Consider the following 59,120-nt stretch of genomic DNA (forward strand, 5'->3'; position numbering starts at 1 on the left):
ATCTTGGTCGGCATGGACAAGTTTGGCCGAAGAGCCTGTTTCCATGCTGTATTATTCTATGACTAAGTGCCAGGATCTATTTGCCAATGGGTGCAATTTCATCCAGAGATAAGAGCAAACTTTGATCCATCTACTTCATGTGTGATTTGTGAATGAAAAACAGTTGTCTGATTTCTTGGCTGAGATCTTCAACAGCATGGTTCACAGAACAGCATTATTAGGCTATCCTTTGTAATGTTGTCCTGAAACTAGACCCAACACAATGTTCTCTGTTGATTTATTGCAAGTTCTTGCAGCTACCTCCATTTAGACTCTTAGGTGTGATCTCTGCAGCCAGTTCTTAAAGGAGATGTACTGCAATTTATGCAACACTCTTCTAGCTACTGGGAAGTGTTGATCCTTGTAAACTATGTGTGTATGGTTGTTCTTAACTTCTAATAAGTTCATTACAAAAAGTGCAGACTTATACAGATGAGATATGAGAAACTTAAATAATGTGTGTGTGCTTATTTAAGGACTATCTGCTTGGGATTTTCCATAAACATTGTCGCAGCCCAGAGAAGTGACACAATCCTTAAATGGATGAAAACCTCAGAGTAACTATCATTGTTCACAAACAATATTACATATACTGCAACAGACAAAGCAGCAGAAAAAGAGAGAGAGAGAGAAGTAGACAGGAAGGTAGAACAATGAGGAAAGAGAGTAGGACTGGGAGTGAGAGAATCGTAGGTGGATAAAGGCAGGGAAAAGGGGAGAGAGAGGTAACAGGCAGATCAGCAGAGACATGGCAAGGGAGAGAGGCAGAGGAAAAGGGAGAGGGGAGAAGGGAGTCAGAAACAGCTTGTTTGTATGAACAAAAGAGGAAAGGTGTTAGCAGAGTGTGAACAGAGGAGAAGACAACAGCAGTAGGATTCTTAAGTTGTGATGACACACCTTGACCAATTGCATGAGATCATGATCTTGTTTTCGACATTTGTGCAGGAAAGCTTGGCAGAGGCCTCCTGGGCAATCTCTGGCCAGTGTCATCTGCAGGTAGCTCCAGTGAGTGATGTGACCCACCAGCCTTTCCAATCCCTCGAGTAAATCCGAGAATCACTGATGCTGCCATTGTGTACTGGCGGTGTTATGCTTGTATACCTATAAGAGCTGGCTGCAGAGGTTGCAGCAACATGGTTACGTGATGGCAGTTGCGAGAAATTCAGCTGGAGCTTTTCAGTAATGTTTGCAGTTTCAAATAAAACGTAGAAAGGAACTTTTTTGGTAAATGGTACTGTCCAATATCACCATCTTTTTAAGAGATATTTAAAACAGCATTAGAGAGCAGGACAACACCAATAAAGCAGTGTAGAGGATCTCCAGCCCTTTGCATTCAGTGCCAGGGATATCTTTGGATTTTCAGCTGAAAGATAACAGCAAAGTGACCGTCACCATTAATTGTTTCAATGTAGGCCTGGTAGTTTGTTTTAAGTTGTGAGAATTCACCTTGACCAATCATGTGATATAATGACATTGTTTTCAACATTTACCAGAGCAGCCAAACTTGCTCCTAGCAGAGATCTCCCTGACAATCTCCCAGCAGTGTCATCTGCAAGAGATTGCAAAAGGTACAGACTTAAACATGAAATATGAGAACCTTAAAAAGAGTTTGTGTGTGTGTTTAAGGGTTAAGATGTTTTACATCAACTTTCTGTAAAGTATGAGACAGATTGCTCCTGCCTGCCTCTTTAAGAAACTATGAGGATACATTTCTAGACAATATGGGTTGAATGTTTTTGTTCACCTGTCTGAGTTTTTTATTCATGTAACTTAATGTGCAGTAACAAGCGGGTGTTCATTACTTCTCTCTGGTAATGTTTTGCATTCAAAAGGGACTGTAAACAACTACTGCTGGTGAGAACTGTCAGACACAGCTGCATTTTATAGCCTCCAAGTGTCTGTCTGAATTTGAGTCCTTAATCCTGACATTTTCATGCACTTTTGTCTTTGAATGAACGGATGTATGGCCTCATGGGGTGCATTAATTGAATGCTAAAATTGTAATTGTTGATGAAATAATCCATCCACTAATTATTTTATAGCCACTAATTATTTCAAAAGATATATTAATTCATCTAGAAAGTTCTTATAACCCATTTATTGACTACATTTGTTGCTCGTGAAGTTGGGAAAGGTTAATGCAGTGCAACATTTTCTTTACACTTCCATGACAATAAGCCTCAGTGCCAACATAATGAGACTTACATCTCTTCAGTCAGGACAGAATTTGAATCCAGGTTCCGGAAGTTTGAATCAATGTTTCAACTCCTGCTAAACCTGGTTTTCTAATTTATTAACGTCCTCCTTTTGGGGTCGAGGATAACTTGCTTCCACTCCAGTTCAGTGGTGGCTGATGAGACTGAAGTGGGATTCAAAGACTCTGACACCTGGAGCAGGAGGTGCATGATGGAATGGGTGGGTATTATGGGATGGGTCCTACTCTGCCATTTCTGTTGGGCTTCTATGTGCCTCTGATGAAGATACTCGAGGTTCTCAGTGCTTTCCTGGATGCTCATTCTCCTGCCTTGAGCCCATGAAGGTGTAGACATATTTCAAGAGGGCTTAGAGAAATTCTTGAATTGTTTCCTCCTTCCTTGTGGTAATCTCTTGCCATGTCTGAACTCAGAGTAGAGTGCCTGTTTCATGGGTCTGGTATCAGGCACACAAATGAAATGGCCTGCCTATCAGAGGTTCCTTGCTGTGGATGTTGGCCTGGGAGAGGGTGCTGATATTGGTTTGCTTAACGGACCAATGGATTTGGAGGATTTTGGGGAGGTAACATTGCAGGTACCACTCCAGCACATTGGAAGTTCCTGCTGTCGGTAGTCCACATCTCTGAAATGTACTGGAGGGCAGGCTAACTGCTCTGTGGCAGACCATGAGTTTAGGCTGGGTTTAAGTTCTTTATATATGAACATTCTTTTCCTTGGACGGCCTTAGCTGAATGTGACAGTGAATTTCATTGTTAAAATTTGCCTTCTCTGAGAGGTAACCACTGAAATATAGAAAGTAGTCTACATTTCCCAGGGTCTTATCATGGACCTTTATTGTCACAGGTGGTGTTGAGTAAGGGGTTGGTAGGGGCAGGTTAATAGAGGGCCGTTGTTTTGTGGGTGTTCAGTGTAATGTTCATTCTCTCATATGCTTCTGTGAACGAGTTGATGGCTACTTGGAGCTCAGCTTCTGAATGCGTAAATCTGCGTACAGCATTCTGACAAGTGAGGTTGGAGTGACATCGTTTCTGGACTGGAGGCAATGCAGGGTGAACAACTTCCCATCCATTCTGTAGATTAGCTGCCCTCCAGTGGGAAGCTCTTTGGAGCTGAGGAACAATATTGCTGCAAGAAAGATCGAGAAAGATTGATTTGGAGTGGAGTTAATCTACAGGACAAATGGACAACTATGGATTACAGTCAATGCAACACCAAGCAGCCAGGCACACAAAACAATGTACTAATAATGATGAATGAATCAAAAATCCAAGCAAAGCTGCAAGAATAAATGAAGATAATAAAATCCTGAAAAAGGTAACATTGAAACATGGCCAAAAAATTTTAAACATTCATTCATTGGGAATGGGAGATTTTCAAAAATGAAGCAGAGAGTCAATATATACTGGGGTAACTTCGTTAATTGGTGAAGAGTGAATTTCAAGGCTGTTTCACATCTCCCAATGATTTTTATTTTTTTGACTTCAGTGGAAATATAGATCAAGATAGCTGTGAAACAGGTTGGTGGTTCTCTTCCCCCTTCCAATCAATCAAAAAGCTCCCATTTGTGGCATGACAAATTTGACACCATTTTGGAGTGAAGCAAAATCTATGTGAAAATTTTATTTTCAATCAATTGGTACTGCATTAACTAACACCTCAAGTAGAGAGACTGGATGAACGCAGCAACAATTTGAATTTTTTCAACCCTTGCTCAATTCAAATCACTAATTCAAGATGATATTGGTTTGGGGTTACATTGAGAACTTTAAGGATAAGGATAGCTTAAGATAATTAACACCACGAGGAAGAGTTCAGATAAATGGTTTACACCTGAAAATGTAAGACATACATTTGGCAGATGTTGTAAATTTTTTATATCCCCAGTTCTCTCTTATTAATTTCAGTGCTACAGCATTTGACAATTTTAATTTTCTTTACTATGACTCTTTGTTGATAAAATTTGATTATTTTGTTTAAAGCAACATACAGCAAAAGAACTGATGGGACCTTTTTTAATCTAGGGATTTCAATTGATGCTTCTATACAAAAATATTGTGTGCAAACTTGGCTCCCCCATATAATCAGGCACAATAACACTTTGAGCTAATTTCCTCCGAAATGAAAGCAGTGACTACCATTCAAGCAAAATATCACCAGAAATGAAGGAAATAGGTGGGAATTTTTAATTAATAGTTCATTTTTTTTTCCAAAAAATGAGCCTTTGGAGACTTAGTTTCAAAGTTAACTACAATAGTAGTAATGATGGAACGAAAACTGATATAAACAAAAGCTGGAATCTGAGTTCGATGTATACGGGATAGAAAGTGAACAATATTATGAGGTTTATTTTACCAAGATAACATCTTTTTACTTGAAAAGGTCACAGCTTGTTCATTGAACTAATTGCTTTGGTAATTACAAGAACAAGATTATAAATGTCTTTACACATGGCAGGGAATCCCTCATCTTCAACCATGTAAACACTCTTGTAATTAATGACCGTTTTGCCCATTAGGCCTATTGCCAAGTTTGGTTATTCATGACATTTGATTAAACAGACAAATCAGAATAATCCAGCCACGGGGACAACAAGCTAATTTGCAATTAACTGTGTATAGGAAAATACATAATGGGAAATGGAATAAAGAGTAATTCATATCAAATATAACTGACATTGTATTGTAAATTTGTATTTACTGTATGGTTATTTACTGCCACACACAGTGTAAGCAGTCCCTATAATGTCTCTGATGAGGAAGCACTACTTTCACAACCATTATTTTCAAGCTGCCACAAGAATTGCTAGCCACAGAATGAAAGGTGAAACCATTTCCATTCCTGTCACTACTGGGTACATAATAGAGCAATTTAAACCCTGTTAACATAAAATTGTGCCAGATTTTGCAATTGTAATGATGCTGACTAATTGAGATTGGATCAATTCTATTACATTTATACTGAGATACTGTGTGCTCCCAACATATGGACTCCAGGTTTTCTATGTCATCTGAATGCTCTTTCTCCACTGAGTGGTTTCAAGCCAGAGATTTCTAGAAGACAGTAGGGGCACTGCAATTTTTCATTGAGGCTTTGAGAGCATCCTTGAAGCTTTTCCTCTGCCTGTCTGGTAATCTCCTTGTAAGACAGAGCTTGGAATAGAATGACTGCTTTGAGAGTCTGGTATTGGGCATGCAAACAACATAGCCTGCCCAACAGAGCTGACTGAGTCTAACTAGGCCCTCATTGCCAGCAATGTTAGCCTGGGAAAGGATGCTTTGCTTAGCTTACAGCTTGCATTGAAGCGCAACAAATCAAAATGTTAAACTCTTTCCCCCTTTTTTGTTGCTGAGAGAATTGATCTATATTTCTAACATTTTAGTTGCATTTTTTAATTTGTGACATGTGTTAGGTAAGATGAAGCTATCCACTCCCCTTATTAATATTAAGGGATGATTTGTCAAGTACACACCGCAGTGTGAGCCTTTGCTGACATCCTTAATTTTCCACTGATAGAAAAGGCTTCCAGCTGGCGGCAAGACCTCAAGAAATCAGCCCATAAATACCATAAATCCGGAACTCCAGAACATGTTATCATAAGTGTTCAGTTATTCAAAAGCATGATTGGATGCTCACTGAAATAATCAGTTGACTTTAAGCAGTCATCAAGGATACAAGTAAAAAGTGAGCCATTAGAATAAACAGCATCTATGTCATTGAAGATGTCGTCTGCAGCATTACAAAGGGATTATTTTGTAAAAACACATTATGCTGTACGTTTCATCTTCAGACATAAAGTACAGCAACCAGAGAGCACAAAAATTCCCAGGAGCCAACAAATAAACTTGAATAATTCTGATCTCAATTAAGAACATTACCATTTATCATTTCACTTTCAAATCAATCATTTCAATGGCTTATTGTTTAAGTAGGTGCATGGAGAGGCTATGGTTTCTGGCGGGGGTGGATGAGGGTGGTCAAGACCCAGGAACAAAAGCTTAAATTAGAAAGGGGATTAAGCTAAAAATATTGGGCCTACAGTATGTGGACACAATGGATCAAAAGGATCAAATGTGGGCAGGCATGGTAGCGTATCGGTTAGCGTAACGTTATTATGCCGCCAGCGACCCGGGTTCATAGAACACAGAACATAGAACATAGAACACTACAGCACAGTACAGGCCCTTTGGCCCACAATGTTGTGCCGACATTTTATCCTGCTCTAAGATCTATCTAACCCTTCCCTCCCACATAGCCCTCCATTCTTCTATCATTCATGTGTCTATCTAAGAGTCTCTTAAATGTCCCTAATGTATCTTCCCCCACAACCTCTGCTGGCAGTGCGTTCCATGCACCCACCACCCTCTGTAAAAAAAAAAAATCTGACATCCCCCTTATACCTTCCTCCAATCACCTTAAAATTATGTCCCCTCGTGTTAGCCATTGTCACCCTGGGAAAAAGTCTCTGACTGTCCACTCAATCTATGCCTCTTATCATCTTGTAAAGTCCAATTTACAAGTCCAGCTGCTGTCTGTAAGAAGCTTGTACGTTCTCCCCATGTCTGGGTTTCCTCCAAGTGCTCCGGTTTCTTCCCACTTTCCAAAGACATACGGGTTAGGAAGTAGTGGGCACGCTATGTTGGCGTCAGAAGCGTGGCGACACTTGCAGGCTGCCCCCAGAACACTCTCCGCAAAAGATGCACTTCACTGTGTGTTTCGATGTACATGTGACTAATAAAGATATCTTATCTTATCTTAAATAGTCATGGTCTGGACTAGAAATTTCTATTATTAAACTTCTGCACATTTCTATCCAATTGCATTATTTGAAGGTCATAGACCGGCATTTAATTGGATCAGCACTGCTGCACACTTCAAACCCATGTGCCCTCTCTCACACTGGGGATGATGGTTGATGGTGTTCCACTGGAAGCCCGCAGAGCTTCACTAAGTCTCTGCTGGCAGCATTAAGTATTGAAGGTAGTTAAAAGCTAATTTGTGAGTTGAAACTAGTGTCATAATGGAACTGGATCCTTCTGCATGAATTGTTGTAACTGAGAGCCCCAAGCTGAGTGAGGAAAGCAAGGTTAATGGAAGGAAAGGTCAGATTGTGCAATGAATTGTTCAAAGAGTAAAAAATAACTGTAGTTAAATATGAAAACTTATTGTTTGCCCTCAGAAAATGAAAACTTAACTTCAGTGGTTCATTACATAGTTGTTAATAGTTGTAGTGGTTAAAATATTCTTTGCAATATTAGTTTCATACCTTTAACAAGCTTGCTCAAAATGTTTCAGTCAAAACAGTTGAACTCACAACAGTATTAACATTTTCTAGATGTTCTCTTGCTTCATATTCTGTGGTTCTATGAGTTACCACAGACTGGTGATTGATGAGACAGTTATGACAAAGCATTCGTAGGCTCAAATCCAACAAGTAGGAGAAGACACAAATTTATCTAAACCAGAGAATGGTAGTTTATATTGCAACTTATAGATCAGGGTGAGCAAAGGAGTTTGGTGCCTGGTGGTTAAGAATATCACTTTGTTTAGAAGTGATCCTGTAGCATTCTGTATGTGTCAGTGTAATCAGCTTTGATCAAACCTGAAAATCAGTAGAGTGCTGGATGGGATTTCCTTCTGAAGTGCTGAATGTTGCTGCCGATATGGCAGTTTGAAAACTTGATAAATTGATTCTTTGCATTCAATTTGGTGTTGCAAAGAACTGTAGTACAATCTCAAGTTTGATAGATGTGGTTATTACTTGTAATGCAGGGAGATGATTATCCATCCAAACCGCACCTTCCAAGACAGATGTTAGAGGTTAATCATGTTTTCTTTCACCTAATAGCACAGTCAGCCAAAAAGCCAAGAAAATATATGAAAGATATAAATATGTAAAGATGCCATCTTTTCGCACCTACCATCGAGCAGGAGGTGCAGAAGCCTGGTTATTGAACCAACCAGCAAAACCCTAATCACTACAGTTTAGCAACACTATGACCACTTCGATCATTTTGCACTAAAATTGACTTTTTTTGTTCCAATTGTGTTCTTTCTTGTAAAAACTGTTTAATTTTTGTTTTTCTTGTGAATGCTGCTTATCTGATGCTATGTGCCTGTAATGTTGCTGCAAGTAAATTTTTCATCGCACCTGTGCATACATATACTTGTGCATGACAATAAACTTGACTTTGACTTTGAACATAGTGTCAGTTGTACAGAAATATGTGTTATTGAAGTAAATGAAAATGACATGATAAAAACAATAGTATGATGATGCTGTCATTTCTTTTATTGATCTGGAGTAAGAAGAATTTACATAAGGAAAATCCAAACATCAAATTCTTAACCGTTAATTTAACACAAAATATCTACCACATCAGACTGATAATACTTCACTTCTTTGGATTGTCAGCTTGTCTTTAGAATCTCACCCTGCTGTGATGATCAGGCCTGTGATTGGATTAAATAACCATTAATTCTATAGATAGTCCAAAACCTTTCTCACTCCCTCCATCCACGGGAAATTTCAACTGTGAAATATTTTATTCAACATATTGATTTTACACCTAAATAATTGAATAAAAATCAAGGGTGATGTTTACAAATACAGTGGCATGCAAAAGTTTGGGCACCCCTGGTCAAAATTTCTGTTACTGTGAATAGTTAAGTGAGTAGAAGATGAACTGATCTCCAAAAGTCATGAAGTTAAAGATGAAACATTCTTTTCAACATTTTAAGCAAGATTAGTGTATTATTTTTGTTTTGTACGATTTTAGAGTGAAAAAAGGAAAGGAGCACCATGCAAAAGTTTGGGCACCCCAAGAGATTTGAGCTCTCAGGTAACTTTTACCAAGGTCTCAGACCTTCATTAGCTTGGTAGGGCTATGGCTTGTTCACAGTCATTGTTAGGAAAGGCCAGGTGATGCAAATTTCAAAGCTTTATAAATACCCTGACTCCTCAAACCTTGTCCCAACAATCAGCAGACATGGGCTCCTCTAAGCAGCTGCCTAGCACTCTGAAAATTAAAATAAATGATACCCACGAAGCAGGAGAAGGCTATAAGAAGATAGCAAAGCATTTTCAGGTAGCTGTTTCTTCAATTCATAATGTAATTAAGAAATGGCAGTTGACAGGGACGGTGGAGGTCAAGTTGAGGTCTGGAAGACCAAGAAAACTTTCCGAGAGAACTGCTCGTAGGATTGCTAGAAAGGCAAATCAAAACCCCCATTTGACCGCAAAAGACCTTCAGGAAGATTTAGCAGACTCTGGAGTGGTGATGTACTGTTCTACTGTGCAGTGACACCTGCACAAATATGACCTCCATGGAAGAGTCATCAGAAGAAAACCTTTCCTGTGTCCTCACCACAAAATTCAGTGTCAGAAGTTTGCAAAGGAACATCTAAACAAGCCTGATTCATTTTGAAAACAAGTCCTGTGGACTGATGAAGATAAAATAGAACTTCTTGGCCACAATGAGCAAAGATATGTTTGGAGAAAAAAGGGTGCAGAATTTCATGAAAAGAACACCTCTCCAACTGTTAAGCACGGGGGCGGATTGATCATGCTTTGGGCTTGTGTTGCAGCCAGTGGCAGGGGGAACATTTCACTGGTAGAGGGGAGAATGAATTCAATTAAATACCAGCAAATTCTGGAAGCAAACATCACACCGTCTGTAAAAAAGCTGAAGATGAAAAGAGGATGGCTTCTACAACAGGATAATGATCTTAAACACACCTCAAAATCCACAATGGACTACCTCAAGAGGCACAAGCTGAAGGTTTTGCCATGGCCCTCACAGTCCGCCGACTTAAACATCATCAAAAATCTGTGGATAGACCTCAAAAGAGCAGTGCATGCAAGACGGCCCAAGAATCTCACAGAACTAGATGCCTTTTGCAAGGAAGAATGGGCGAAAATCCCCCAAACAAGAATTGAAAGAGCCTTAGCTGGCTACGGAAAGTGTTTACAAGCTGTGATACTTGCCAAAGGGGGTGTTACTAAGTACTGACCATGCAGGGTGCCCAAACTTTTGCTTCGGGCCCTTTTCCTTTTTTGTTATTTTGAAACTGTAAAAGATGGAAATAAAAAAGTAATCTTGCTTAAAATATTAAAGAAATGTGTCATCTTTAACTTTATGCCTTTTGGAAATCAGGTCATCTTTTACTTGCTTAGCTATTCACAGTAACAGAAATTTTGACCGGGGTGCCCAAACTTTTGCATGCCACTGTATACTGAGGAGTAGATTACTAAAGGGTTATTTAGAAAGGAGGCCCTCCTTTCAAATTTATATCATTTTATTCAAGTGAAAGCTCTGAATAGCTGTGTTGTATATATTTCCAGAAGTGATTTTTTTTGTGCTGTGCAACGGAATTTTATCAAAAAATGAAAGCTAAGCTGCTGAGAAACTTAATGCTTCAGTCGTGGACTTCCAGATTATTCTTCTGGGTGCTCCACACATACTCAGAAGGTATGCATAATAATCTCAAATGCTGCACAGTACTCTTTTAGATGCCACTTGGGTAAAATTACACTATGCATACAAAGCCCACGAACACACAAGCCTTTAGGACCAAAGCAGGCATTCATTGAAGTGATTAACTCTACTTTGTCCGTATTTGAAGGGAGCCTGATCTGATCTGGGCAGCTGCCAGGGAGATTTCCTTCCAGTAGATGGCACCTTCACTGAAATGTTTAATTAAATTTTACACTTGTCCGATCTGCAAACTCAGTACTAATGCTTGCCATGGGATAACTTATGACCATCCAAGAAGGAAGAGAGGACCTCTTTGATTTGAAATCCATTGCACAAAGGCTCCATTGGGCATTTAGTCTGGCTGACTACACCTCTGGATCCAATGCTCAATCATTTTCCAAAATGTTAGTTGATAAGTAAATTAGCACGCTAACCAAATGACTATTAGTTCTCCTTTCCCCATTCCCAGTAAACTGCTCAGCAACAACAACACATCACGACAACTGAACAATAATACCACAGGTTCTCTCTCGCACCACACCAATGATGCAGGGGGACTGGGGAGAGTGCGAGGTGATTGGAGCTGTTGGAGACAGACACCTGCAGCAGCTTAAAGAGCCAGGCAGACTCATAAATAAAACATAGCCTTCCACATTCCAAAAAGACATATGGGTTAGGAAGTTTTGGGCATGCTATGTTGGCGCCGGAAGCATGGCAACACTTGCGGGCTGCCGCAGAACTCTATGAAAAAGATGCATTTCACTGTGTGTTTCGATGTGCGTGTGACTAACAAAGATATTTTATCTCATAAATTGAGAAGATGAACCGGACTTCAGCATTCCTTCCTGCATTGATTCTACTGAATGCTTCAGACCTTCAAATACTCCCACGTTCTCTACAATACCAAGCAATAGAACATAGAACATTACAGTACAGTACAGGCCCTTCGGCCCACAATGTTGTGCTGACATTTTATCCTGTTCTAAGATCTATCCAACCCTTCCCTCCCACATAGCCCTCCATTTCTCTATCATTCATGTGTCTATCTAAGAGTCTCTTAAATGTTCCTAATGTATCAGTCCCCACAACCTCTGCCGGCAGTGCGTTCCACGCACCCACCACTCTCTGTAAAAAACTTACCCCTGACATCCCCCTTATATCTTCCTCCAATCACCTTAAAATTATGCCCCCTTGTGTTAGCCATTGTACCCTGGGAAAAAGTCTCTGACTGTCCACATGATCTATGCCTCTTATCATCTTGTACACCTCCATCAAGCCTCCCAATGTTGGGAATTTGTTCCATCCTGGCATTCAAATGTTGGTAAGGTGACTGAAACCTTGACTTTTAAGAATCTCTCAGTTATTAATGTCTAATGACGTATGGTGCTGAATGGCTATAATGATGTCTGTGCTTACTGCCTGAGCTGTTCCCACCTCTGCACATGCTTTCTGTAGCTTTGCTGGGCTGAGAGAGAGGCCCGGCTGATCTGACCTTCCCGAGAGGCCAGGTAGTCCATGGTGGCAATCACGCTTGAGCCCCACTTCTAAAAAGTTTAACTAATTGGGAAAAAAATTCCAGGTGAAAAGGATTAAAATATAATAAATTTATTTAAAAAACACCCCACTGAGCTAGAAATCAATTAAAAAACATATAGATTAAATAAAGTAAAAAAAATCACTTAATTTTTCAAAGGAATAGGGTCATGCTACATAAACCACCAGCCCCTGCATAAAACTGAGGAGACAGATGTAAAGTACATAACTTATTTAATTGAAGAATCATTATAGTGCTATCCAAATCTCATCTAGGAAGCAGAAGTTTGAACATAAAATTGAACACAGTGCCAAAATCAAATTTGGATATAACATATTAAAAAAAAATCTCCAAAACAATTCTCTATCAGTAACTAAAATGGGAAGGATTGAGGCACCAAACACAAAAGTAAATTTAAGTGTCGGTGATATTCTTTGGTAAAAGTCAATTATGATGTCATTAAATTATTACTTATATTGGAATGAGCAAATATTAACATATCTGGTGGGTTTAGTGGGTGTCTACTATATACCAAGGCTCATGGCATACTCTTCTTCCAAAGCCTCTCCACCATTGTTGAACTGTACTAAATTACTGTCCCTTGGTTCCATTCTAATGCATCCAGGGGTGGCGATAAAATTTGCTGCAATGGCTTCTCTTTCCACTCCCAGACAGTTACCTCTTTTGTCTATTTTTGGCTGCATCCTACTCCCCTCATCTACTTACAGTGTATTGCTTTTGATATTTATTCTATGGAAGTTAAGATGAACTGTTACTGAGGATTATCCTAGCAGGTTATATTTGTCTTATCATAAATCACTGTTGTTACTTTGTTGTTCAAACCTAGGCCTTTGTTTACAGAAGCAAACACTTCCAGTTATTATTACCAAGGTGTACCATGAAACTGATCTCTAAACACAGAAAAAGCTAAAAAGTGTCATAGCCATAGAAAAAAGTCAATAATATTGTGTTGCTGTCTCGCTTTAAGAATGCAGATCTCCTCTTAGAATCAATATCCCTTATGATTTTAAAATGCAATTTCCTTTACATCAGTTGACTGAATTCAAAATTCTGTTTTTATGCATCTGATTGGTAATCAGTACAACTTCTATGAAAACTGCCCTCAGACTGTTTAATCAAACTATTCAGGCATGATGCAAGAATGATGCTGGGATGACATTCAGCCACCAAGCTTATTTCATTGCTTATCTGGATATGTCAAAAAGATTCTTCAGAGCAATAGTAAATCTGTATTTATTCACACTGGATCTTTTTTCTTCACCTGTTAATGTTGGAAAAAATAAATTGCTCAGCCATTTACCTAGATCACTGGCTAGCCTGCCTGAGTACTAGAATAACTTGGAAGAGGATGAAATCAAACATGTAAATTCACCAAATATTATCTCATTACCATTAAATATAGTAATGGTTTCAAACTATAACCACAAAAGAAATCGAATCTCAGATTCTTGCGTTGAACAGAGTTAATACAGATTTTATTTAGTAATCTTTTACTATTCCTTACACATTATGATTTGATACATTTTGAAGAATAGTTATAAAAAACTACAAAAAAACAAGGATTAAAACATAGTGGCAAAAGAAATAAATATCACAAATCAGTGCTTTAAACATGTCCTGTCCTGGGCCCAGCATATAGATGTAATCATAAGGAAAGTGCTCCAGCATCTTTGCTTTCTAAGGAGGTTAAGGAGGTTTGGTTTGTCACCAAACACTCCAACAAACTTCTGCAGATGTACTGTTTAAAGTATCCTGACTGGTTGTATCATGGTCTGGTATGGCAATTTGAATGCACAGGAACATAAGAAGCTGCAGAGAGTAGTGGACTCTGCCCAGTACATCACGGGCATGTCCTTCCCTACCATGGGTAGTATCTACAGAAGGCGCTGCCTCAAGGAGACAACATCCATCATCAAAGATGCCCACTGTTTGAGCTATGCCCTCTTCTCGCTGCTACTATCAAACAGGAGGTACAGAAGCCTGAAGTCCACACCACCAGGTTCAAGAACAGTTACTTCCCTTCAACCATTCAGTTCTTGAACCAACCAGCAAAACCTTAATCACTACAGTTTAGCAACACTGTGACCACTTTGCACTAAAATGGACCTTTGTTTTGTTCTAATTGTGTTCTTTTGTAAAAATTGTGTAATCATGTTTATGTTTTACTTGTGATTGCTGCTTATATGATGCTATGTTCCTGTGATGCTGCTGCAAGTAAGTTTTTCATTGCACCTGTACAGACATGTACTTGTGCATCTGACAATAATCTCAACTTTGACATATTGTAAACAAACTGCTTCAAAAGCCTCTGCCCCTTTAAGATCACTAGCATACATCCATTTTCCTGTTGACTCAACCCAGACAGACAATGTGGGGTGCACATTATAATCTGGAGATTCAAGAAACTGCAGATGCTGGGATCTGGAGCAACAAGCAAACTGCTGGAGGGACTCAGTGCGTCAAGCAGCATCAGCGGCGAGAAAGGAATTGTTGAAGTTTCAGGTCAAGACCCTGCACCAGAGCTGATGTGGTGCCTCAACCCGAAATGTTAACAATTTCTCTCCCCTCCCACAGCACCAGGCAGTTTGTTTTTTGGTGCAGTATAATCTCATCTTGAGTGATGTAAAATTGCCATATGTTCCATTAAAATGCATTCTAGTAGATAATGAAACTCCCACCTAGAAGATGACGGTCAGAGTAAAAATACTACACTTTTGACCACTCTATCACTTGTTTCATGTGGATGACATCTGCATGTAACTGAAACATAAAGCTGGAGAACCTGGTACTTTGGATTGAAGTCAATGGGAATTGACTGCGAAGCCACTAGCATTTTACATTTTCACACAGATAAGACCTAATTCAGAATCCTTCATGTCAATGCTCTGCTGCAAGCTCCTTGGAAACCATTTGGTTGTAGAAAAAATACCAAGATTAAGCAAGATGTATGTAAGTAATAAGTCGCAATGCTATCACTTCAGAAAGGAGTCTCAAAGGAACTTCATGTTCAAGCTCAGACTCCAGTAATATCAATACAATTCTTTGATTTGTGATTATGGCCACACGCTGAAAGTGTGGCATCACAGCATTTCCCCTACAAATTAACTTACATATCCAAGCATTGTACTAATGTTCCAAGTGGCTTGGAATCCCTGTGGAACTCTGACATGCCACAGTGAGACTAGTTTTGTGATTGTGAATGTGTATTAATGCTGCGCATATGAAAGAGTTAAGCCTTCTCTTTAAAATGAAAGGAGGGTACAAACCCATAACTCTGTGGCACAATTTACTTAATTCTGCAAAATGTGTCCAGGTACAAAAAAAACAAAATTGCCCCATATAAATAAAGGCTAATGACAGCAATTCATTTGATATTCATTTGCAAAGACACTGTCTAGTATCTGGAATACTGAATTATCCCAAAATCTAGGGTGAGTGCTGCTTGCATACACACAACTGGCATGTTATCTGCATAACACTGAATTGTCCACCTCAATCTCTGCTCACCTTTTGGGGTGCTAACTAATTTAATTCCCAATTTGTTGATTGATTTGTTAACTCCAGCCCCAGATGTCCAGTTTTCCCCTTGTTGTGTGCTCGTATTTTCAGCAACTTGCCACTAAAAATATTTAACAGCCTAAACACACAACAGCAAAATAACAGAGTGTAAATCTCCACTATTGTAAAACAGTATTTCTTTTGACAAATCATCAATAATTGCATGAGAAAATTTGAAAACTTAAATGAAGGTGATTCCTAGGTTGTAAGTGTAGCAGTTAGCACAATGCTATTACTGCACCAGCGACCCGGGTTCAATTCCGGCTGCTGTCTGTAAAGAGTTTGTACATTCTCCCCGTGTCTGCATGGGTTTCCTCTGGTGCTCTGGTTTCTTCCCACATTCCAAAGACGTACAGCTTAGGAAGTTGTGGGCATGTTATGTTGGCGTCGGAAGTGCTGCAACACTTGTGGGCTGCCCCCAGAACACTCAACGCAAAAGATGCATTTCACTGTGTGTTTTGATGTACATGTGACTAATAAAGAGATCTTATCTTATCTTAACCTAATCTTGGTGAAAATCAAAAACAACTTGCAAACACTGGAAATCTGAAACAAAAACAGAAAATGCTGGAAAAACTCAGCAAATCAGGTGGCATCTGTGGAAAGAGAAACAGTTGGCATTTCAGGTCTGTGAATAAAACTCAAAACTGAGTTCTGATGAAGAATCACAGACCCTATATGTAGATAGATTGTTTCTCTTTCTACAGATGCTGCCTGACCTGCTAAGTTTTTCCAATATTTTGTTTTTGAACCTAATCTTAAGAGTTCACTTTTGCATTGCCAGCTGAATTCAAAGATTAGCTTAAACATTTATCATTTAGTGTACCTCATATTTTATATGTTATGCAAAATTTAAGAAGCATTCTATTAATGGTCAGACTTGACTGCCAAGGGTAAACAATGATAGCAGATGGAAAGGAAGGAAGTCTTGCATTTATAAAGTGCTCTATATCCAATAAAGTACATTTGAAGAGAAGTCAATTTTGCAATGCAGGAAGTGCTGCAGCCAATTTGCGTACAGCAAGCTCCCATAAACTAATGTGTAACGACAGATATTCTGTTTTAGTGATCTTGATTGAGAGGTGCATATTGGCCAGTGATAAACATTTTGTTGAAAGAAGAGCAGGAATGTACCTGGGAATGTTTTATTTCTAATTATGTGGTCCATTTAACATTTTGTTCTAAAGACAGCATCACCTGACAAACGATGAACTGCATCAATACTGCACACTAATGCCAGCTTTGTTTTTGTGCTCAAGTCACTGTGGTGAAATTTGAAGCCATAATCTTCCTACTGAGAGGTGATTGTAGTCCCATTTGACCCCACAACTGACAGTCAAGTTTAGGACAGTCAATGTTTGCACTGGTAATATTAAAGCATTTCATAAATTGGCACCAAATATGAAAACATTACAAGGCAATATTATGGATATTTGCTAGTTGCAGAAATTGCTATTTTGTGAAAGCATTTATTGAAATAGGTAATCTCTGTTCACTCTAGAGAATCAATAATTTAAAAAATATCCTTAAAATAAATTTGAAGATATTTTTGCCAAAGAGCTCATAAAGGTAGGAAGAGTTTTAATGGAATGCACTATGATATGTTCAGGTACTGGAAACAGATTTTTAATAGGGAATTCAATATGTATTTCAAAAGGAAATAAATTGGAAACTGCTGGAGAATGGAGCTAATTGAATCATTTTTTTATTTCCATAGAGTTGGCACAGCCATGATACGCTGAATGGTCTATGATTCAACAGTCAACCTCTGCTAATTGAAGTGTCTAAGTGATTTGGAAAAATTGGCAATGTTCTGATGAATATTTAAACTATTTTCCTGAACTAACCTGCTGTATATGTCTAGCATGTTATATTTTGATTTCAGGTACCCTGCTTTTAGTTTCATTTTTGATGTTAACATCTTATGTATCCAATCATAGCCTTTGTTCCCTTTCTGGAAAACAATTCCCAGGTGAATGTGTAGAAATCTAATCAGTCTTTTTTTTTAACTATAGAGCAAGAGGTGGTTGGATAGATGGTGTTATTTATGTTTGATCACCAGTGTTAAGTGGTGTGACGTTCTGACCATCAGTTGTACTCACATTTGGGTCCATTAAGTTTTATGGAACCAAATTTTCTGAGGGAAATACAACTGTGCTCTGATACCCTTGCATCTGTTTATTGACCAACTTGTTTTCCCAAATGTTTTGATTATTTCTTACAAGGCATTCAGGTTGGCTAACATCTCACTCACTTTAAGTGGTAATATTGAAAAGCATGCTGAATGCTGAAAAGGGCATTAAATTTATTTTAGGTGAAGTGAGGGAACTCCCAAACTCTAGGGAATCCATTATTTTCTTCCCTTTCACTGTAAGGGATGGAAATACATGGTTTATGATTTGGGGATTGGAATCCAGTTATGTTATGTGCTTCCAAAGCACAAGGTATCATGGCTGGGAATATTAAAATATTCAATTCCGTGCCTAAACTCCTCTATATTCTCCATCATTGTGATTTTTATTGTTTACTTCAAGAGCACCAAATAACAATGTACCCAATGAAACCATTAATAAATAACAATTGATCACACCGTTGTTAATCTTAGTTAAGAGAAATGTTTAGAGCTTGTTAAATTAATTACAGGTGCTTATATTGCAACAACTTGCATTTATATAGCAGACTGAAAACAGAAAACAACAAAAGGGCATTATACCAGAAGGAAAGTGAAGGTTTAATCCATTTTCTTCAATTTGGTTCAAACCTAAACCCCATAAGCTCAGAAGCATCCTGTTAACAGCAAGTGGCTGACATACTCACTACTAGTTTTCTCATGTATTATATTTTAAATTTCATACTTTGAACAAAGGTTTCTGTTTGGCCATTGTTTCTTCCATGTTTGCTTCTTGTCACATTTTGAACATTAGAATATCTTTGTTATTTCCGCAATAACAAGTAACATTTTTCTCAAGCACTGTCCATTTACCTGAACAGGTGCAAAAACAGCCATGTTTGTTCAATGGAAGGATTTGTCCTTTCATTATTTAACAATATCATCCAAAAGCTCCTTGTCTATGAGAGGTCTATTCACTCAATTTCATGCTTAATTAAAGCATTTAATGATTAAACACATGTCTATAGACTCAGGACTATGATTCAGTGAATATTCTTTCTGCTGCTCTGTTCCTTTTGATCTCTTTCCAGCTAATAGCATCACCCTCTTACCATTCAAGTAGTGGTGAGTACAATTGGCATTTAAATTCAACTGAAAAGAATCATTAAAACCCAAAACAAAAACAAATGCAATGTTTATATCGATGTTCTGACAGTTTTGCTTCAACAACCTATTAATTTGGTTCAGGAAGACCTGTCTCTCTTTATCTCTTGTGTTTTGCTGTGTTTCTCTCAAATGTTGCCCCAATCAGTTTTCTGAAAATGCTTTAGATGATGCCATGAACCAAACTACATGGGATCTGTTGATTCTGGTACATTTCTCCTGCCTTTCACGCCAGTAGAAATGAAACTGGGGAGAGATGTGGAATAGCTGGCTGGTCTGATGTTGTCCACTTTACAATATCAGCCAATGTCACAATTAATACTATTAGTCCATATCTTTTAACATTCATGTTGCTTCACCCTAATACCTCCAAAGATACATTTTATTGAATGCAGAAAGGACATTCTTTATAATACACACAATTTAACATGGCCTTTATTTGTCACTTGCAAACTGGCAAAAGTCACAGTACTTTATTAAGTCAAACAGCCTGTACTTAATCTGAGATGGTGTACTGTAAAGATATGCAATCTTCAGTACAAAACAAGTGTTCCACTGACTGCTATTATGGTTCACATTACTGCTCCCAAAGCGTCCCTGTTTACTAAGTAAATGTTCAAAAATGGTTACCAAAACCTTTCTGACAACTCCTCAACTTCATCCCCATACCATTACCAGTTTCACTGACATTTAGCCATACTACGAAGCTGTTATTTTGCCTGCTGGTGTAAGTTCTTCCTTAAAGAGCCAAGAATTGTTGCTAATGTGGAAAGTTTGCTAAATTTGCATTTGGAAAGAGTACAGATTCATCCACAGTTATGTTATAATTACAAGGATAGATTAGTGAAGTTGATCAATCAACTGCCCAATCAACTAGTTAAGATTATAGCCTATAGTAAAGTTTTTAATGTTTGAATTGGCTTTACCAATCCAGCAACAATCTAACCTTATCTGAATAATTCTGTATTAGCTGAAAACATTTGCCATTATACCTTTAACAATGTTAGTATTATGTTGGAGCCTGAAAACTATCTTTTTAAACTAGATTACACAATTCTGTGGGAATACTTTGCCAGGCAGAAATAGTCTAATTTAAAGTTTGAAAATTTAAGCGTAGTTTTATACTCAACTCAAGTTGCTGTGTTAGCTTATAAATACTGATCTGTCCTAACAGCTTTATATGGTTTATACTCAAAGATAAAGTTACCCTCTTAGGGACATAAATGTTTCTTTTATTAATGTTCCTGTTCTCATCGAACTAATTGGTCATGGCACACAATTGTACCTATTGTGATATGTATTGTCTGTCATTCAACTCTTTAAAAATCATCCTGCTTCATAGCAAATAATAACAGCAGAAAATGATGAAAACAATCAGTTTATTCCACAAACACAGTACATTGATCAAAGTGCTTTGAAATTGTGTACTTTCATAATTGTACTCATCATTCGACCTGAACAATAAAAAGTTCACTTTTCCACAGCATTCTTTCAAAGCTGAAGTTATATTTCAGTACCCAAAGGATTAATATCCAGACCAGATCAAAATACTCAAGGATAGATACCGATATACATATAAGCAACAATTACATTGGCTGCGCATCATTTGATCTCCAAGGTGCACAACATTTGGTTGAAGATAAATATCAGAGATCTTTGCCATTGAATAAAACCGAATGGATTTCTGAGTTAGCTCCTTTAAATCCCTTCTTTAAACTTTACAACAGACTTTAAACTCATAATACAGACAGTTTAAATTACAAATAAGCAAGTTATCTGTCAGGATTATGTACAGTTTAGTTCTTAATAAGTGATCAGGAAGATTTGTGCATACAAAGGTTAGAAATCAAGTATCAGTGTCCACGGACAGCAAAAATTCACCATACAATAAAACTACCAATAGAAATCTATGCAGAGCATTACAAGTGGAACAATGCCTACCATTATAAATCTACAGCAAAGTTAGATATTCTGATTAAGAAATGAAATAGAAACAAGTTGCTTTTTAGATTAAACAACCCCCAATCTATAAAACATTCAGTGTACTGGGTAGAGCTGAGCAATTATATTCTTTATTATAATACACAGAAACATGAACTCCCATGAAACCTTCACTGCATTAGAAATCTAATATTTGCACTAACATATCCAAACCTGAAAATGATTTTGAGGATTATACATCCACTGGTGGATTTGTGGAGAGAATCCGTCAGACCTTCAATGGGTAGTCTAGCCTTATTTGAATTACATTGAATTATCAAGAGAGATTAGATAGGCTGGAGCAAAGGAGGCTTAGAGTTGACTTGATAGAGATATATAAAATTATTAGAGGAATGGATAGGGTAGCTAGTCAGTGTCTGTTTCCCATGGTAGGGGGTCTAAAACTAGAGGACATAGGTTTAAGTTGAGAGGGATGAGGTTTAAAGGAGGTCTGACGGGTAAATAGTTCACACAAAGAGTAATTGGTATCTGGAATGATCACAGGAGGTGCTGGAGGCAGGAACAGTAACAACATTTAAGAGGTATCTTGATAGGTACTTGAATGAGGGCATAGAGGGATATGGAATTAATACAGGCAAGTGGAATTAGTATAGATAGGCATGGTGGTTGGCATAGACACAGTGATGTTTCATAGGGCCTGTTTCATTGCTGTATAACTCCACGACTCCATGACATATAAGGAGCACCTCCAATCCATCAAAATAACTGAACTACTTTTCATCAATGCTGGCAAAGCAATAAAATGATGATACTTGCAATATGTCAACTTAATTTTTATCCATTATCTTGCTGAGGAATCTTACTGCATCATTTGTACAAATTACTCTATAATGTACAGTTTTATGTTCTATATTACACCCTCTTTAAACTGAGAGAAGATCCAAGGGTATCATTTAATGAGTCTCAGAATTTTTGCTAGGTACAAAATGTGGCATATATGAATGTGAATTATACTGTTGCCTGCATTTTACAGCTCCCCAATATATTGCAGTAAATTTGCAAATACTCCTCTCTCAGTCTGGTTAAATATTAATAGTGATATCATAACAGTCAGGGATGCTCATTATAGAAACATTGAAAGCTGCATTTAGAAAATTGATGCATGAAGCTACATCTGTTTGATTCTATCCTGAATGTGAGAAAATGGAAGATTTCCACATATATTAGTGCAGAGCTGCAATACAGGGATGTAACAATTATCACATTGATAAATGCCTTGGCTGTGTGGACCCAGTACTATCTACCTGTTTGCTCAGAAACTTAACCCTGATCAGTGGTGCTATGTCTGTTATTTGTAGCATGTTGTACTCCTTCAGTTTCACAAGTTGGAAGAATTGGATGAGCCATGGAGGATCAAGAATACTGGACAAGAATCCTCACTTAAGTCAAGGTCTGGATGACTGAAGGCTTGGGGCCAGAGCATCAGAGATCAAGAGGAGTAATGGAGGTTGGTAGGGTGCTATTGCCTTTTTGGTGAAGAGGGGTGGGGTGAAATGCAGGAGGATGGAAGGAAAATAAGGCACCTACCTTACAGTGGTTCCCAGCCACTGCGTCACTCTGAGATCCAAGCTGCCCAGGAGTTGCACAATGGTGGTTATTCTCAGGTCAAATTACTCTTAAATTCCTCCACAATTCATCAAAAAGAATATCTCCTGAGAAATGATGCCATCATGAGCATGACTGATGTGGAAATCACAAAAATCATGCAAGAAGACCTCACTTCAGAAATGGTCCAGCTGAATTTTTGAAAATTTTTCTGGTAAAAATTGACTTGAAATTGCACAAGGCTGAACAAATGGAACTGAATTTCTTGGATTATTAAGCTTGCTGCATCACTTATAATACAGGTGTTTAAATATCCTTCTTGCAAAAAAATGGGAAATAAGTTTAAGATATTAATCATGGAGGTATAAGAATCAGAGATATTAAAAAAAACATAAATAGAGAGAAGTTATGTTTTTCATTCTAGAATTATAATCATGGGCAATCATTATAAGTCTTTCACTTTAGGGTACTCCGTCCCTGATAATGTGCAATTTTTTTCCCCCCAAGTAACATTTCACAGTTGCAGATAAATTCTCCAGTTAGGATCCTTCATACATCATGCAGTTGTTAGACACAAAAAAGATTGCAGGATTAGTATCTGCTTCTTTAATATAGCCAAGGAAGTGTTACTTAGCAACTCAACATGCCTAGAAAAGGTGTTATTAGAGCTGTGTTGTGATTGCCTGTTTTCAGTTATCAAAGCTAATAAATATTTATTTCACAAAATCAGCCACTAAAACAATTTACCCAGTTACCACTTCAATGTACAGCCACTATATCATTTTACAGAAAATATGATTCCTAAGAATAAAAAGTAAAATACATCCTGTTCTATTGTTTTTCCATATAAGCAAGCTTTCAACCAATTTTGATATCACCCTTTTCAATAGTAAGGCAACAGATAGGACTTATTTCAATCACATTTTTGACGACTTTCACTGTTTGGCAAAAACTAATTAATCTGCAATAATAGACAGGCAAAGTACTTCCAAGAAAGAAAATAATTTTACTATATACCTTTAATGATCTAGGCCCCTTTGTGGTTGTCTTTGCAATTGTTATATTGTATTATGGCCTTGTGGCCTGTGGAAAAAGACACGATGATTCTGGTGATTAGACTAAGTGTGTTGTAATAAGAGTTAGGATTCTGTAAAACTAGTCCACAATATTATTTAAGGATTTGCAAGAGAAGCGCAATTGTGAATCTGGTTAGGAAACTTTTAGACACGCTGTCCATCATGGTTTCAAACAAGTGGTTTTAAGTAATGGGACAGCTCAGATGGCAACTTGGACAAATTAGGCCAAAGAGTCTGTTTCAGTGCCTTATAACTCCATGACTCTATGACTTATGTAAATACTGCGATTTAAAATACAGCCTTCTGATGTTAACAAAGAAGAATTCAAAGAGACATATGCATAACAAGTGTATATTTAACACTCTGTCAATTATAACATCTACGTACATTTCATGGGACGTTATAGTCACTTGTGTTTAATAAAATAAAACACTGATTTTGTTTTGTTTTCCAAAAAGCCAAAAAAAACCTGTAAATGTTAGAACTGAAATAAGAACAGAAAATACTACAAATACTCACCAGGTCAGATAGCATCTGTAGAAAGAGAAACTTAACCTTTTAGGTTGATGGCCTTTCATCAGAAAAAAATGACAGGTTAGAGTGTTGTAAAGCTAGTCTACATATTATTTAAAGAAATGGAACGGAAGCACAATTGCATCGCCAGGTTAAGAAACAATGGAAATTCCACTCTGGTGAAGGGTCATCAACCTGAGACTTAACTCCGTTTTTCTCTCCACAGATGTGCCTGACCTGCTGAGTACCTCCAGCATTTTCTGTTTTCTTTATTTTCTTGGGAAAACTGTATCCTATACACAGTGGCATCAGGCTATGATTCATGGCCAGTAACTTATTAAGGAGGATATTACAGTGAAGGCACAAAATGAAATAAACACAGATACAATTGGCAATTTTTGGGTCACATACTCGTACAGACTTGTTGGGCCAAACAGCTTCCTTCTGTGTCATAACAATTAATAATTTTATAATACTGTTTCTAGCCTAACATGACATGGGATATATTTTCTGCTTTGAGCTCAATTGACAATTCAGGTGCAAATTACACCTCAAATTCTGCTTGTTAGAAGTATTTTTTTTCCATAGTTTTGCTCAAACTCATCACTAAATATAAAAACTGACATTAAACAGTGCACTTGAACTTTAAAAATATTCTATAATCTCCTTAATAGTGTGCTCCTTTTAACAAAATAGGGCCTCGATTCCTGAGCTCCCTCTAACATATTGGGGCTTTGTTCCCCACATTCCCTCTGAAACACCAGGGCTCCGGTTTCGGTGCTCCACTTAACACTGGAGTCCAAGTTCTTGCGCTGCCTTTAAAGTCACCAGGACCCCAGTTCTTACACTCTCTTTAAACTCACCTGGTTCTGTTTCCCATACTCCCTTGAAACTTACCAAGTTCAGAAAATTGATCAAACCACTCTACTGCGTAACATCTAAAAAAAAAGTTGAAGGAGTGTTGGAGTATGAATTGGAGTACATTCAAAGGTCCAGAATAGCTGGTAGTCAGCACCACCCAAGTCCTGGGTGTGCCAGATTAATGGAATTTTACCATATGTCTATTAGAGTAAAGTTCACAGAAGTCCAATCCACAACAGCTGTATTTTTCACCTTAAATCCAGTGATCATTTACACTAACGTGCCCTGGACTGAAAAAAAAAGCACTGCAATTGAGTAAAATCTCAAGGAAATTGTTTTTAAATTAATTAATTGTGTAATTACTTTTTAAATAATGGGATGTTCCTCTCAGGATATTCCCCAAAATTCACAACAGTAATTACTAATCTTTGTTAACTACTTGACTTCAATTAATATCTGTTAGTACATTGTTTCTTTCGTGACAATATTGGAGTAAGTATGATTGCTGGAAATACTATTTGACTTTCTGCTAATGGCACGAGTCTTGGCTTTTGGTCGCCTGAGAAGACAGTAGGAGCTGAGCGTGGAGAAGAAGTTTTGTCTGAAGTTTGCAGAGACCAAGTTGTACAGGATAGGGTTGATAGTGGAGCTGACATAGAAGAGGATATTTGTCACCATGTAGAAGTAATGATAGAAATCGTAGAGAAATCTGGAAGAAGCAATAATAGCAATTAAGATAACAAAATGCAGCAAACTTCATAATAAATGGATTAAGAATGCACCTTTCAGTACTTTGTGGGTGCAAGAATCTTGTAAAGGGATTTGAAAACAAAGAGAGTCCATCTGAAATTGCAGTTATCATAACTTTTCAATTCCAAATGATGAAACTGTGTGAATGTTGTAGAATCATTTTATTAAGGATAGATATAAATTAAGAAGATCATTGGGTCTGGTGCTTCCCTTCTCTAGCCTTAGCTCCTGAGTAAGAAAATAACCACAGATCAATTATTGAATCAAATTTCCTCCTGGAGGATACAAAATAAGACAAGATTCCATCTATTACTTGTCAACCCAAGAAAGTTATGCGATAGAAATGTGTTCTTTGTTATGCACGATAAAGCCACACAGCAATAACCTATGACCATTGAGTTCTATTTCTGAAAATCAACTCCATTGGCATCACTGACACTGAATATTGTAAATAATGTGCATGTGTTATTACATCACATGTTTAAAAGGACAAATTTAATTTCACTCTGCTTGTAATACTACTTCAGTTATCAGTTCACATTTGATTAATTTTATTGACATTTTTTCCCCAAGTATTTGCCCAACTCTTTTTTAATAGAATTAATTTCTTCACCATAAGTACTCTTTAATTATCTCAATTCTCTGTCAAGAAAGGGGATTATCTTTTAATCTTCATAAAATATGGATTACAAAGTATAATTAAAAAATGGAATCTGTTCAGGTCTAAATCCCAGCGGAAGCCGAGTCATTCTGTTCATCCTCCCGTTGGACAACCTGTTTATGTTAAATAATCTTCCTACATGCACGCTGTTAATAGCTTTTAGCACTTAAGTGCTTACTTTGAAGCTTATCTCTATCTTATTTTCTCTACTGAAAAGGAGATTCTTTATCATTTAAAGTGAAGACCCCCATCAACCATCATGGTAGATGCAAGAGATTATGCAGAAGGGTTTTCTTGAGTACTCTTCCCTTCTTCTTAGGCAGTTCCTTGGGATCGAGGATGATATGTTTCCACTCTGAACTCCACATGGACTCCAGTTCTCAGTGCCGTCACAAAAGCTCCTTCACCACATTGAGCAGTTGTGGGCCAGAGATTCCCAGGAGTCAGTGGGGGAAATTTCACTTCGTTAGGACACTTTGAGAACGTCCTTGAATCTTTTCCTCTGCCTGTTAGGTAATCTCTTCTTATGACAGAGTTTGGTATTGGTATTGGTTTATTATTGTCACTTGTACTGAGGTACAGTGAAAAGCTTGTCTTACAAACCGATTGTACAGGTCAATTCATTACACAGTGCAGTTGCATTGAGTTAGTACAAAGTGCATTGATGTAGTACAGGTAAAAACAGTAATAGTACAGAGTAAGGTGTCGCAGCTACAGAGAAAGTGCAGTGCATTAAGGTTTGGAAGAAGAGTGTCTCCTTCAGGTGTGTTAATGTCATGACCCATACAACAGTGTCAACTGAGTGGAATTTGCTGGGGTGCTGGCCTGGGAGAGGACAGTAACATTGGTTCAGTTATACTTGCAGTGGATTTGGAGGATGTTGTGGAGATAGCATTGACTAGGATCACTGCTGCCTGGTAGACCACTTGGTTTGGTTTCATGCCAAGTTTAATGCCATGATCTTCAGGCACCCTTTTCTATAGTCACCCAAGTCTGTGCTATCCATTAGATATCAGTTAATAAAAACACCAGTAATACAAAGATGAGGTTTGAATTTATCTGGCACCTTCCATATTCATTTCAGCACATCCCAATTCACTTTACAGTCAATAAAGTGCTTGTGAAGACTGGTTATTGCAATTTTGGTAAAAGCGGTAACCAGTTCATGCGTAGAAAGCTTTCCCAACAGCCAGGTGGTAATGTCCAGATCATCTGCCTTCCAAATGTCGACTGAGTGATCAGTATTAGGGAGGACACCAGAAATAACTCTCCTGCTCTTCTTAGAAATAATGACATGGGATCTTTCACATCCACCTTAGTGATTTGATGAGGCTTCAGTTTAACACATTGTTGTCAGTGTCAGAACTGGTCATTTCTGTCAGTCATCCATCTGTGATTTTAGCTGAGTTGTTCTCTCTCTCTATTAGTATAGCCTGGCCCACTGGGCATGTCCCACAGCCCTGCTATTAGCAACACGTAACACAGACAAAGGAGCATAATGAGCTTCTAATTGCCACATTAACCAACTTGGTCTCAGCCTATCAGAGGCATTCCCCACTCTTACTGAAAACTTATTTTCTCTCTTTCCTGGTTTTGATGAAGGCTCCTGGACCTGAAACATTAACTCTGTTCCTTTTTCCACAGATGCTGCCTGACCTGCTGAGTGTTTCTGGCATATTATGTTTTTATTTCTGATTTACAGCATCTGCAGTTTTTAAAAAATTCATAGGCTATTTGTTGACAAAAATACATGTACTCAAGAAAATAGGAGCAGGAGTGGCCACCTGGCACCTAAAGCCTGCCATTCAATATGATGAAGGCTGATCTGCCCTATATCTCAACTCCTACTCTGTGCCAATTCCCCACCGCCCTCAATTATTTATCAAATATTTATCTACCTCATCTTTAAATACCTCCAGTGACCTGGCCTCCACGACCCTCTGGGATAGAGAAAAGCTAACATGAATGGCAACTGGAATAAAATAGTGCAGTAACTTGTTTGGGGTAGGGAATTATTCAGAACTCCAGTGGAATTAGTGGAACCACAAAGCCTGGAAGTTGGTTATTTGGATCCTTGAACCAGGGCTGAGTTTTTGACATACAGTTCTGTCACATGACATCCTTTAGTTTCATACATTGAGTTTATGTAGGGAAAATTCATTCATTCTAGATTTGGGTTCAAGAATTTTAATTCAGTTTTGATAAGGCAGGATCTGCCGCTGTTGTAACATAGAAAATGAGGCAACTATTTTGTAGACGGTGAGCTCCCACAAGTAGTACGTGAAAATGAACAGGTTACAAATTAAATACTTACACAATTAGACATATTTGTTAATATTGATTGATAAATATTGGCCTGGAAGGAATGGCTTTCCTGTTCTACTTAGGATAGTTCTCTGGGATCTATTGTGTCCAGATAAAGCTTTTGGTTTAATACTTCATTCAAAAGTCAGCATGTGACAAGGTGGCACTCCTTCAACACTGCAAGTCTCTGGAGTGTGACCTGAATCCACAACCAATTTACTTAGCACATTCATCCAGTAAACCTGTAATATTCTGTATAAATCCTATTAAAATATTCAAAGATACAATGGAAATGTTGGTCTCATACTTTTCAATAAAATATTAAGCATAAATATTGTCATAAAATCAGAACTCTAGTCATTCGGTACTTACTCTGTCCAGTGGTGTTTGGGCACATAACAGAACATGAGACGGCGCACATGATATGGAAGCCAGCACACCACAAATGCAATGACCACAGCCCCTGCAGGACCAAAGGAAGATCTTTGAACTCTTAATGTTATATCACCTTTCTTATTCAATTAAACCTCAAAGAAGACAAAGAAAGTTGAGGAATTCTTTGAAAAACTGGATATTCTTCTAATTGGTACATGACCAACACAGATGATGAGTGTAGTTAGACTTGCACAACTTTAACTTGAAGCAATGATGTAAAGTTGATGAAGGAAAGAGAATTGACTGAAATGGCAGTTCTCCTTGACCCGCTGATTATTCCCAGTATTTTACTCTAATTGTAGATGAAAAGTTAGACTGCCGAAAAGCCAATAGCATTACGAATTATATAACATTTTAAATGCAGATTGAATGTCAAAGCCCCAAAGTATTTAAACTACCTAAAAAACAATGCAGAAAAACAGCTTTAAACTACTTTATCTTATAATAAACCTGGCTGTTAAAATCTGGTCTACAGGTTTATAAACCAGACAATTTTCATTCACTAGATAATTCCTGCTCCTATTATTGTTCTCCACACACAACTTGCTGATGTACTGATCAATGACTGTGAAGTAGTTGTTCAGACTATCTACACGTATGTGCTTAGAGAATTAATGTGTTGTTAGAAAGATTTTCCTGACACCATCTGGAGGCACCCACTGAAACCTGAATGTTGATTTTGAGATATGTAGATTGTCATTTCAATCAAACAATGTTTCTCACTAATGTTTAATGAAGTATAAGCAGATGCTGCACAGCTGTTTTCTTTAATTACTTATGCAGCATGTAAATGATGCTTGCCCTGTTGAACTCCATTATTGAAAGAATGCCATACCAATTAAGGTTTTGTGTTGTTAACATCACAATTCCCTCAGAAATAAGGAAAAAGAGATAACAAAAAGTACAGGTCCATGGTGATACAGTTCTTAAGCTGGAACGTTGGAGATGAGGATACTTGTTCAGGGCAAGAACACAGCTGAAGGAAGGAGCAGTACAGCAAAGGGGTGAAAGTTTGACAAGTTAGGACCAGTGGGAAAAATAGGAGTGAAGTTCTAGCAGCATTTGAGGCAGGGCTGAGTTGAGATGGAAAAAATTCTGGAGTGGATTAGACTCAGAAGCTGTCAGGATGAGTTAGGCTGATCTGGAAAATAAGGAATGTTGGATTGCAACAGTGCAAGGAACACGTGGGATCAAACTGAGCAGGGCCAGACCTGGGAATGAAACACAATGGATTTGATTGGTGTAGGTGCTTAATGAGAACAAACATCAAAAAAGGAACACTCAAGTCCTATGCTTCTCTGAGAGTATTGCTTTAGATTTCCATGCACTTTAAGCAATAGTAATTTTGCGGATGGTACTAAAATTGGTGGTGGTGTACATAATGTAAAAGGTTAAGAAAAATTACAAGGGGATCTTGATCAGCTAGATATATGGGCTGAGGATTGGCAAATGGCTTTCAATCCAGATAAATGTGAGGTATTGCATTTTGGGAGATCAAACCAGGGTAGGACTTATACAGTGAATGGTAGGGCCCTGGGGAGTGTTATGGAACAGAGGGACCTAGGAGTGCAAGTGCATAGTTTGTTGAAAGCAGCATCACAGCTAGATAGGGTGGTGAAGAATGTGTTTGGCACGCTGGCCTTCAACAATCAGGGCACTAAGTATGGGAGTTGGGAAGCTATGATGCAGTTATATAAGACATTGGTGAGGCCACACTTGGAGTATTATATACAGTTTTGGTTACTCTATAATAGAAAAAATATTGTTAAACTAGAAAGAGTGCAGAAAAGATTTACCAGGAGGTTGCCTGGACTTGGGGGCCTGAGTCACAAGGAGAAGTTGTGTAGACTAGGACTTTATTCCCTGGAATGTAGAAGATTAAAGTGTGACCCGATAGAGGTATATAAGATCATGAAGGGCATAGGCAGGATGAAAGCACATATTTTTCCCAGGGAGGAGGTGCTAAAAACAAGAGGGCATAGGTTTAAGATCAGAGGTGAGATATTTAAAAGGGACCTCAGGGGCAGTTTCTTCACACAAAGGGTGGTGTGTATTTGGAATGAGCTGCCAGAAATGGTGGTTGAGGCGGGCACATTAGCCACCTTTAAAAGTCATCTAGTACATGGATAGGAGGGATTTATATAGAGGGCTATTGGCCAAACATGGGCAGATGGGACTTGCTTGCTGGGCAACACAGTCAGCATGGACGAGTTGGGCTGAAGGACTTGTTTCCATGCTGTATGACTCTATATAATAAATTTGTGTTTATTTTATAGCAAACTGTGAAATCAAAAATAAATTGGGAAAGTAAGTTTCAGGAACAAGCTCAGGCAATTGTTGGCTTGTGATTGGTAGTTTCCAATAGAAATACTGATTAATCAGTTTTTCATAGACTTGTATAGTCTGCTAGCTTTTCTAATTGTCCATATTTTAGTAAATTAGCATAACACGTAAACAGACAATGGTAATTTAAGCAATTTAGATGTATATGACAATTTGACAGGAGATGGACAATATTTATATATTTTGTGGTTGTATTTTGTGAAAGGATATTACAAATGAAAATGGATCAATGATTTGCAGATACTGTAAGTAAAATCCACAGATTATTCCATATATAACAAAATAGGGTTTAGATTTATTATATAACATGAACAATAGATTTTTCATTCCCATGTTGTCTATTGAGTGTGTGACCATGCAACACAGTTGCAAGGTCACTAAATGCTGATCATTACTTAAAGTGAAATTATCTAGAATATAGCAACTCCAATTAATTGCAGTATATTGCTTCTATCAGATCCAAACACTGCACTCTATTGCTTCTGCTCCAACAGATAAGACAACTAGTTAATAAGTTCTATTCAATGGGGGGGGGACAGCTAAAGAAACACTTTAGTTCTTGAAAACTGCTCATTGTAGGATATTTAGTAAATTTCTGAATTCTTTTAGTTTTCAGATTAACAACTTGTCTTGCTTTATTACTATATATTTCAAAATTTGCATTATTTTAGTCATTGAACACAGATGCACTTTAAGGAAGAGAGTGCTCATGGTTATGATTTGTGTGTGTTCACCAATATTCTAATGAAAGGTCATGTATCTGAAACATTAGCTCTGTTTCTCTCTGCAGAAATGCTGCTACACCTCTTGAGTATTTCTTGCATTTTCTGTTTTCATTACTGATTTTGTGTTTGGCTTTTACTAGAGGTCTTAAACATGTTGCTGAATATAAGGTAAGTGTTTCTTTGTTAGCTTGTGTGGCTTATGTTATTGTGCCTCAATTTTATCCCCTAAACTGTGAGAGATCTTTTGTGAAACACTTGGGGATTTGGATTGTAATTGCTAGATACCTACCTTTTGTATGAGATTTTAAACTGAAACTGAATTTACCCTTTTAGATCGATGTGTGAAATCCCAAGGGACTATTGCGAGGAAGAGGAATGGTGTTACTTTAGTATCCTGGGCAACCCTTGTTCCTCAACCATCACCATTAGACAGATTATCTGGCCATCATCTCAATCCTATTTTGAAACTATTGTGTGCAAATTGGCTGCTTCATTTCCTATGTTGCATCTACATGTCCAAAGTACTTGATTAATTGAAGAGCTTTGGCGTGTCTTGGGATCATGAAAGGCATTATGTAAATCAAATTTTTTCTTTCTTAGGCTAACTTGTCAACTGCATATAACATGAAATATAATTTTACTATCCACTCTACTAGACATCATCAGCTATCAGACAGAATCAAATTAATACTTGGTCCTTGCCAATCTGTGGAATTATAGAAATGATTCAGTTAGTCTCTGAGTAAACACTTAAGGCTGATTGTAATTTTAATTGTAAGTAGGAAACAAAGAAAAAGGTCAGTTGTCTAGTGTGATTTTTACCCAATTTAAAAATTTAGGTGGGGTGTAAAATGATGATCCTTATACAATCTTTATTTGTGCTTTAAAGGAAATATGTTGAACGTGAAGTGATTTGGATCATTCGACCAGCACCATAATGTGCTGCACTATATCAGGTTCATCCAGCTTTTCTTTTCATTGAAGAAGCAGCTTAATCTTTCTTAGTCTGAATACAGACTAAGAAATCCAATTCAGGAGAAACATTTTTATCAAAGCATGCCGAGAATGTGGAACTTGCTATCTTAAGAAACAGGTGACGATAATAGTCCAGATGCTGTGGTTTAGGGCAAAGCTAGACTTGCATGGAGCATAAATATGGGCATGGGACTTTTAGGCTGAATGGTTTGTTTCTGAGCTTTAAATACCTTATGATATCATAACTTTGCAATTGGAACCATGACAAAGAGATATTCCATAGTGGCCCAACGACACTGTGCAATAAAGCAACATGTTATGAGTGCACAGATATTTATTTCACATTGCTTGCTTTCTCAGTAAAATGATTGGAACATCCCACCAGCACTAACTACAATGTTAATTTGTTAGCAGGAAGACCTGACTTTGTGAATAACTCTTACCAGTTTCAGTTTGCCCATATTATTTAAAGTCAGTCTGCATCTCTTAAAGAGGAGGGGCTTTGTTGCTTTATAACTGGTAGGAATGTTGTAAGAGCACAATAAGAACAGAAGAAATAATAGAAGTTGTAAGTCATTTGGCCAGTCTGTGACAGGAAGGGATTATCATATGGACAGAGGATAAGATTCATACATTTTCTCAAAGCCTCCTTGAAAAACTGCAACAATGCTACTGACTAATAGAAACACAGGAAACAGGAGAACCTACCAGTCAATCCCATCATGGTTTATCTTTTACCTCAATGCCACTGCCCTTCACTAACTCTATATCCCTTGATTCTTTTAATATTTAAAAGTCTATGGATTTGTTTCTCAAATTAATGAAAGAGGATCCACAGCCCTCTTGGGTAGAGAATTCTAACTTCTGACTGAACAAATTTCTTCTTGTCTTTGTCCTGAATGGCAAATCCTGTACTTTGGAATCTGGAATTCTTGGGTGCTAGCCACCTCAGCCAAAGAAAACATTCTCCCTGCACTTATGCTGTAAAAATGCATCATCAATATTACCTTTCATTCTTCAAATGCAGTCTGTAAGGAGCTGCAGCTGGATGCACTTCCTGCAGGTGTAATTATCAGGGACACTGGAGGTCTCCCTGATTTCCCACATGCTACAGGAGGAGCATACTTCTGTCCTGACCACCATTCCCACTGTTCTATACAAAGAAAATTACAAACAACAGAGAAAGAAAGAGAACCTACTGGAAGCCTCCGCTCACCTACTCTGCCTCTTCACGCCGAAGCCTCTTTAGCCGAAGCCTCAGCTCCCCACCCTGACACTGTCCACTCACACAATGGCTGCTCCACGATGGCCACTCTGCTTGACCCTAACTTCTTTTTATTGGCAGCTGCTGCCTAATTATCCAATTAGCTAATCAACAGGCCTCTCAGCTTACCACCACAGCAACAAGAACGACAACAAAGGGCCTACCTTTTTAAACCGCTTCCCGCTCTCATTCTCACTCTCGTTCTCGCTCTAGTTCTCGCGGTACCTACCACGGCAACGAGACTTGCCGCTCCTGTACTTGTACTACTCACCACAGCAACCTTATGTATCTTTTGTAGTGCCTTATTGAAGGCCTTCTGAAAGTCAACTCATTCATTTTATGTATTCCGCTAGTCACAACCTGAAAAAAACCTCAACCGCATTTGACAAATATGATATCCCTTTCATAAATCTATGTCCTGTTAGTATTTTCTATGTGTCCTGTTTCCATTTCTTTAATAACTGCTTCCCATCTTTTCTTAAACACTGGTACTAGATTTACTAACTTCAGTCCATAAGAACCATTCTAGAATCTATGGAATTTAGGAAGATGACAATCAGTGTGTAATTCTAGAAGATGACTCCTCCCCTTCTTCCGTAGCCACCTCCTCAAAACCCTAGAATGCAGGAAAGGGCAACTGGCTCAAGCAAGAATGGCACACTGTGAGAGAGACCTGGCTCCATGTTTTTCCAATGCTGCATTGCATATCTCAATGTCTACCTTTTGTCTGATACCAGAAGTGGAAAAAGATACAAAGATTATAAGATGTAAAATAACATGTTCCCTTATCAGAAATCTACTATCAGCACTTGTAGTATTTGACCCAACACACAAGTTACTGAGGAATTCAATGGGTCAGGCAGCATCTGTGGGGGGAAGTTAACACTTCATCTAGACTGAAAGGTAGAGGGGAGATAGCCAGTATAGGTACTGACCCACTGAGTTCATTCAGCATGTGTGTTGCTCCAGATTCCAGCATCTGCACTCTCCCGTGTCTCTAGTATTTGACCCATCTGGAATGATTGCAGGAACAGTCTAAAAGAAATTCATAGATGCTGTCGGCTTTATTTGTGAATATTGTATTATTTGCTTGGATTTCAAAGGCTTGGTGTACACTAGTGATCAACCCCCCTTTGTCCTTTGCCTGTCTCATTGATGCAAAGTAACAATTACTTACAGTCCAGGACACTGATGGATGAAAGGATTCAACATGGCTAAAGTATATAAAACCTTTTCAGTTTTAATCTGCTTTGAACTTACATCAAGGGAGAACGTGAAAACGTAAGTGATGTTATGATGTGACTCCATTCTTCATCTGAATCAGGAACTCCAATACTTAGAGCAAAAAGTATCAGTATTCGATAAAAGCATGAACATCAACATTCCTTATTCCCTAAACTACACTTCTCACCTCCTCATGTATTCAAACAATCAAAGAGTTACATTCAATAGTATGCTACACCTTCCAGCATCCCTCAGATTCAATCCCTTTCATGTTTTCTTTATGTTATTGATGCTGAATGTGTTCATCTCTTCCAGGTGGCAATAGGGGAATTATAAAACCCCAGCACTGTTAGTCCTAACAGATAATTTGTCTACTGGTGGAAACTGAATGTATACAGATAGGATTGAGCCTAATTGCTATGTCAGAATCAGAATCAGAATCAGGTTTATTATCACTGACAAATGTCATGAAATTTGTTGTTTTGCAGCAGCAAGACAGTGCAAGACATAAAGAGATAAAAATTACTATAAGTTATGGAAATAAATAAATAGTGCAAAAGAAAAATAACAAGGTCGTGTTCATGGGTTCATGGACTGTTCAGAAATCTGACGGTGGAGGGGAAGAAGCTGTTCCTGAAATGTTGAGTGTGGGTCTTCAGGCTCCTGTACCTCCTCCCCGATGGTAGTCATAATAGCTTATTGATCAACTTTGATAGGGCTTACAATCGAAGAATAGAGGTAATGGAAAATGCTACTGGTCATTGAACCACACACAAGGGTTATCCTTGTTACAGTGGAAAGGTGTAAGGGAAAGAAAAAAGCTACCAATGAAACCCTTGTATACTGTAAGGTCAATGGGCAGCAGACATGCAGGAAGTGGTAGATATAAAAAAAAATCCTGTTTCCACAATCCATGGGTCGGGAGAAGAGATGTGGAAGAAATTCTGAGGCTTGAGGAAGAATTCTATAATAAGATCAGCACATGATGACAATTCAGAGTACGTTCGTGCCTATGGTATTTTACTATAAGACTGCACCTTAGTCATGTTCCAATGGAGTAGAACTGCACTAATTTTCCAAATGATGTATGTCAAAATCACCTTGCCTGTATTCCTTCATTTTAAACTTGGTAAGTGTGCAGAGAGATGCTGGTAACATCAGCCATTTCTGAACCATGTAAAGTCAATAGACCAAAATCATCTGGCACAGAAATGGGCCCATTCAGCCAATCACTTCCATGCTGATCATGAAGCCTATCTACATTAATCCCATTTGCCTACATTTGGCTCATATTCATTCGTGCCTTTCCTATCCAAGTACCTGTTTAAATGTTGTAATTGTATCTGCCTCTACCAACTCCTCTGAAAGTTTGTTACAGATATTGACCTCCCCCTCAGATCTCCTATAGATTTCTCCCCTCTCACATTGAACCTGTGCCCTATTAGTTCTAAACTCTCCTGCCCTGGGAAAAAGATTCTGAATAGCTATCATATCTATGCCCCACATTATAAACCTCTGTAAGGTCACCCTTCAACCTCCTATGTCCCAGCAAGAATAAACACTGCCTATCCAATCTTTCCTTATCTCTACAGCCCTCCATTCCAGACAATATTTTAGTGAAGCTCTTCTGCACTCTTTCTATTGCTGCCACATCCTTCACCTATCACCTGCCTGCATGTGCTCCTCCTCCTCCCCCGATGGCTTCTGCTCTCTTCCTTTCCAGTCCTGGTGAAGGGTCTCATGGAACATAGAACATAGAACAGTACAGCAAAGAACAGGCCCTTCGGCCCACAATGTTGTGCCGACATAGCTAATCCCTCCTACCTACAGAATGCCCATATCCCTCTATTTTCCTCTCATTCATGTGCCCATTCAAGCCCCTCTTAAAGGTCCCCAATGAATTTGTCTCGACCAAAACGTCGACTGTTCATTTCTCTCCATAGATGCTGCCTGACCTGCTGAGTTCCTCCAGCACCTTTTGAGTGTGTTGCTCCAGATTCCAGCATCTGCAGAATGTGACATCCTTCCTGTAGTGTGGTGACCAGAACTGTTCACAATACACTTAAGTGTGGTCTAACTAATATTTTGTATAATTGCAACATGACATCCCAATTCTTATACTCAATGCCTCAGCCTATGAGGGCAAGGACACCAAATGCCTTTTTCACTACCTTATTCACTTGTGTTGCCACTTTCAGGGAGCTATGAACTTGTACCCCAAGCTCTCTCTGTACATCAACGCTTCTAAGGTCGCTGCCATTTACTCTATATGTCCTACTACCAGAATTTGACTTCCGAAAGTGCATTACTTCACACTTCACTCTATTAAATTCCATCTGCCACCGCTCCACCCAACTTTCCAGCTGATCTATGCATCCTTAGACAACCTTCTTCGCTATCTATGACTCCACCAATTTTCATGTTGTCTGCAGACTTCCTAATCAGACCACCTACATTCTCATCTAAGTCATTTTTATATATTACAAACAACAAAGGTCCCAGAACCAATCTCTGCGGTACACCACTTGTTAGAGACTTCTCATCAGAAAAACACCCATCCAACACTACTTTCTGCCTCCTATCACCAAGCCAATTTTGGATCCAGTTTGCCAACACACCTCGGATCCGTTGTGCCTTAACCTTTTGGACCCACCTACCATGTGGGACCTTGTCAAAAATACCATGTGAAATTACTTGCTAAGTAAGGACTCATCTGTTCAGAACTGAGTCTTTGGCTTGAAACATTAACTCTGTTTCTCTTTCCACAAGATGCTGCCTGACCTGCTGTATGTTTCCAGTATTTTCTGTTCTTATTACACCAGATAAGAGCCTTAGATTGTTTTACTTTGTGGTATATTAAATGGCAGTAACTATGACTGATAAAGGAACATTGGGAATGATAAACCTGGGCCCATGAATTTATTGAAAACAAAACTAATAGCCGGGGCATATAATGACATGATACCAACAAATAACGTATGCCACAGAAGGGACATAAACACATCAATATACCAGGAAGGCACAGTTTTGATGGTTAAACAGAAACTGAGAACAGACCTGTTCTAGTAGACAATTAGGGTAAAGAGCAACCCTATGATTATCAGAAGCAGGCAAATAGCAGAGGGATCAATCTAGTTCATTGCTATGTACAGCTTGACTATCTGAGGTACTTTCATCCATAGCTCCCATCAGCCAAAATTGTAAGTCTTTTTACAAAGGGGATGGAGTACAAGACATTTTGCTGCATCTCCATGTTTTGAATAGACCACACCTGGAGTACTGTGAGTAGTTTTGTATGCCTTCAAGGTGGTGGAGCGAAAATTGGCCGATTCCTGGGATGATGCAGTTACTGTAAGAGGAAAGATTGATTAAAATGGACCTACCCTCATGAGTTTAGGTGAGTGAGAAGTGATCTCGTCGATGCACATATAATTCTGAGGGGACTTGACAGGGTGGGTGCTGTTGGGATGCTTCCTCTTGTGGAGGAGTCTAGAACTATGGGGCATAGTCCCAGGCTGGAGTCAGGCACTTAAGACTGAGGATGAAATTCTTCTCTTAGAGAGTTGTGTCAATGTGGAATTCTCCACCCTAGGGAATGCGGATGCTGAAGAACCAATCGCATTCATGGCTGAGCGAGATACCTGAACTATTGGGAAATCAGGTTATGGGGATCGGGGAGGAGCAAAGTTAAGGTCAAAAAACAGATCAATCACAATTTTATTAATTGGTGGAGGTAGGTTCAGGGGACATCGGGCTGCCTCCTGCTTTTATTTCTGATGTTCTTTTCTCTCTTGTGGGATGGAGTCTGAGACCTTGAGGTACATTGTCTCGGCATCTTTCCTAACCTCTCCATTCCTCTTCACACAAACCCCCATTACCCAGCATCTCCGCCACTCACTGCACCAAGCTGCTTGCTTAACTGAATATTACTCCATCACAATAACTTCCCTCACTTCATTAAAAATGAAACTGGCCTTCTATTATATTTCAATTGTAATATTTCTTCTAAACAGACTCAAACTGAGAGTTCTGCGAAACTGAGTTGGCAGTACTGGCAAGTACGAGTAATAGCAGTAAGTGTAATCTCTTTTAAAATTGTGTTGTACCAGGATATTTCAATTGTTGCTCACTGCTTTTGCAGAGTAAGTATTTCATGGTCATTTCATTCTTCATTGGCACAAAATTTCCTCCAGTGTTTCTTCCAATCAAAATGGCACAATCATGGCAAAAGAATGGTGGAAACCCAATTCTGCAGTGCGTCTAGGATCAGGAGGAGCACTTGAGGTTTCCACTGACCTTCCATTGAAAGTGTAGCAGTCAATTGGATAACATTATGAGGAAATTTCTGGTGTCATTTGTTGAACTGCACATCACGTGCATTGCCTAGAGAAACCTTACTGGTCACATACTGTCAGAGAGCTGTAGGAGAATGAAGTCTTGCTTCAAAACCAAGTCTTTTTTAAGGCATGTATTAGTAAATAATGAAGAGCTGATACATACTGAGAACTTTGACTCCATGTCGAAGGGATTGGATCCGGCTTGGCTCCACCGAAATGCTCAGTGTGTTTTGCTGTCCCTCGATCGTGCACATCTGACTGTCTTGAGCTGCATGCTTGAAGGTTGCTATTAGCTGATTGGCGATGATTGTGTTCAAGACTGAGATCATTATCATGGGTATGACAAAGGACAGGAATGCATTTACCTTCAAGTGAAACAAATAGATGCAATTATAAAATAGAAACATCAATTACCACCAACAAAGAAATCCGTGTACTTTTTAAGGTTGAACTGGGATCATTCCCCTAAATTGTCCTCTGACACTGCATTAATATGTATAGGGTTAGCAGAAGGGCACATTATTTCCCTTTGTGCACATCTCTATCAATCACCTGCCATTTGAAAAGATGCCCACCTCTCTACCTCAAGTGCCCATGTTGCTTCTCTCTTATATCAATGTGTAAGAGAGGAGGGTAGAATATTTCTTTAGAAAAGGATTGAATTCATATTAGGGGCCCAGGGTGCTCGCCCCCTAGCCTGCATGCCTTCCCATTTGTGGTCACATGTGTTCTTCTGGATGCTGGTAGATTTGTACTTTCTTTAGTTCCCAATGGATAACTGTTGAGCTGGAAAAGCAAATCATGGTCTGGAACTTATTGGGAACTGCTGGCCTCTCCACTCCAGACTGCCAGCACTTCTCTGTGTTAGTGTGACATAGTTCACAATTCCCACACAAATTCAGGAATTGAGAACTTGCTGGCTAGCCTTTGCCAGTAACTCCCTGAACTGTGGTCTGAAGTCCACAAGCTTGCTGCAATTCTATTGCATTTGCACTGAATCTGTGTCAGGTTAGATCTTGATACATGGAATGGCTGTGATGGACACAGCGAAATATGATAACATTTACATTTTCTTCAATTAATTGACTTTGCTTTAATGTTTTTATTTGTTTATAAGCATTTTTAAATGTTTTAATATTTTCAATTATTTTAATGTTTAGACTTATTAAAATGTTACTAGTTTTTTAATGTCAGGTTTGACAGCAGGCTAAACCAGGGGTATGGTTTGTTCTGTCTCCTTGTGATAGATTACATCACAAAAATCCCCGTTACCATATCCTCACCATTTTGGATGAGTGTGGCTTTGGGCAACATGTTGACAGTGCCAGGTCTGAGAAAGGTAAATTTGAACATAGCACTGAAGTCAGCAGTAAACATGGGGAGTTTTCTGCTGGCCTCAAGTTCAGGCCAAGAAACTTGATAGAGAAGCCTTGGCCCTGAATGCGACCCCTTCTGATTCACTGGCATTGAATGGAGCAGGAGTGACCTCTGCTTTTTAAAGTATTGAATAGGAATACCTGGAGCCATTGGGGTGTGATATTGCCCTTCATTTTCCTGACTCCTGCCAGAATTACTGTCACTGTCCCTGAAGGAAAACTTGAACCACTTTGTGTCACCTTTTAGCATAGAACAATCACTTTACAAAGTGACTGTTTTGATGTCCTATCACAGCAGTATTATCCCTGAGCAACATGCACCAATTTTAAACCAAAGTGTGGAAAGTAACATTATAAAGATCATTACAAAAAGTAAGCTAGAAAATAAAACTTCTACAGTGAAGTGTTCAGAGGCAGCATGTTTAAGTGCTAATTATTTACTGTTAAAAAGAGTTATATAATTATTGCAATATACTTAAAAACCCACATTTATTGTAGAAATCATTACTGAGATCCAAAATAATTTGAAAAGTAATTTGTAAAAATATAAGGCATACAGAATATTGTGCTATTTACTGTAAGGTGTGTTTAGAATATACACTGAGAACATGATAGAATCACTAGATTAATCAGTCATTAGGTTGATTTTTATGGCTTTTAGGGTGCAAAGGGTAGTAATTTCCAGGGGCCAAACAATGACGGACAGTTGAATGAAATAACTTCTATATCTGCGTATTGGGAAGAAAATTAAAAGTGTGTGGCTAACTACAATCAAACATTCTTCAAATTTTCTTGCACAACTGAAACCATGAAGATTCAATTACTACTGAATACAGCACTTAATTGTCTTTGAGAATAGTAAAAGCATAAATAGGAACCAAGTTCTAAATGAATCTGAATTTTGCTACCAGTGACTAGTGGATAACACTTAACTAATTACGATTTATTCTATATTGCATCACCTGAATGAGTTAACTCTAAGTTTCAAACTGGGAAAGAAACTCTTTAGATGTTTCAGATATCACTATTTTATAGATCTTTGGATGTTTAGACATTTATGGGAATACTATTCACTGATTTTTTTGTGTTGAGAGATATTGGTGGCATAAAGGAACTGGTGACTTGATAAAATGGGTGAACGTTTAAAGAATCTGCAGGAAAATAGCTATGGAAATGATTCTTTAATGGAGAACGTGACAGAGTGTTTGATAAACAAAATTTCTTCTGCAAGTTAAATGGCATCTATTAACTGAAGTGTGGTGAACAGAAACTGTGCCAAGTTCTATGGCTCTGAATGATATCATAGTTACCTTGGCAATATTGACCATAGAAAGCAGAAACTGTTCCCGGAGTAGAAAAGGATTTTAAAAAGTAGATTATAGATAGAAATACTTCCCTTTTCTGAGATGATTCCTTCAGAAAATGTACAAGGAACACTGAGAATGGGAAAAGAACATGTGTGAAAGATTCTTCTTTCACAGCCTTCACATTGCATACACTTGTTGGTTCCAGAAACACATCTGATTGTGTCTTTAATCTGTATGAAACCAAGACATGCATTTATATGATACCTTCTGCATCCATTTCAGGATATCACAAAGCATACAGCAGCCAAATTGTGCACAACTAATTCCAACAAAAGCCTGTGATGACCAGTATTTTTGCAATCTTGTGTGAAGGATTATTATTGTCCAGAACCCGGGTAATAACTCCTGCTTTTATATCCTCTGAGGGAACAAACTGAGCCTAAATTTAACAAATTATCTTAATCATTCTGTCAGTTCTGCACTGGGATTTTCACACTTGGGTCTGTGGAGATGGATTTGAACCCAGAACCATCTGGTTGAGAGGTTAGCACACAGCCAACTGAGCGACAGATGACATTTTGGATGATTAATTAATTTTAGAATTCTTCCATAATTACTTACTTCACACGTCTACTACAATCTAAATGCCAATGATATCAACATTTAAGTAGACACCAAACTGCTGAAAGAACACAGAGGGTTGAGCAGCATTTTTGTATTTTTGTGTGTGTGGGGGCGGGGGCGGGGGTGGAGGAATTGCCAATGTTTCAGTTCAAGACCCTGCTTTAAGATAAAATAAGATAAGATCTTTATTAGACACATGTACATTGAAACACAGTGAAATGCATCTTTTGCGTAGAGTGTTCTGGGGGCAGCCTGCAAGTGTCGCCACGCTTCCAGCGCCAATATAGCACGCCCACAACTTCCTAACCCGTACGTCTTTGGAATGCGGGAGGAAACCGGAGCACCCGGAGGAAACCCACACAGCCATGGGGAGAACGTACAAACTCCTTACAGACAGTGGCTGGATTTGAACCCAGGTCGCTGGTGCTGTAATAGCGTTACGCTAACCGCTACACTACCGTGCCTGCCCTCTTTAGGACTGAGAGTGGAGAGGGAAGACAGCCGGTATAAAGAAGAGAGGGCGAAGGGGTGAGACAGGCCACTTGGTGACAAGTGGATTGAGGAGGGGGTGAAGGATAATGGGCAGAAGAAGCCAGTGGGGGACGGAGAGGGGTAGAAGAGACAGAGACAGGTAGCTAATAGGTGGAGGAAGACAAGGAAGAAAGTCAGATGGAGCCAGGTTTTGGGGGGAGGGGGTAAAGGTGGGGGTAGAGGCTGAAGGGTAATAAGCAGGGACACAACTGTACAAGTGCTGGAATCAGGTAAGTAAGGGTGGTGATAATGGGAGCCATTAAGGGAGAGAGGAAAGGCAGGTGGAACCAGTTGGGGGAGGGGATAGGGTGGGTAAAGTGTGTGAGTAGTTGGTAGGTGGAACTAAGAGGGGGAGGTGGACGTAAATGGGTGATGGTGGGTTGGAGGGGGAGTATGGGAAAGGGAACAAAAATGGAAGGACCAGAGGTGAATTGGAAGGAGGAAGAGAGGGCAACACAGTAAGTAAAGCTAACCTGAAGTTGGAAAATTCAATGTTTGTACCATTGGGTTGTAGACTACCCAGGTGGGATATAAGGTGTTTTTCTTCTAGTTTACACTGGGTCTTGCCTTGGCAGTGGAGAAGGCCAAGGGTGGACAGGTCGCTGTGGGAAAGGGAAGGGGTGTTCAAATGGCATGAAAATGGGAGTTTGGGATGGTTGGTACTCATCAAATTGGTCACCTGGTCTGTGCTTGGTCTTACCCATGTAGAGGAGGCCACATCGGGAGCACTTGACACAATAGATGAGGTAGGTGGCGATGTATGTGAATTTTTGCCTCAGCTGCAAGGGCTGTTTAAGTCCTTGGATGTTGGTGAGGGAGTAGGCATTGGAATAAGTGTTGCGCCTCCTGTAGTTGCAGGGGAAAGTGCCAGGGGTCAAGGAGAAGTGGGCAGGGAAGGATGGCCTAGTGGTTAAGTCACAAGTCTAGGAAGCAAGAGGCTAGACTATCAAATACTCTAGTTCAAATCCCAGCTGTGGAATTTAAATTCAGATAATAATGTAGAATTTAATAAGTACTAGATTTAATAAAGGTCGCCACAGAACTATCAAATTGTTGTAAAAATCCATCTAGTTCATTATTACCTTTCCTGATTTGGCCTATTTGTGACTCCAGACTGCTAGCCATGTGGTTGACTCTTGAAATGACCAAGCAAACCACCTTGCTCAGGGCAATATGGAATGGGCAATAAATGCTGTCCTTTCTAGTGACACGCACATCCTGAAAAAGTGAATAACTAACAAGAAATGCCTAAATCCCTAGAATTATGTGTGGCTGAAGAGCAATGATTGTTTCAATACTCTGTAATAGACCTGTACAACTAAATCATATCCCAGTGAATGTCTCTTTTGCCTTGGGCTCCCACCAGGATGGAACAAGTGATATTTCCCTCGTCAGTCTGCAGGTCATAAATCCATCAGCCTGTGTGTGAATGTTTAGAACAACAGTCACGTTGTTTTTCAGTAGCCATCGGCAGGGATGTCCTGTGATTTCCTGCATTTGTTGGCTTCTCACATGTTCAGAGTGTCATAAATTAAGCCACCAGGACACTTAACTTGCAGCCACTATTGTTGGGCAAGGTTATCATTCAATGAATGCGCAGCTGATTAGCGATCACCGTGACAGAATCACAGCTCTTTGTTCCCGGGACTCTTTGCAGTTGTCATGATGGCTTCATTATTCACTAGTCAACAGTCTTGAATGACCCTTTTCCTAATACTTTCCCCAGCTCAAAGCATCAAAGAATGGCAGTTTTAAAAGAGTATTCCCAGCATTCCTTGTTCTGGCATTTTGACAGGGGAGCAAAGATGGCAAAATGCTGACATTTCATCATGAAGCTTGGATTAGGAAACTGGTTGCTAGGAGACACTTAAGCTAGAACATAGGCTGGTATTTTAAAAACAGTAAAGAAAAACATACACTTCTGGATGAGAAAAAAGGTGGTAATGATTAGGAAGTTGCATAAGCATCATCCTAGTTGTCATCTTGGCAGGATATGGGTAGTTGTTGCCCAAAATAGTCAAACAGTAGATCAGAAGATATTCCTTTCCAGGAGCCAAAGTGGTAGAGCAGGAATTACCTGGCTTCAATTTGTGCAGATGGCAATGGACTGGGATTAATCATGTTCAAACAATTCATGGTAAATGAGGACATCCCCTTCAAAAATGGAAAATAAAGGAATCACTCTCCTGTTAACGTGATTCGTAATTGGCTTATTATTGTCACATGTACCAAGGTACAGTGAAAAACTTCAACCATACAGAATATGGTGCTACAGTTACAGAGAAAGTGCAGTGCAGGTAGACAATAAGGTGCAAGGCCATGACAAGGTAGACTGTGAGGTGAAGAAAGGATGGGTTGATGCACACAGCTGTATATAGGTGAATACGCAATTCTACAAATCTCTACAGACCTGGTTAGGCCATTAAGGTCCTTCCTGTGTGGAGTTTGATATCAAGGCATATTGCTCCCATTATGAATCACCCCCCAAGGCTGAAATGGATAGTGTCTAGAACTATAGAGAGATCAGGGAACAGACAGGCAAGTGGAGTTGAGCCTCTGGACTCACATCTGTTCCAATTACTTAGACACTTATCTCCTTTCTGGCACGAGCAGCTTCCTCCTGTGGCTGAGAAAGAGCATTTCTCCCCAGCTCCTCACTGTGCTCAGCAGCACAGAAAGCAATGTGTTGTTAAACTGGTAACAACGCCCTTAAGGGCCTTGACTCTACCATGAAACTTCACCCTCTTTGTGCAACTACATCAATTTCCATCTTTTGATTGTCCCTATAAATAATAGATTTGAGATTGCATTGAGCAAGTCCTGAAATCTCAATGATTTTACTCATGCCATTTCTGCACAGAATTTTGATCTCCTTACCCAAGGAACAATGTAGTTGCCTTGGAGAGAGTGCAGTAAATGCTTGATGGGTTCTTAAATGGGGCATCCAATAAAGGGAGCACTTATACTCTCTGGAGTTCAAAGAGTGAAAGAAGATCTTATTGAAATATATAATCATCCCTGGAATGTGCTCACCACTGGAAAGGTCACCATTTATTGGCTATTCCTAACTTCCACTGAGAACGCAACGGGGAACTGCCTTCTTGAACTGCTGCAGTCCATGGGATGAAAATACTCCACACTTGGATTGTGAAGCACTGTTTTTAATAGGTACAATTCATGAGACGGTAATTAATTCAAACATTTTGAATTGAGTTATATTTTATCACAAACACTGATCCAGAAATGGGAAATCAAATATATTAAATATATTGAAAAATAAAAGAAAATTAAAGTTTAGAATGCAAATTATAACAGAATAAAGGAATTACTCTCAGCAAACCAATTTAATGCACTTTATATTTTAAAAACATACAAAAAATTCATTGCACTTAATCAATGGGTTCATGTTGTGAATATTTAATATTAGTAACCTGCTTTAATGCACAGATGTCATTCTAATTTAGTCTTCCTGTCTTATTACAACACTTTTGTTATACTCCTCTATGCAGAAAAAGATTTTAAAAATTCAGATAATCAGAGCTCTGAATGCTTTTCTGGAAATTCCAATCAATAAATTGCTTTTGGGAGTCCACCTGATATTAAAATAGGTATCAAATAAATGTGAAGAGTAAGAAACACCATTGCAAATAATATCATCTGCTCTGAAGTTGATGATCGCAAAACTGCTCAGTACTGTGTCCTCACTTACTGTGCCCAAAGAATAAATTACATGTATACTTACTGAGAGTAGAGAACAGCTCATTGTGAATTCATGGTTAGCCTGTACAATAATTAATGATTTAGGCCCAGAAATAAAATTGGGTAATGTTATCATGGAAACACACATGTTCCATTATCTTAACAACTGTGTTATTCCATTTGTTTCATATGAGTTAATGACTCCATTAGAATGAGAGTGACAGGAATGAATTATAGATTTATAACATTGCTCACAACGTATCAGATTGTTGCTTGTATTCTGTACCTTGTGCTGATGTACATTTAGGCAATACTTTGACAGTCCATTCGGAAATATACAGTGCTCCATGGTTTTGATCTTTTTAAAAACAAATTTCCTGTAAATCTTTTGGGTTTATTTTACCAGGTGAAATTGGGGTAAAACAGTGAAAAGAAAGAAAAACAATTGAGACTTGAGAGGTGTAGAATAATTGGGAGATCTCTGAGCTGCCGATGAAAGCTCTGCAGTGAGACGGAGAGACAAGCCCCAAGGGGCTGTTAACAAAAATGTGCAGCAACTTCTTCTTGCAGAAGCTGGTGAATCTCTGGAAGTCTCTGCTCTGGAAGTTTGGCGGCACGGTAGCGTTATGGGCGGTACGGTAGCGTAGCGGTTAGCGCGACGCTATTACAGCGCCAGCGATCGGGGTTCGATTCCCCTCGCTGTCTGTAAGGAGTTTGTACGTTCTCCTGTGTCTGCGTGGGTTTCCTCTGGGTGCTCCAGTTTCCTCCCACATTCCAAAGACGTACAGGTAGGTTAGTTTAGGTTTTAAAAAATGGGCAGCACGGATTCGTTGGGCCAGAAGGGCCCGTTACCATGCTGTAAATAAAACTTTTCTAAAAATTTAAAATTTAAAGTTTGTGGAGGCTAGATCATTGGGGGTATTTAAAGAATGAGATATTTTTGAATGTTTAGGGAATTGAGGGCTATGGGGAACTTGCAAAGAGGAGGAGTAAAGGCATGGGGAAGATCAGCCATAATCATACTGAATGGCTGGGCAGGCTTGAGGGCCTCAGTGGCCTTTTCCGTCTTCAATTTTCTTGTGTTTTTATGTTGAAATTGGTAAGAACGGTAACAATTATAAACATATTCTCATAATATGCTGACAGTGTACCTGACCAGGCACTGAAAACCTGTGCCAGCCAACTGGCTGGAGTGTTCAGGGACATCTTCAATCTCTCACTGCTGTGGTCTGAGGTTCCCACCTGCTTCAAAAGAGCAGCAATCATACCAGAGCCCAAGAAGAGCGGGGTGAACTGCCTCAACAACTATTGTCCGGTAGCACTCACATCTACTGTGATGAAGTCCTTTAAGAGGTTGGTCATGGCTAGAATTAATTCCTGCCTGAGTAAGGACCTGGACCTTCTGTAATTTGCCTACGGCCACAGCAGGTCTAAAGTGGATACAATCTCACTGACTCTCCACTCTGATTTGGAGCACCTAGACAACAGCAAAACATACATCATGCTGCTGTTAGTCGATTACAGCTCAGCATTCAACACCATCATCCCCTCAGTATTAATCAACAAGCTTCTGTAGTGTGAAAGATCATGGCTGTCACGTGACACCATTGAGAACTGGTCGAAAGCGATACCACTGTCAATCAAGGTCTAGCTCCACCCACCCATTAGTGCACACTCTTGACCATTGGCTTCTGTACACACCTTTGTACCTCGCCATGACCTATTGGACCTTTTGAATCACCTGGGCTTGCTCCACCCAGCTCTCCAGCACTATAAAGAATGCCACATGTGCATGGTTCTCTTTTGATTGCTGCAGGAATTGAAACCGCGCCGAAGGGACGATTGGTAAGTGTGCACTCCCACAGGGGTTAGGAGCGTACTGAGTAGATTCCTGGTAGCGTAGAGCCGATGCTTGCACAGAGTCGGGGGTTCAGGTATCGTATTGTTTTTTTCCCTGATCATTTGTAACCAGTTAGTTGTGTGTGTGCATCTCACCCCCATTGCGATTTCCCCCACGTTTGCAATCACCCGTGTGTGTGTGTGTGTGTGTGTGTGTGTGTGTGTGCGTGCGCACATGCTAGTGTGCATCCATTCCCATTCATTCTGTTCCCATGTCTGTCTTTGTGAATAAATCATTTTTCAAACTCCAAAGACTGTGCCCAGAGTCCTTGGCCTTTGAGACCTCAAAGAACCTTTTCTCACAACAGCTTCAAAACCTGGGCCTCTGTACCTCCCTCTGCAGCTGGATCCTTGACTTCCTTATCAGGACACCACAGTCAGTACAGATCGGTAACGACATCTCCTCCATGCTGACAATCAACACAGGCGCTCCTCAAGGATGCGTGCTTAGCCCACTGCTCTACTCTCTCTACACTCATGACTGTGTGACTGAATATAGGTCAAATGCCATCTATAAATTTGCCGATAACACCATTGTTGTTGGTAGAATCTCAGACAGCAACGAAGAGGCGTACAGAAGTGAGATAGATTGATTGGTTGAGTGGTGTCAAAAAGTCAGCAAGACCAAAGAACTGATTGTTAACTTCAGGAAGGGGAAGTCGGGAGAACACACACCAGTCCTCATTGAGGGGCCAGTGGTGGAAAGGGTGAGCAGCTTCAAGTTCCTGGGCGTCAACATCTCGGAGGATCTATCCTGAGCCCAACACATTGATGCAATCATGAAGAAGGCATGCCAGCTGCTCTATTTCATTAGAAGTTTGAGGAGATTTGGTATGTCACTCTTGTAAATTTCTACAGATGTATGGTGGAGAGCACTCTGACTGATTGCATCACAGCCTGGTATGGAGGCTCCAATGCACAGGATTGTAAGAGGCTGCAGAGGGTTGCAGACTCAGTCAGCTCCATCGCAGGCACAACCCTCCCCACCATCGAAGACATCTTCAAGAGGCGGTGACTCAAGAAGGTGGCATCCATCACTATGGACCCTCACCACCAGGATATGCCCTCTTCTCGTTACTACCATCGAGGAGGAGGTACAGAAGCCTGAAGATGCACACTCAATGATTTACGAACCACTTCTTCCCGTCCGCCATCAGATTTCTGAACGGTCCATGAACCCATGAACACTACTTTGTTATTCCTTTATTTTTTGCACTATTTATTTATTTTGTAATTTATAGTAATTTTATGTCTTTGCTCTCTTCTGCTGCCACAAAACAACAAATTTCATGACATATGTCAGTGATAATAAACCTGATTCTGACTTTCTTATAGCTAAGTGTTCTTTAAATAATTGGGTTAGAAATCTTCTGTGGTTTGACAAAGATGCTAAACTATGTCTACAAGGGTGCCCTATTCTGTACACTGCACCCCTGCAGTAATATACTAGTAGGGAAGCATCATTGTGAAAATAGTGGAGGAAAACTGGTATGTCATGGATCATGGGTATATGGGATTGGGTGGTTGAGAGAAGTCAAGCGGAGGTGATAGGGAGAGTTGGGGGTGGTGAAATCAGGTCTGGACAGTAGGGGTTCAGGCAAAGAGGGGTGGTAGGGTGCATAATTAAATTGGAGTCCTTTGATGGATGAGGCTGGGCGAGTAGGGTGTGGGAGAAGTGACTGAAATAAGGAGGGAAATTAATATTGAAATAAGGAAGGAACAATACAAAAGAAGGACCTCTGAGACCTTAGGTCGATGTTTGGACTCAATTGTCATAGACATACAAACGTACAAATATGTAAATTAGGTGCAGGAGTAGGCCACTTTGTCCCTCATGCCTTCTCTACCATCCAATAAGATCATACTAAGTTGACTGTAACCTTAACTCTGTGTACTTATCTATCCATGATATCCTTTCAGGCCTTGATTATCAACAGTCTATCTACATCTGCCTTAAACAATTTTCAAAGACTCGGCTTCCACCAAGCTGGCGCCGGAGTGTGGCGACTCATTGCAAGCTGCTCTCTACAGATCTACTCATTACCCTTACTATTAATCGTTCTACACTTTTAAGTTTAAACTCTATGTCACTAACTATTACTAATAATGTTCTTTTCTGTGACACTTTACTCTGTACTGTTATTGTTTTTATCTGTACTACATCAATGCACTCTGTACTAACCCAATGTAACTGCACTGTGTAATGAATTGACCTGCATGATCGGTATGCAAGACAAGTTTTTCACTGTACCTCGGTACAAATGACAATAATAAACCAATACCAATACCTTTGAGGAAGAGGGTTCCACGACACACTGAGAGGGAAAAGCTCACCTCATCCCTGTCTTCAATGAACGATTATTTATTTTATTGGATTTCCCCTCTCTGCATCCACCTGTCAAGACACCTGAGGACTTTATCAAGCCACTTCTCACTCATCTAAATTGCAGTGGATGCAAGCCCAGCCTGCCCAATTTTTCCATAATTTGGTCTGGCAAACTTGTTCTGAACTGCTCCTGACATATTAACATGCTTCTTTATATAGCAGTGGTGGTACTAAATGTGATCTCACCAAGCCCTATACGCCCCAGGTAAGGCTGGGGATTGTTAAGTCATATCGAAACAATCATGAGCTATCTTGCTAAGGTCTACTGTGTGAGTCACCCATGCCGTTAGCAGTCCCCAGATGTGTTTGGTGCTGTTGAAAAACACTGAATGTCCTACAGTCTTCGTGTATATGACCTCATCTGCATAGAGGACCCTGGATGAACTTAATAAACTGCATGATCCACACACAAAGGACCAATTGCATTTAACAGTTGGTTTTCATATTAAATTCCTTCACATAGCACACAAACATTTTGACTATGCTGCAGAATTTCTGGATTATTGATTCAGAGTTTGTATGGTAGTAAGGAGGGCTGCAATTATAAAACAGCACTCGTGGGATAATTTCATCCAAGTGAATGAAATTGCGATGTTAATGCAGTTTGAATTCCCGATCAGTCTTTAAAAAGTTTCACATTTCAGAAATGATTAGCTTGTTCAAGCAACTGTTTACTGCAACAAACAGTAAAACAATCAAATGCCATAAATAAAGAAAAGCTGCATAGCTGTCAGTGAACTTAAAAAAAAATGAAAATGTGGAACACTAGTTGTATAAAATAAACCAGAAGATTGGGAGAAAGGACTGAATGAGAAAGTACATGCTATTTTGAGTAAAACAAGTTGGGCCAGTTTGGAGATCAGGTGAAAATTGAAGTTGGAATATATTATTGTTCTAATTAGCATTTCTGACAATTCAGGCAGCTCCTAATACACCATTAAATTCATTTTTTTTAATTGAATGAATGTTATTTAATTTGGTTTGGGGACATGCCTTTACATGTGTTCTGAAGCCAAAGGAGTGTCAATTGGAAATTGATTAAAAAGTAAATGCCCATAACATGCAAGGAAAGCTGTAAATAGAACTTAATATAGGGATATTTCCCAAATTGACATTTTGCAAAATGTTGCTTTGTTAATGAAATGTGATCCTTCAAATATCTGTTTCCACTAGTATTAATAATAGCCTACCTAGCACAAATAATACTACAATAGCCAACAATGTACAGCAGCCACTATTATATGACTACTATTATTAAATAATATTTCTAGAAATTAAAAATATGAGTGGTATTTGTAAAATTAGTACTCAGACTTAAAGAACCATTCTCCCTTCAAGAGCTGTCTACTTCAAGGTATATCCATAAACCTCTCATGCATTACTGCCATGGTTCATCATATAATTTGATTTTCTGTACAGAGTCACAGTTTCCCATCACAAGTTTCATCACAGACATTAGTTACTCTGAAACTTAACTATTTTGTCTTTGTGTTTAAAGAATATAAAACTCAATGTGCTTTGATTTCAGGGACGTTCTTCTGAGAGATTCTTCCAGAACACATCAGCCTGTTGTGCTGAATAAAGACCTTTTAAACAGCTTCAGTTTCCGTGTGGTTCATTCACAGTCACAATAATAAAGTTGGTGTTTGGGCCCAACTAATAAAGTGTTTGGGCCAAACCTTCTTTCAATTTGCTAGTTAACTGGTTATTGCATACTTCCACAAACCGATTTTGGTGTTCCCCTAAGCTAAAGTATAAAACATGAAAGGACTTGCACAAACAAATCCCTTTAACTTACATGTGATAGTTCTAAATAAACCTGCTCCCAAGAACTGTGCCAACATTTCTCTGGTTATTACGAAAAAAATATCAGATATAGTTCTGCATCACAGAATAAAAAACAAAGAACTGGTTCCAGCCCAAGCACTCTGGAGTCACCCACAGATACTGGCTTTACAGAGGTGTGAAACAACCAACTAATCCATCAAGCTTGCCCATGTTGCAAGCTTTTACATCTTTCCCCTAATCATAGAATCACCTCGGAGAGATAAATGAAGGTCAATTAGGAAAAAATGTTTCAAAATTATTCTTTTACACTTGAAAACAACCAAATACTCTGGTAACCCATAATTGCTTATAACATCCTACTCTGGCAAATGGAAATCTGTCTGTCTCTCTCAAGAGGTTGTCTACTTCTCCTTTGAAGGATTAAACAGAACCACACTCATGTTGTTCTTTGATGGTCTGCTCCAGAGGATGAGGATTCTAAAAGTGTGCATTCTCACATCTAACCTGGATCCTTGTCATCTAATTTTGCATGAAGATATGTCTTGCATAATATGCCTCCTGCTTCACTTTTCCGTTATGATTTATCATTGAGACCAAGGTCTTTCCAGTGACAAAAAAAGCTCTCTGATGTGGTAAAACTAGGGTGCTCATGGGGATAAACTGTAAAAAAAATTTATCTGGTCAATGAGTGAATGAGAGCACTGACAGAGCTGCTCTCACTCCCCAATGTATTTAAATCATCAGTAAATGATGTACAGTAATTATGCAAGTATTTTCTTGCCAGATTAAGATATAGAATTTGAGTTTTTTGTTCTCTGGAATGGAAAACCTGCAGAAAATTTAAAGCAGTGCTTTAATCCCACATGCAAGATGTACTGCAAGAGGGCTCATCATATTCACATTAGAAATAGATATGGAAGGAATAAAGGTGATGATCGGGGAACCAAAAATAGGAGAAAATGAAGAAAAAGTATGAGGGTAAAGTGACTTTGCACAAAGGTAACAAGAAGTATCTTGACAATTTTCAACCATATGGCAAAAATATCAGCCCTTCTAGTTCATCTTATTATCGAATGCACAATTTGAAGAAGATTTTGTTTTACCTTCCCTATCTAGGTGTTACTCCTGTTAAGATGGATTGCTTGTCCTTTACAGGACTCTCCAATATTTCATTCCATCTTATGCTTAAGCAACAAAGATCAAAGACCAGGAGGCCATGGAGGTATAATGGAGAAACACTCTTCAGTTATTCATGCAACCTTCCGTACACATACTCCTCATCTAATCTTCATAATTAGCGGCGGGGCTCTATTGTTAAAGAGATACTGAAGAATCAGCAAGTTCCATTAATTAAACTTTCAATTTCAATAGAGGAAAGCAAACTTAAATAATGACTACAGAACAGTATCATTTTTATGAAAATATCTCGATTGTTTCGTTAGAGAAAATAAAAGGACCCATATTCTGATGCAGAATTCTCACAGCTACACAAGTACTATATTATGAAAATTATACTATTTATTCCAGCTACTGAACCAATTTCAGATTCATTATAAACAAGATAAAATACAATCAGGAATTAACCTTAACCCTGAACAAACTGGGCAGAGGAAATTCACATCTTCTTCTAACTGGATATCAATTGGTCACATTTTTTAGCACAAAAATAATGAATTCTTCCTAGCAGACAACGTTAACAATACGATGGAGAGCTCTATTCAGATTTAACTCTCTGTACAAGTGTATGGAAAGTCATGTCTAGAGTTTTGCTTGTTCTGCTCTGAATGTCAATAACGTTTCCAATGTGTAAAAAAAAGCAGGTGTCTATTTCCAAAAGGAAGCTGTTCTTATTAGCTGATGGGTTCGAGGATTAGGGAGCAGGATTTATAATTTTGGCCGAAAGGCAAGGGAGGGATGTGAGGAAACTGCAGTGCAGTTCTGGCCTGGAACTCACCGCCTGGGAGTTGGATGGAAACCGAGTCAATCAGAGTCCTCAGAGGGAACGGGACGGACGCAATAAGATGCAGCGATAGGGGGAAAGCGCGCGGCGTGGGACTGAAGGAGCTGGCATGGGCTCGACGGGCCGAACGTCCAAAGGAAGCGTCGGTCTGCAGCTTGATCTTCCTCGCACTTCTGATCTCCCTTCGGGCTCATTTCCACCCCTGCACCCCACTCTGTGCCAGTAAACCTGTTCCAAGCTCATCCCGGCTTTCCCAGCTTCTCCTCCCACCGACGACCCATCCTTCCCCAACACAAACGGCCCGGGACACTGCCAGCTACAAAGTCCCACTTTGAACGCCGCCACCTGCCCCGGCTGTAAAACCACGTGGAACTGAAACGAGTGGGAAACCAACTCCAACTGCATGGCTGGTGGCAACACGAAACGGACAAGAGAGAACATCCCGGGCAGAGCAGAAAAAGCCAACTACTTGCCTGGATGACGGTTTTGACGGTCAAATCGTCCACGATAGTGGTGCAGATCAAGTCATCCGGATCAGGGATTGGGTTGGCATACTTCTCCCCCATGGTGAGGATCATCGGAGTGGCGAGCAGGAAGGAAAGCAGCCAGATGAGGGAGATGAGCTTCTTGGTGCGGCTGCTGGACATCAGGGTCTTGGCTTTGAACGGGTGACAGATGGCCATGTAGCGCTCCACGCTGAGGCTGCCGATGTTGAACGCCGTGGCATAGGTGCAAGCGTCCCGGAGAAAGTAATAACCCCGGCACACGGCGTCGCCGAAAGCCCAGGGGTGGTGCACCCAGATGAAGTTGTAGAGCTCGATGGGCATGCAGAGTAGGAGGATGAGGAGGTCGGACAGGGCGAGGTTGGCCAGGTGGTAGTTCACGGTGCCCTGCAGGTGCTGCAGCGTCTTCTTCTTCACCAGGGTGTACATGGTGATGAAGTTACCGAGCGAGCCCAGCACGAAGAGACCGATGTAGATCAGCGTGACCACCACTTTGGAATAAACATCCGTGTTCACATCCAGGTCGCTTCCCGCAGCGTCCCGCAGCGCACTGCTGTCGTTGCCGGGCGGGCTGGGGTCCGGTTGGACCCTGTCCCCATCGCGCTCCTCCAGGCTGGAGTTCAATGCCAGGCTCATCCTCTGCAGAGAATGTTCTCCCGCACCGTGCGACGGCTGGGGGGAAAATCTGCCGGTCAGTCTGCAGGATTTGGAGTGATTCCAGCCGAGGGAAGCAGTAGCTGGTGCCAAAGCAAGCAGCGGCTTTTTATCCCTGAGTTACACCACTCCCCCACATCAAAGTCCCGGCCCCGGGAGAGTGACGTGCGGGGCGGGGAGGTCCGGGCCACATAACCGGGCAGATTGGGAAGATGCTGGTTCCTTTCTTTTTAACTACCCCTGGACTGAAATATTTGGAGGTTCAACATGATATCAGTGTCCGATGAAGATAATAGAGTCGAAGATTTACTAGTTCTTAGAAAACATGTCTTATGAGGAGAGGTTGAGCGAGCGAGGGCTTTTCTCTTTGGAGCGACGCAGGAAGTGAGGCGACTTGATGGAGGTGTATAAGATTATGAGAGGCATAGACAGAGTGGACAGCCAGCACCTTTTCCCCAGGGCGGCAATGGCCAATACCAGAGGACATCGTTTAATGTGAGTGGAGGAAAGTTTAAGGGAGATGTCAGAGGTAGGTTTTTTTTACATGGAGAGTGGTGGGTGCCTGAAACGCACTGCTGGGGTGGGGGGTGGGGAGGTGGTGGTGGTGGTAGAGGCTGACACAATAGGGACTCTTACACAGGCACATGGATGTAAGAAAATTGGAGGGTTTTGGGCTGTGTCAGAGGGAAGGGTTAGATTGATGGTGGAGTTGGTGTTTAGATAGGTTGGCACAACATCATGTGCCTGTGCTGTACTGTTCTATATTCGATGTTTTGACCATTCTCCCCTTGTCTCTCTCTTCATATGCTGCCTGACCTGATGAGAATTTCCAGCTTCTCTATTTTTACTTCAGACTTCCAGCATCTGCAGTTCTTTTTTGCTTCGAGTAGATTCCAAAGGACCATTGAAGGGCCAGATCCTGTGTGGTACTGTTCAATATTCCATGTTTAATTATATCACTTATAGTTTATAAAATCATAAGGGGCATAGATAGGGTGAATAGCCATAGTCTTTTCCCCAGGGTAGGTGAGTCCACAACTAGAGGATATAGGTTTAAAGTGAGAGGGGAAAGATTCAAAAGGGGCAACTTTTTCACAAAGTGGTGGGTATGTGAGCGAGTTAGAACCATAGAACCATAGAACCATAGAACACTACAGCACAGAAAACAGGCCATTTGACCCTTCTAGACTGTGCTGAAATGTTATTCCGCTAGTCCCACTTACCTGCACCCAGTCCATAACCCTCCAGACCTCTCCTATCCATGTACCTATCCAATTTATTCTTAAAATTTAAGAATGAGCCTGCATTTACTGTACCGGATGGCAGCCCGTTCCATACTCCCACCACTCTCTGAGTGAAGAAGTTCCCCCTATTGTTCCCCCTATACCTTTCCCCTTTCACCCTAAAGCCATGTCCTTTCATACTTATCTCTCCTAATCTAGGTGGAAAGACCCTACTCGCATTAACTCTGTCTGTGCCCCTCATAACTTTGTAAACCTCTATCAAATCTCCCTTCATTCTTCTACGCTCCAAGGAATAAGTAACTCAACTCCTGAAGACCTGGCAACATTCTAGTAAATCTCCTCTGCACTCTTTCAATCTTACTGATATCCTTCCTATAGTTAGGTGACCAGAACTGCACACAATACTCCAAATTTGGCCTCACCAATGACTTATACAATGACTCACCATAACATCCCAACTCCTATACTCAATACTTTGATTTATGAATGCCAGGATGCTAAAAGCCTTTTTTACAACCCTGTCTACCTGTGACGCCACTTTCAGGGAATTATGTATCTGAACTCCCAGATCCCTTTGTTCCTCTGCACTCCTCAGTACCCTACCATTTACTGTGTATGTCCTACCTTGATTTGTCCTTCCAAAATGCAACACCTCACACTTGTCTGCATTAAATTCCATCTGCCATTTTCTGGCCCATTTTTCCAGTTGGTTCAGATCCCTCTGCAAGCTTTGAAAGCCTTCCTCGCTGTCCACTACGCCTCCAATCTTAGTGTCATTGGCAAACTTGCTGATCCAATTTACCACGATATCATCTAGATCATTGATATAGACAACAAACAACAATGGCCCCAGCACAGATCCCTGAGGCACACCACTAGTCACAGGCCTCCAGTCTGAGAAACAATCATCCACTACCACTCTCTGTCTTCTCCCACACAGCCAATTTCGAATCCAGTTTACAACCTTTCCATGGATACCTAGTGTCTGAACCTTCTGAACTAACCTCCCATGTGGGACCTTG

At 39.6% G+C, this 59,120-nt stretch overlaps 1 protein-coding gene across 1 annotated transcript; it reads right to left on the minus strand.

The window, feature by feature from the left end:
- Positions 1–25,568: 25,568 nt before the first annotated feature.
- On the minus strand, positions 25,569–56,836 carry ntsr1 (neurotensin receptor 1 (high affinity)). Its single transcript, XM_052031677.1, has 4 exons — positions 56,171–56,836; positions 40,291–40,492; positions 29,197–29,287; positions 25,569–25,818 (listed from the first exon to the last, which is right to left on the minus strand). Exons 1-4 carry the CDS (start codon positions 56,834–56,836, stop codon positions 25,569–25,571), a joined length of 1,209 nt encoding a protein of 402 aa, XP_051887637.1.
- Positions 56,837–59,120: the final 2,284 nt, after the last annotated feature.

The sequence above is a fragment of the Pristis pectinata genome, chromosome 16 (genome assembly GCF_009764475.1).
Source record: "Pristis pectinata isolate sPriPec2 chromosome 16, sPriPec2.1.pri, whole genome shotgun sequence".
Taxonomy (NCBI): Eukaryota; Metazoa; Chordata; class Chondrichthyes; order Rhinopristiformes; family Pristidae; genus Pristis; species Pristis pectinata.

Coding starts and splice junctions, on each gene's coding strand:
- ntsr1 (XM_052031677.1), bottom strand. CDS start 56,836: ATGAGCCTGGCATTGAACTCCAGCCTGGAGGAGCGCGATGGGGACAGG. Junction 29,288..40,290: donor ACATGGAGTCAAAGTTCTCA/GTATGTATCAGC, acceptor TTGGTCCTGCAG/GGGCTGTGGTCATTGCATTT. Junction 25,819..29,196: donor CCCAAACACCACTGGACAGA/GTAAGTACCGAA, acceptor TGCTTCTTCCAG/ATTTCTCTACGATTTCTATC.